This window comes from Ananas comosus, linkage group 15 (assembly GCF_001540865.1).
Source record: "Ananas comosus cultivar F153 linkage group 15, ASM154086v1, whole genome shotgun sequence".
Taxonomy (NCBI): domain Eukaryota; kingdom Viridiplantae; phylum Streptophyta; class Magnoliopsida; order Poales; family Bromeliaceae; genus Ananas; species Ananas comosus.
The window spans coordinates 5,280,458-5,352,546 of NC_033635.1; the positions used below are offsets into that span (position 1 = coordinate 5,280,458).

The window sequence follows — 72,089 nt, forward strand, 5'->3', positions numbered from 1 at the left end:
CGCATATGTCTTAAATCTGAAATATATTGCATCTTTAGGAACCGAAGCGTGTAATCTCCAAGGACATCCCTCAACTGTGCATTTTACTGTATAAGTTGTTTTGGTGGATTTCAAAACCTTCATCTGAACATTGTGAGTAATGTGCCATCGATCTAGAGCGTCCACTAAAGATGCCTTATCATAAAAGATTTGATGAAGCCAAGTCCCGTCAATACTAGGTAGATCGGTATTGATACGTCTAATATCGAACTCACTCGAATTCACAACATACTGTTGTATCCAATTGTTATCTGTAGGAAATTGCTCCGGATGGTCAATAAAATCAAGTTCCTCGTCAGGATTATCTACATATTCGTTGTTTACATGTGGGTCGTCATTCAAACTGTAAATGGCATTCGCAAGGCAATTTAATCCACCATTCGTGATCATCTTCAATGTCAGTAGCTAGATCATTTCAATCGTCATTCTCATGAATGGGTGCATCCTTCTGATTACTGTCATTATCATCTCCTTCACCAACAATATTATCAAGAACTTCATTCCAATTTGCATAGGGCGTAGATAGCCTGCAATAGGTTCCGAATCTTTACTATATTAGGTACATTTTCACTTACTATTAATTTAAAAAGAATCAAAATTTTCTTTACCCCTAATCATAATTTTCATTAGGTGCATGAAATATCGTGGGTTCGTCACGTGAGGCCGAGGGTTGCGCACGTGACGTGGAGGGTTGCGCACGTAAGGTGGAAGGTTGCGCATGTGAGGTCGAGAGTTGCGCATGTGGAGACTGAATCTGTCTGCAGTATTTATTATTAAAATTTATCATTAAAAGAAAATATTCACCACAATCTATAGATATTACTGACCTTGTCATCTGAGAAGTGCCTGGTTCATTACCAACTTCACGGTCACCAATTGGATTGTCCGGAAAACCCACATCGATTTCATTATGTAGCAGACTTGTGTAATATCCTTGCGATTGATATTGTGTCTCTGACGGATATAAATTTTTCTCGATGTATACCGACACACATCTATAATGTTCAAACAATCCAATTAATCCCTCCAATGATTCATCATTTACTATATCATGAGCAATATACTCATTCACTCCCGTAGGGCATCGAATAGTGAATTTAAGAAGAAATTCTTCTCTATTATAATTTACTAAAGATACATTCTCGTCTCAAAATGAGTATATGTTGTATCTGAACGAATCGCGATCAATTTCTTTCGACCGACGACATATCGGGGACCGTTTTCATCCGTAATTAACTGTCCATCCCAATGAACACTAAGAGACATCTGACGACTAGCCATTTTAACTACACAGAAAAAAACTTTCAAATCTCCTATCAAAATATCTAGTAAATGTAATACAAAAGTTTAAACCTAAACAAAGTTAATGGCTAGTTTAAAGTAGCTTTAAACCTAGGTTTAAACCTAGTTTAAAAAGTTTAAACTATAAGCCCGTCTCGTCAAAAAGTTTAAACGTAAAGTAGGCTAATGGCTAGTTTAAACCTTGTATTAAATTAGGTTTAAACCTAGTTTAAACTAGTTTAAACTACAAGATCGTCAAAAAGTTTAAATCTAAACTAGGCTGATGGCTAGTTTAAAGTAGGTTTAAACCTACTTTAAAACATAATGAACTACAATTTTGTAGTTCCTAATGTAACATAACGACGCAAGTTTTGTAATATAATAAACTACAAGCTTGTCAAAACAAGTTTAAACAAGTTTAAACAACATGTTTAAACCTAAATGGGCTAATGGTTAGTTTAAACCTAGTTTAAACTAGGTTTAAACCTAGTTTAAGACAAGTTTGAACTATAAGCTTGTCAAAACAATTTAAAACAAGTATAAACTACAAGTTTAAACCTAATGAGGCTAATGCCTAGTTTAAACCTAGTTTTAACTAAATTTAAACCTAGTTTAAACCTAGTCTAAACCTAGTCTAAACTAACAATACTAACAATGCTAAGAATACTACCAATGTGGGTTGCTACCTGCAATGTGGGTTGGTAAGGGAAGCTTGGCATGGGCGACGGTCGACGGCGTTGCCGGTGGGGGCGACGTCGGCAGGGGCGGCGGCGACGGGGTTGGGCTCCTGGAGAGGGATGGGCAGAGAGAGAGAGTGAGAGACAGCGAGATAGAGAGAGAAAAAGAGAGAGAGCGAAGAAGGAGGGAGAGGTGTCCGGGTCAGGGGGGAGTGCGGGTATACCTAATGAAGACGGTGAATCGTTCACCGTCTTCATTAGGCGGTGAACAATTCACCGTCTTACATTGGGAGCGCGGGGGTTGGGTTTACACTAAAGGCGGTGAACGATTCACCGTCTTTAGTGCAAACTGATAAGACAGTGAATGGTTCACCGTCTTATCAATATTTTAGCCCCGACTCCAGGACTTGGCTAAATTTTGCTGAGCCGGGATTTACACTGAAGACGGTGAATGGTTCACCGTCTTAGTAAGACGGTAATCAATTTCCGGTCTTATCAAGGGCACAGCACTGCGAACTTATAAGGGTACAGTTGGGAAAGCGGACTTGTGGGTTTTTGCACTAAAGGCGGTGAATAGTTCACCGCCTTCTAAAGGTGGTGAACCATTTATCGCCTTCACAAGACATATACAAAGACGGTGAATGATTCACCGTCTTTGTGAGAACTTGCTGATGTGGCGCCCACTTGGCGAAAGAGGGTTAGTTTTACAAATATTTTTTTGGCAGGGTTATTTTGCCAATTACAAAATTCTATAGGGTTATTTTATAAAAAAGCCCTGGGAATAACTTGTTCCCACTTTTAAAAAAATTTAAATTTAAAAATTTTAATTTTAGTTTTAAATTTTAAAAATTCATAATTTATACTTTCAAAATTAAAGTTTTAATTTTAAATTCTAAATTTTAATTTGATATTTGATATTTTTTTAATTTTAAAATTTTAAATTTAAATTTATTTTTAAATTTTAAATTTTAAAATTTAAAATTTAAAAATTGAATTTAAAATTTTTGAGTTTAATTTTAAATTTTAATTTCAAATTTTAAAATTAAAAAAATTTAAAATATTAAAATTAAAAATAAAATTTAAATTCAAATATAACGAGAGGGATAATATCATTTTTCTATTTATAACTACCCACTATTCATCTTATTCTATCTTATCTATTTACACGCTAATTTTTCTTATTACCGGAAACAATTAAATTTTCATCCAAACGCAAAATTGATTTAATTCTTACTTATATCTGAACTTATACCCATCCCTGAAATAAGCAGTTCTTACTTATATATTTGAATCAAATAAAGCCTACAATATTAGAGGAGAGTCCGGCCCCACTTTTTTCCGGAGAGCGCTTGAATTTTACTAGAATTTATAATATTTTATAGATTTTATATTATATATATCTATTATTTTTCAAAAACTTAATTTACTAGAAAATGATTTTTTTAATATTTATATTCGTCACTTTCTGTTATGTCTGCACTCAAAAATATTTAGTTGAATCCAAACGTATAATTGAATGAAATAAAAGAGAATTAAATAATACTAGAAGTCTGGCAGAACTCAAATTTATAATTTTTTATTTTACTACTATGTTAAATTATGAAAAACGGCTATTATTCTCTAAAGTTTAAGTTATTGCAAATACACAGTTGTCTCACTTAATTTAACACATAACTTCCGTAAGATGTGCTAAAAACATAAATTTTTATTGTCAAGCACTTTAGAACTCTTCCTATTCCAATTTTCATTTTTTTTTCTCTCTCCTCTATAAGTGATGATTTTGTGCATTAAAAAAAATTTCCTTTTTACAACACTTGGGAATTCCTAGTATTGCAAGATTTACATTTTAATCTAATTCCCAAATAAATTGCAAATATTTAACTAACAATCAATTTTACGGACAATAAACAAAATGTTCACTAACAAGATACAATAATGTCGCTAATATGAACAAAAAAGACAGTCAGCTGGTTAGGTCTTAAAATTCATATTTAACTAAAAGTTCGATTTTTTCATCAAATAATTCCAAAATAAAAATTGAAGGATTTCAAAAATAATTTGAAATATCAGACTAGGGTTACAGAATAAAGATTAGCCTCACCTACATCGGCGTTCTAAATCCATTCAATATAATATGAAAATCAATATACATGTGAAATTCAAAAATCAAATTCAGATATTAAATATTGAATCTTGACCGAATGATTTGATTAATCCACCAGAGTAAAATTCTCTTATACATGTAAGTTAGCAGAAAAATTAAAACTTTTTACAAAATATTTATACTGATTCAAAATATTAAATCTGAAAACCGCGAACCGCATATATTATTATTATTATTATTATTATTTTGAGAGATAGGTAGCACGCTACCCGTTTCGTTTATTTCATTTAGAAATAAACTTAGCTGGAAATGTGAATCAACTAGGATTCGAACTTAGATCTCGGGTACCAACCATCAAGCCCTTTGCCACTTGCTCTAGGGACGGTCGGTAACCGCATATATTATTAGAAGCAAGAAACAAAGAGAGAAATTATAAACGGACAAAAAGGACCTTATACAGAAACTAGTTAAGTGCACATGCAATGCACGTCGCACAAATACTAAAAAATAAAAATTTTATAAATAAATATTATGAATTGAATATATAGTATTTAATCATTACCAAAATAATTAGACAAAAATAACAAATAAATCATAGTATCATCAAAGAAAGAACACAATATCCATTACAATATCATCAAAAAAAAAAAATAAAATTCATAACTAAACTAACTGAAAATGTCACCATCAGTCTCCCTTCTGTACAAATTACATTACACTGAAAGTAAGAAAAATAATAAAGCAAATATTAGTAAATCATCAGAATAGATAAAATTAATAAAAAATATAAATTTAATAAGAATTCATATAAGTAAAAATTTTTAGCTTCATTTTATTTCTTGAGTTTTTGGAATAGGTGGATTAAGCACAATTTTACTAGCAAAACTTTGCTAAATAAATTGATTCTGATAAATAAATTTAAAATACTACAGAAAAAATAAAATATTAAAAAGTATATTTATCCTAATTATCGATATTAACGTGTAGTGCTTTAATACAACAACTGAATTGTTTGCAATAGCGTCTCTCCACATGCCAATGTATGTTAGCATTATTTTGTCCTAGATGATCAATCTAGTTCGATTCATACTTCAATCCATCCAAATAATTAGTTATTAATAATTTTTTCATGCCAATGTGTGTTAGCACTATCTTGTCCTAGCGGATCAGTCTAATCCAATTCATTCTTCAATCTATCCAAATAATTAGTTATTAATAATTTTTTTCATGTGAAATGATAAAAAGAGAAACACTTTACCTTCAAGTTTGGGACGATTAACATCAAACAAATAAAGAATAATTGATTTGGACAACCATTCCTACAACATCTAAGAAAACTGAAATAGTATAGAAGTTAGTAGTAGTATAGAAGGTGGCGAAGGCGACAATGTGTTGGCGTCGATGACGACAATAACGATGAGAAAGATGATGACGATGTTTTGGTACGGACAATAAGGACAAATGAGAAATAATATTACTAAAAAAAATTTGAGAATATTTGAGAAAAGTATAGGTAAAAATTAAAAAGAATATTACTAAAAATATTTATGTTTTATATTTGAAAAATATATAGATAAAAATGACAAAATACTAAAAAAAAATATGCTAAAACAGCATAGAGTCATATTACAAAAAAAAAATCAGATAAAATCAAAATACCTCTGCAAAGGCGATAATGTGCCGGCGCCAGTGATGTGATGATGTACTGGTGTTGACGACAGAGATAAATAAAAAAGGATATTATTAAAATAATATTTGAGAATATTTTTAAAAAATAATAGCAAAAATTAAAAAAAAATATTACTAAAAAAATATATGCTTTATATTTGAGAAATATATAAGTGAAAATGAGAAATACTATAAAAATACTAAAACAGTATAAAGGCATATTAAAAAAAAAAAATTTAGATTGGATGAAAATACCTCTTCAATTGTGCAAAGGTGGCGAAAGTGGCGAAGATGATAATGTGTCGGTACCGGTGATGATGATGACGATGATGACGACGATTTACCAGTGCCGACAAATGAGAAAGTATATTACAAAAAAAAATATTTAAAAATATTTTAAAAAAAATATAGATAAAAATAAAAAATATATTACTAAAAAATATATACTTTATATTTGAAAAACGTATATATAAAATATAACATATAAATTTATAAAATATAATTTTTATTATAAATTTTTAAATAAATATAATATATAAATTTATATTAATTTAAAATAAATTGAAATAATTATTATATATATTTGCACGTACATTCAACTAGTATCATATAAAATCGATGCACAAAACAGTTTATTCTCTACCATTCCATCTTATTATTATTTTATTAATTTATTTAAACTATATTAATGGCTTTCTACTCTAACTCTATCAAATAATAGAAGACGATTGTATATACACTCTTGAAACGTTTTCGACTTTCTGATTTATACCTCTTAAAAGGCTAATATTAAAAATACTTTTTTTTATGTTCAAAGTTATTTCAAATATACTCATATAGAGTTGAATTCTGTTAGTGAACTATTAACAATAGTCGTTATCGCTATAAAATTACTATTTTGTCCTTTTAAATATATCCTTCTACCGTTCTACGATCACCAACTTTTCTTATTTGCCCTTTAAGTTACGGATAAAAAAATATTTGTAATATTTTGATTCCGTCTGTTATTATAGGAATTCTTATACGTTTTTATAGATAGTATAGATATAGATAGATATATATTTTTGTTTTATTAGAATTTTAATAAATTGATCATAACATTACAACCATTCAAAGGATTGAATTTATAGATGAATAGTTCAAGTAGATGGATAGGAATACTATTTTTTAACAGATTGATCATAACTGTTCATTTTTAATTGACACAACCGTTCGTATGATTGGATTTATAGATGGATAAGAATACTTTTTTAAATAGATTGATCATAATCATTCGATTTTATTTGAAATTTTTTTTAATGAACTAATGATATCCGTTCGTAGGGAATATAGGAAATATTATTTTTTTCTACATTGTCGGAATTTCTATACGCAATATAGATAAATCGCATCTATCTGATTATGTTAGGTAAACTTCAAATATCATCCCTATGGTTTCGTACTTTTTCACTTTAGTATTTTGTGATTAAAGGATATCAATTTAGTACATGTGGTTTTATTTTTTTCTTTTCGTTAGCCCCTTCGTTAACTTTTCGTTAAATCATACACAAAAAACTTCTTATATCCCACCTATAATTTATCGAATATTGACTTTACTATCCTTTTGTTTTAACTTTATCACTGATTTAATGAAAAAAATTAGTGGAAGGGAATAATAAAAAGCGAAAAATAAAACCACAGGTACGAAAATGATTTAAACCACATGATATTAAAAAGAGAAAGTGTGAAAGTATAGAGATGATATTTGAAGTTTTTCTAAATTTATATAATATATATAAGCAGTGAAAAGTAGGTTCAGTTCATGCGACATACTTAATAGACCAGGTGTAGGCAATAATTTTTAATAGAGGAATAGAGCGAGCAATAGAAGAAATCAGGGCTTTTTTTGCAAATAGCCCCTGATAAATTTTATTTTTAAAATTGGCCCTGTCAAAATTTTATTTGCAAAAATGGCCCTGGTCCCGCCACGCAAGCGCCACGTCAGCGCCACGCGGGCGGGACTGGGCCATGTGTTTAAGTTGAACACGGTGAACCATTCACCGTGTTCAATACAAGGTTTTTGTATTGGACACGGTGAATGATTCACCGTATCCAATACAAATACCTCCAACTTAGCCAAAAATGACTAAGTTGTGGGTATTTGTATTGGACACGGTGAATCATTCACCGTGTTCAATTATTTGTATTGGACACGGTGAATCATTCACCGTGTCCAATACAAATACCTCGCAGTTAACCATTTTGTATTGGACACGGTGAACCATTCACCGTGTCTAATACAAAAACCTTGTATTGAACACGGTGAATGGTTTACCGTGTTCAACTTAAACACATGGCCCAGTCCCGCCCGCGTGGCGTTGACGTGGCGCTGACGTGGTGGGACCAGGGCCATTTTTGCAAATAAATTTTTGATAGGGCCAATTTTAAAAAAAAAATTAGTTAGGTGGCTATTTGCAAAAAAAGCCCAAGAAATCATTCCGTGTATATAAGTACATCTTCTAAGCCGTCTTTCTAAAATTTTATTATGAAAATTTAAATTATATGATTTTTTATATAAATATTTTATATAGTATAAGATTATATTTATTATATTAGATTATATTTTTTATAATATTAATTATTAAAAAAAGATTAAAAATAAATTTGATATATATTGGTATATTTAGACCGGATGTGTACGCAATAACCTGTCATAGTTGAAGAGGAGAGTTGGGGCGACACGTATTTTTGTGTTATATCTAACCGCATTTAAACTCAATATAAAAAAACATAAAATAAAATCTAAAAAGGCGAGGGAATATTGAGAAACGGTTATGCTGTACAACTCCCTTGCGAAGGAGGAGGGGGGAAGGAGACACCGGGGTGCTGCGGCTACCTCCGACGAAACCCTAACCCTAGTTCTCCTCCTACCGCTATATCCCGAACCCTAGCTCCCCCACGCTTCTGCGGCGGCGCCGCCTCGATCCTCCGGAGCCCTCGCCGCTCCCGCAGCGGAGGGAGAAGATGCGGGGCCTCTTCAGGTCGAAGCCGAGGCCCCCGGCCGACGTCGTTCGGCATACGAGGGACCTCCTCGCCTACGTCGATCGCAAGTGGGACTCTCGGGAGGCGAAGAGGGAGGAGAAGGTGCTCACCCCCTCGCCTGTTTCCTTGGTTTATGCCTGGTTCTGATTTGTTTTCGATGGATTGCGAGTTGTGTTCTCTGCACTGTGGAATGTGGTGCGCTGTTAGGGTATAATTGGGTTTGTTTCGCATTTTCCATTCGATAATGGTTTGTCATGTGAAATTAGAATAGTTCATGCTTTGTGTGGTAATTTGGAATTTTGTTGTGTAGCGTTCATTATTAAAGTAGGTATTTTTTAGGAAAAACATTATAATGGTTTCTGTGCCATCAATATATAAATAAATGCTTTTTGATGCTATTCACTAATTCAGATTAGGGTTGCTATATTAGATTTTTGTTTTGGGATTTTTATGACAACAGAAGGTAGGCTCAGGAATGATCTGTATGCTGAGCCTCTTATGCTTCAGTGGAATAATCGTGACTGCTAAAATACTTGCACAGATGCATTACAGCATTAATAAGCTAAAATGCTCGTTATGCAGAAAACTGTCCCCTGCAATTTTAACTTGGATGAAAAGGAAATGAATTCCATATTCACTTAGGACCTGTTTGGATGCAGGAATATCCTTTTCAGCGCATCCTTTGATTTACTAAGAAGCATGTAGTATTTTGTAGATGAGTAGTATGGTCGAATGTTGAGAAAAACATGCTATATCCTAGTTGTTTCCTTGGAATAAGATAAATCACCTTGTAGGTGGAAATTGGAAAGCACTATCCCAACAAATCATGGTTTGAAGACCTTGCAAGGAGGTAAAACAAAGATCCTATCTTGCAATCACAGAAGAAAATCCTACAGCGCACAAGTTATCACTAGATAACTTGTTCTGACATCAAAATAGGCCCTTAAACTTATCTTGATAGTTAAACAGTTTGCTATGCCTTTTCTTGTTGCATATCTCATGAAGCTTTCTGGTGGTAAATGAAGTTTGTGTAAGTTTATGAAAAAATTTCACATAATTCTTAATTATGCCTTGGAAAGAAATGTCTGACTTTTTGTTTACCTGATAAAAAACCGAATTGAGAGGTCTAGGTGCTTGGTCTTTTATCTTTTGATAAACTGTGCTGTTGCATGAAGGGTTAAAGAAGTCCTTGGCCAGCCAAAAGATGTTTTGCAATGTTAGATTGGTAGTTTTTCAATTGTATCGAACCTTATAGCTTTGATTACTGGTGGCAAGCTTCAAATGTTTGCGGTTGGCCTTGTGGTTTTTTTTTTTTTTTTTTTTCATTTGTTCATAGAAAAGGTTATTGCTTGTGTCATTATTGCAATTTTTGTTCTTCTGGAACAATCTTACAATCTTACTAATGTTGGCCTGGACAATTTATTGTAATTAGTTAAGTCTATAGCTTCAAAATTGACCTTGTCTACAATTTTTATAGTGGAGTCTGACAAATTCAGAAAATAATTGTACAACCTTAGTTAAACCAATTTATTTCAGCAGTCCTTAATAATAGAATCTACATGTAAGAGCTTATGGGTTGCTTATAGGTGTTTGAAATATTTCTTAGCTACATGATTAGGATTGGAATCTCAATGTACAGGACATTATAGATAATAACTTTTTCTTTGGTGTAATAAGTTACATAATTTTACTACATGTAATTTGGTTTTTTTAGACTAGACATACTGTTAAATTTTTATTGAGATAAAATATTGATCAACGAAAAGCAATAGTCCAATAAATACCTCTAGATGTTATTACTACCATGCCATATTTCATTGAGCATCTTATGATTCTAGTTAATGCCAAATACTAGATATAATGTCACTGTGCTATATTTTCTTATGGTCTCCCACATCAATCTCCCAGGATTGTTAATGACCGTGTGAAGCGTAGATTGACTACCATATCCATTCTTTGTAAGGATTAAAAAAAGGTAAAACTTTAGAATATGCAGGGTCAATTATAATCATATTAATATGCAGCCTTAGCAGTGCTGCCTCATTCTTTGGTGGAAACTTTTGGTTTGGTTAACTATGATCTTGTATAATTATTTTTTATCTACTATTTTTTATTCTTATCTTAAACCTTTTCAATGGAAACTCCTGGTTCGCCTATCTATGATATTGTATCTCTATTTTTTCGTCTATTTTTTTGTTCTTATCTGCAACCTCTTTGGTAGAAACTTTCAATTTCTAGCTATGATCTTGTGCAACTATTTTTCATCTACTGTTTAATTCTTATCTGAAAACTGTTTTATGACTGAGTAAATCGATCTCTTTATGACTTCCCCATTTCCAAATGGTATCTATTGTATATGTTATTTGATTTCTCTTGGATGCCCAGTAATTTTAATTTGTGAACTAACAGTACAGTTTGGTTTGGCTTTGTTTATGAGTATATGGTAAGTAATAAACTAACTAATGTGGATGAACATGTAAGTTTTTATTAGTTTGTCTGATTTTGTTTGATGTTACATTTTGTCTTGCAACTGCCTTTAGGTGGCCATATAAAAGAGCCCGTATAATATTTCTGTCTTAAAAGTTACTTCCATATTTTCTTTCTAGTGAATTTCATGTTGAATTGCCTACACAGATGGCTGAATTGAGCAAAAATATCCGGGAGTTGAAATTTATCCTCTATGGCAGCAGTGAAGCTGACCCAGTCCCTGAAGCATGTGCCCAGCTGACCCAAGAATTCTTTAGAGAGAACACTCTACGTCTACTAATTCTTTGCCTTCCAAAACTGAATTTAGAGGTAGGTAAAAATTTGTTGTTTAATTTCGTATTAACTACTGCATAAGACAACTTATAGGCAAATTGTATTTGACAAACTGTTATGTATATAGTAGATTGTATTATGTGAGGTAACACTCCCACTGCTGATATGTACTCTTTTTGTTAGTTCTTGTTTTTATACAGATATGCTACTTATCAATTTGCTTTCATCTTCTTGACTTATTGGATCAACGAGTGTTATGATCTTTTGCAGACTCGAAAAGATGCTACTCAAATTGTTGCAAATTTGCAACGACAACAAGTCCATTCCCGGCTGATTGCTTCTGACTACCTGGAAGCGAACAAAGATCTTTTGGATATTCTAGTTGCTGGGTGAGCTATAGCTTCTTATTGTTTCGTACATTCATTTATCTAGGTGTATATTCATTTTCCTCCAAAGGTTTTTTTAAACCATTTCTCTGCCATTGGGCATTTTTATTCTAATAAGCTTGACATTATGCTTGAGTTCTATCATTTGAGCCGTTTAAGATTTCCCTGCAGCTAATAAGATCTTTGTTCTTTGCAGCTATTTTTTTAACCTTTAGATTATTGTAGTGATTAATCATGTGAGATGTTTTAATTATCCTTTCAAAAGTTAAGGTTTATCTTTTACAATATGATTGATATAATCTTTGTCATGATTTTGACATAATGAATTGTGACAATAACAGCTTCAGCTATTGTGTTTAGTCATAAGGTTTTTCTATCAATTTTATGAAGATTATTGGTTCTTTTGACAGTCAGTTGCATATAATTACTTGTTACAATAAGAACAACTATGCATGTAGTATTGTTATGTTATCTGAACTTTGAATAGTGCAAATTATGTTGTGGAGACAAGTGGTGATGTAGAACACAAAGGGACAACATTTATATGTTATGAAAATATAGGAACGTCTATTTATTGTAATTGGAAAAACCTATATTTAGTATAAGGGGCAACCTACATATGTGAATCTGCATTTGTGGATCTTCACTTTCGTACAAGATCTTTATTTAAATATATTAATCTACTTCTTGTACTCTGTCAAGTAAAAGGTAATATTTGTTTATACAGGTATGACAACATAGATGTTGCTTTACACTATGGTGCTATGTTGAGGGAGTGCATTCGCCATCAATGTGTTGCAAGGTGCTGAATTATTTTTTCTAGTTCAGTCTTTACGATTTAATATCAAAAGCTCTATTTTTAATATCTTTATGTTGCACAATTATTATATCTATTTATGGTGGTAACTTAGTCATGGAAAGGGGCATTATGTAAATTGCGTATGATACATGGATTGAAGGGCGCAAATGTAGTGGGGTTTAGTCTCTAGAGAATGTATGGAGGAGGATAAAAAATAGGGTATAGTGAGAGAGATGGGGACATAGTTGACAAGGATGCAAGGGTAGATGATACCGCCAATGCTGCTCAACTTATGATACTAAGAAATACGGAAAGAGAGTGAAAGATGGGGAAGTGCATGCAAAGAAAAGTGGTGATAATAAAATGAATGACTTGTGACCTTGCTTTAGCCTAACAATAAAATTTTGGAAAATATTGTTAACAATGGCTATATCAAAGAGGGATGATAAATATGCTAGTCTAAGAAGCTAAATGATTTGAGATGCATTATAGAGGTACCTAGAAGCCTAATATAGAAAAAGGATCGACCAACTTTTATGACAATATATGTTTCTTTACTGTAGACATAATTTGATGGCAAAGAATCTAAGCTTGAAGATGGTGCAAGGAAGTACAGAAACATGTTAAGAAGGATAAATGAGGTTTGAGGATAATATAGTTGGAGTTGGTAGGGGTATTACCTCATATAGTCTTCTCAATCTTTACTTTCAGTTCCCTCTAATTTTCAGCAGACCAAACATTAGAGGAATCTGCATTTTAATGCTAAATTATCTATTTTTTGCCTATTTCTTGGTAACCAACAATATCCATGTCAAGTCCCTTTTTCTTTTCCTTTCTTTTTTATCATTCTCTAGAAATTTATATACCCATGTTAATGAGCTAGCTAGTTTGTCTCTTCTGGAAATTTCGTTGCACAAGTTTTTTAGTCGGATTAGTTATCTCGTCTCATACTCTCGTTTTAAGATTCGTATGATAATTGTAATCACAGAATGTGTGAATTTCTCGATGATTTGCAAAAGCATTTTTGAATAAATTTTGAATGCGAAATAGTTAAAATGTGAAGCTAGAGGGTTATCCAGATAATTACCTTTTGCTGCCTTTATACAGGCCCTTCTTCCTCTTTCATTCTTTCAGGGTTCATCTAACTGGATGCTCTTTTACTCTAGGTTAATTGTACAGAACTTACGGCCTATTTGTTTGGGAGAAAGTTGGAAAGGGGAAGTGATTTTGGGCTGTAAATGGACACTTTCGGTGTTTGGTTCACCTTAATGTAATTACGGCCGAAAGTTCAGTTTTCCAAAACATCATAACTTCACTTTTCCCTAGTGTGATATGAAGTCCATTACGGGAAGTAGATGTGAGGGAAAAAATAAAAAAAAAAAATAAGAGGGAAAATTTTTATTTATTATATTATAATTAATTATTTATATAATTATATTATTTTGATTTTTATTATATTATAATTTATTATTTTATAGTTATAAAAGAGGCAATAATATCATTTTATGCAATTCATTTCCTACCAAACAAACAACAAAATTAGGAAAACTTCACTTCCATGGCCATAAAACAACTAGCGGGAGAGAAGCCATTTTCACCTAAACTCTAGTTAAACCCAAAGTCCAGTTTCCGCGAAATAAACATGCCCTTATTTGAACTATAGAACCTTTTGATTCGACTATCCAACCTTTCAAAATTTTGATTTTAGTAACAAACGTTCCCATTTGTTTGATTTAATTCATTTGATGACTCTTCTGATACAAAATTTAAGCCAATTGCTTACATTAATGAATTTATAGTTACATGAATTACATAAAATATGCTAATTAAATTCATAAAGATAAACTGCATATTTAAATTTAAATAGAAGAGTTATTAATTGGATCAAATCAAATATTAAAAGGTTAGGTAGCATAATCAAATTTTTAAAGGTTAGGTAGTTAAATCAAAATGGGTGATAATTGAAGTAAGTTTTATACGTTTTTACGTTTACTATATTATATACAAGTGAATTACTTTTTCTAATTTCAAGCTATAAGTGACTTGCGTGACGGAGAAATTTTGATTTTTTTAACAGGCTTTTACGTTTTATTTGTTCTGTTTTCCACTTGCAGGTATATCTTAGAGTCTGAGCACATGAAAAAGTTTTTCGATTACATACAGAATCAGAACTTCGACATTGAATCAGAAGCCTTTGCAACTTTTAAAGTTAAGTTTGTTTATTCAACTATGTTTTCCTCTCTGCGACTTAAACTTTGGGTTTAGTTTATGTTTTCATGGCCATTACTTTAGAAAAGAAAAGTCTCTATTGGTTTCAATCAATTGTTTTTCTGTCATTAGCGCATGCATTATCAATATATTATGATATATCCATTTACTAATACTTTTTAATTTCGGGTAGAAAATAAAGAAAAATGTTTGCTGCATTCTCCTGTAAGAATGAGGTATGGTGCATATTTTTAGTGAGGGTGTTTGTCTCAGGAGAGTTACTGTCACGCCATGGGTGTCTAGAAAGAATAATAGTATGACATTGTTCAAAAGCCTTTAATTATGTGTGGTGCAAATTGATTTTTCCCCTGAAGTTCATCTCTTTGATGATTTGTAATTTGATATATACTATCTTGAGTTACATTAAGTGAGAAATTTTGGGTTCTTTTATTCTAGTTGAAGTTTTTGAAATTGGATTGTAATCGCAAAATATGCAAGAAGTCACGATGAAACTTCATAATGAAATGACTTCAAATTGAGATTTTATTTTTTTCCTTTTTTTTTGTACAACAACTATATTTGTATATTTTTCATCTTATCTTACACTACTGAACTTAATTTTATTATCGATCAGTTGTATAGAATCTATTTTGTTTTAGTAATTCAAGAACTTTCAAAGATCTTATAGTTATAGGATGGTTATAGTTTTCTCTGTTTAAGTATAGAATGAATTTCTTGCAATATTATCTTCTTTAGTTGACATGCAATCTTCTCCAGACTCCATACCTCATTACCTTGGCACCCCACTTCTCAGAAGGTTCACCAATCTTATAACTACTCTAGTCTCTAGCCCTAGCATGCTTAACCTTCTTAACCTTTTGGGCCTAGCAACCGTTCAAAATGCTATAGCTGGGTTAAGAGGTTTAGTCCTATTATACTTTATATATAGAATTATTCCAAATCCTAGGAGTGTCACATTCCTCATCTTTAAGTCCCGATGTTTTTGTTAGGCTCAAGCATACTCACAAGCATCAGGCGATGTGAGATTCGTCTCTCTAGTCTTGATCGACCTTATGAGGTGCCGCGTTTCACCCACAATGATTGTCAATTGGGGAGCCGCGCTCTGCCCGCTATGTGATCCTAGCTCAGCCGATTTCATACTTCCAGCTAGTAATTGGCTATGATACCAACTATAATGCCTCACTTTCTAGGGGGGTCGCCCATTCTAGAACTACTCTAATCTTAGCATGCTTAATCCTCCTAACGTCTTGAGCCTATCCACCACCCAAAATGCTATAGCCGGATTAAGAAGTTTAGTCCTATTATGCCTTATATATAGGACTATTTTAAATCCTAGGAGTGTTACAATGCCACCCTACATAGCACTAGCAATGTACCCGTGCTTTGCAGCGGGTGCAATTTTTAAGTTCACAATTATTATATTATATTATATGTTATTTAAAGTCACTTAATAGAGACAAATAAAAATGCTAATATATATATATATATATATATATATATATATATATATATATCTCTTATTTGGAGAGAGAAGAGAACATTAAGTAAAAGTTAAAGTCAGAGAGAGGGAGAGCGCACTTTCAAGCTTTCAAATGTAGTATATTTTACTCATAATTTAGAAAAATAAAAATTAAAGATTTTTAAAGTTTAAAATTATTTTAAATATTCATATCTTTTATTTGGAGAAAGAAAAGAGAGCATTAAATTAAAAATTAAATTGAGGGAGAGAGGAAAGCGGCATGCACATTTCTCGGTGAGAGAGGAAAAGAGAAGAGTAAAGGTATAAACATTAAATTAAATCAAAATTAAGTAAGATAGAGAGTACACACTGTAAAAAAGAGAAAGATATGAGGAAGATACTGTGTCATATTAAGAGATTATCCCCTTAGTAGACCCAATTAAAATAGAACGGATTCATGATCTACACTGTACAAAGTGCACCTAATATCTCTATTGCCAATTCATGGTATATTGGATCTGGTTTACAGTATTATGCATGATACTCCTAAAAGTCAATTATAAACAATTCAAAAATTAAGATTTAATTTATTGATTATATTTTATAACATGCTACCTATCTCTCAAAAAAAATAAAAATAAAAAAAATATTTATGTATTAAAAATTATAAACTTTAAATACATCTATTGAAGTAAAATTATATTTTTTTGACTTGGTCCACGGTACACCAAGTGCATAGAATATACCACATGGACATGTGTCCACAAACAAAAACCCCCCACGGACTTTAGTATATAGCAATAGATTACTTTGTATTTTGTGGATCTCATACATTGCTCTAGTTTAAACCATGTGGACTTAGGTAAAGTGTCTTCTTGGACGTTTGGCTTCATTTTTGGCAAAGGTCTCTCTTTCCTTCTATTTGATTTCACTGAGAATTTACTACTCCATTTGTTGAATGAGTTAATTCAATTGATGGTTGGCTCTTAAAAATGACTAAAATAGTCTGTAGGAGTCAACACAGTTCACGATGCCGTACATATTTATTCTGATATATTCAGACATACATATAAATGCTACTGTGTGATAAATTAATTGGTTGGTAGATACTGTAGTGCTAATTTGTGCTTGTTCCCGTAAGGTGTTTGCTCTATTTTCAGTTTTTTTTTCAATATATTCTTTCTCCTGACTTTGTTAACCACTTTGCCTCTGCTGCTTGTAATTAAGAACTCTGTCTTTTTGTTTTTTTAAGGCTGTGTATATGTTTTCTACAATTTGCTTTTTGTTCACATATCTTCCCTTATTCAAAAAATTCGCAAATGGTTCATAGATTTTCAATCGTGAATTTTTTGTTTTTTCAATTATTGAAATAGCCTTTTTCTTTTAGGTTTTTATTTTCCAAAGATTAGTTCATTATTTCGAAATTTTGTTTTAAACTGTCATTATGCAATTTGTTCTATTGAAAAGAAGTTGTAACAATAGCGCCCGACTATAAACAGGAGCTTCTGACAAGGCATAAATCAACCGTAGCTGAATTTCTTGCAAAAAATTTCGACTGGGTAAGTTTTTGCTCTTGCTTGAATTTTTTATTCGTTTGTTGTTCTCTCTCTCTCTTTCTCTCTTACTCATGTGGGAAATTAGATGTAGACAATCATAGATGGCACAAATACAAGAATTAAGTTGTTATTTATTGATAATTTTTGTATTTATTATTTTGAGAATTTTTGAAGTTTAAAGCCAGTTGATCTTCTAAGGTTTAATTTGCCTCATTTACTTATTCTATTAACTTTTGCAACATTTATGATCTCTTAAGTATATGAAACAAAAAGCTGTTCAAAAACTTTGAAGATGTGCTCTTTCTTGTTGTTAACATAATTAATTCAGCAAGTCAATTCATCTTCATAAAGTGTCAAATTCACTTTTTTAGTAACTGTTCTCTATAGTATTGTTTATGGTGATCTAATGAAATTTTTTTACCGTCTTTCCTAACTTCAATTGCAAGTAAGTTCAGTGAGTTTTGTTGATTAAAACTAAATTTATATTTTGAATTTTTCACTGTGGACTTTCACATTTTATATTTTACTATCTGTATAGCGCTATGCATACGCATGTGTCAGCCTGTATATTTGTGTTTGGAAAGAAGCTGGAGATTTTTAATTGATCTGTGAAAACTTCAACAAGTTAAGCCTTTTGCCAAATTACATCTATTTGGTGCTGTGTGGTTGGCTATATGTCAAAATTCTCTGTTGATTTCTGCCTAGTGATATTGTTACCTCCTTGTATTTTTCGTGGGAGGCTTAACATATTAGGGTTACTTACATTTGATCTATCATCGAGAAAGAAATAAGCTTCTAGGCTTGCATTTACTCTCTCTCATTTTTTTTTTCCCTTAACTTTCTTTGGAGTTCTTTAGAACTATGAAATCTTTGATTCGTTATTTTAGTCTATCCTTTTAATTATCAAACTTGATAGGTATTATACAAATTTTACTATTTCTTGTGTTAACAGTTTTTTGCAGAATATAACTCTAGGCTGCTAGAATCCACGATTTACATTACAAAAAGGCAAGCCGCCAAGGTGTGGTCCTTCTATCATATCTCAGATTTAATTTTGCCATTTATCGGTATCTTATTATGGATAAATAGGATTTTATTAAGTTGATATTGCACCTTTTAGAGCTTGTTATATATCTTAATCCTGAAAATACTACTCTACTAATTTTGCTCATCTATTGCAGTAATTATGATTTTTATATTAATTTTTATTTTTTAATGGGGAGAACTAAGTTATGTTTAGCTAATTTCATTCATATTGATGTAGCATCTAAAAAGACCTGTAAGCAAGCTCTATAACATATGTATTATGCGTTCAGCTTTTGGGAGACATGCTACTTGACAGATCAAATTCTGCAGTTATGGTGCGATATGTTAGTTCAATGGACTATCTTAGAGTTCTAATGGGGCTTCTCACGGTATGGTCTATATTCTAGCTTATTTGGTTTGTCCAGTATGAGTTTTTGAATTTTGGAATTATTTTTGAGCTCAAGTGCTTTCTTTACGTAAGATATCTTTTTACCTCTCTGTGATGGATACTATAGAGAATATCTATATCTTTTTATTTTATTTTTTTGAGAATCGGAAGCTTGGCCCTAACCCATATTAAGAGTCCCCCCACTGTGACTAGAAGCCGTAGTCGCAACCTATTAAATTATATGAAATAGCCGTTGTTCACCAGTCTTACGCTATCAGAAAATAATGTTTTTATATTTTCCCTTCAACACTCCTTATGTCTGAGTTTGAGACGTTTTGATAGACTCAAGAGGTTGACTTGAATTAAATGGGAGGAAATTAAATGAGACGAGACCTGACAGGATTTGAACTCAAGACCTCAATACCAGGCTATATATGAAACAACCATTGTTCACCAACAGCTTAAAGCTGCTAGAGAACGGTGTTTCCAATTTGTCTTCAACATAAATAGACCCCTTTTATGCGTTATCTCTAGGAATCTAAGTTTTGGTAACCATAGGCATACAGGTTTAGAAAATTCTGAAAATGACTTGAACTGATTGTACAATTGGTGTAACAAGTTTGGGCATACAAGGAGAATGAACTTTCTTTTGCATTCGGTTTGGATTACTATGCGGAAGTGAAACAATGTTTTCATTATTTTCTCACTCTATTCTCATAAGTCTAGCGATCAATGCTTAGGTGTTTGCAAACTTTCACATAATATATTCTAAATTTACCAGTTTAGCTTTTTTCACACTCTTAACTTTCATTTTTATGCGTTTTCTACTGTTTTCTTTTGTTTTGCTCTTTCTAATGCTTCGTAGTTTTGCTTCCTTGCTTTCTTACATTATATCCTCCTTTCAAGGCGAGATTTTATGTCATATTAATTATTGAGTAAAAACGTTGATGTCTGTGAGTTTCTTTGTTGTAGAATACACAAGAATCGTTTGGCTATAAGCCTGTAATAGCAAAAAAGTTGGGGCAATAATGTTTATTGATAATTAAGAAAATGATAAGACTTTGATTTGCTTGCTAGTGGTAGATATCTCACAATTTCTCAACAAACATTTAATTTTTCAGTCCTGCAAAAGAGGATTCCCATTCATCTATGGACCATAATTTTATGGCCTGAAAATTGGAGAACGTGCCAATATGAGGGCAAAGGATATGCTGTGAAGGTTGTTGGATTATCAATGAAGATTTAGCTATATTTATTTGAGATTCCAAATTTTATGAGATGAATGTAGCATTATTACCTTTGTAATCATCATTCTCGGAAACAACCCACTGCCTCTCAAAGCTCGCATCTAATGATTTTTAGAACAACTGGAACAACAAAACCCTATCATTCTCACTCTGAGATCTCTTAATTCAAATCAACTAAAAAAAGGATTGGAGGTTTTCTGTGTCTGTGTCTGTGTGTGTGTTTGGGGGGGGTGGGGGGTAGACAGCAGGGCGACACTAGAGAGAGAGAGAGAGAGAGAGAGAGAGAGAGAGAGATGTGGGAAGAGATGGGGTTTTGTGGCGGCATTAAATTGCCAGATCTACAGCGGATCGGTCTGTATAGTGCAAACGCCAGAGAGAGTAGGGCCACTAAGGAAGCAAGTATGCCCTCAGCTACGCGTAGGAGGCCGCGGTAGAGATGTACGACAAGTACACCCTCAGCGGCGCGTAGAAGATGGAGGCATATGAAAAATTGAGAGATCACAGAGGATGGGAGGTGAGAGAGAGAGGGGAGGAGAAAAGGTAAGAGAGAGAGAGGAAGGAAGGGGATGACGGGCCCACACAAAAGAAGAGAAAACTAGTACCTTGAAGGACCCACAGGTCCAAAATCACGGAGAAAAGGTTGAAGTTTGGAGGGGCTCACAAAAAAAAGTCTAGGAATAGGAATCTATGCATTGTGAGACCCATAGTTTCGAAATCACGGAGAGGCCTGTCCAAAGTTCGCCCTTTAATGAGATTTTATAGATGTTGTTCTAAGAAATTGCATATTTAAAACAGCTTAGAAAAATACGGTGTGTGCATATTATAAAATTGGCGACAATAAATTTGAAAAGAAAATAACTGGCCCTAGTATGTGTAGCTAATAATTTGGAACTCTGACCATTGCTTGACATAGCTATAACATAGTCTGCTGTAATATGGTCAAATTTTTATTACTACTTTAAGCCACTGTATTATTTAGTAAGTTGCTTTCTTCGGTAGTTTCATTTGCATAGTCCTGCTCAGTTAGATTACTGATAATATTCATCTTACGTACGGAGCTTCTAATTCTTTTACGACAGGATGAAAGTATGACAATTAGGATAGAAGCATTCCACGTAATAAAGGTACAATTAATGTGGTGGGGCTTTTACTTTTTCCGACTTCTTATTTGGTTTTATATACTAGTTAACTTTCATGACGAATTTCAGTTGTTTATTGCTAATCAAAACAAACCACGAGAAATTGTATTTATACTGGCAAAGAACAAAGAGAAGCTTCTCCGGCATATCGAGGAAATCAAGATGGAAAAAGGTAAATTTTCGTTAGTTCCAACAATGTTGAGCCCTGATAGTTTCATGAAAAATTCTCTGACCAATCTTTTATCACGTTTAACTTATTTTGCAATTGGATAATGAACGTGACGTTCGCGTTTTGTGCAATTCAATGTCGTAGCAAATTCAGCATAAAAAATTTGTTCAATTGTAACGATCTAATATTTCTGAGTAGTTGTAATTATATCACTTTTTCTCCTTTTTTTTTTCCAGGGAATGATCAGTTTGAAGCGGACAAAAGTCAAGTTATCCAAGAAATTGCGGGGCTGTGAAACTGGAAAATCGTTCCCGAGTTTGATAAATTTGTCTTTGTCATTTTATCTTTTCTATTATGTACATAACTTTCATCATGTTGTTCCGTGGAAGGTGAAAAAGTAACAAAATATAATTAAATGCATTGTGGGATTATTATCATGTTCTTCATTTTTGTTTTTCGTGTAGGCTATTTTAAATTTAAAGATAATTAGAAATGATCTATATTGTAATATTATTTTTATTAAATTGCTTGGAAATTCTACATTCATGGTTTTCATTTAATAACAGAAAACAAAACTGCCCTACATGTGTCTTATCTTTGAGGCAAATATCAAATGTGCCCTCAAAAGTTATAAAATATTATAAATATAGTTTCCTTCAAAATTATTAATATTATTTTTTTCTGTTATTATTAAATTAATTAAATAAAAAAAAGGGTTATATGAAAAAAAAAAAGGTTATAAATCTGACAGTAAGGGAAAAAAAAGGTAGAAATTTTTTTTCAGAACAACCGATAATTGATTGAGGGGCAATTGCTTATATACCTCTGAAAAGTTTCCGACTTTCTGATTTACCCATTTTTGAAGGCTAATATTAAAAATATCTTTTTTACGTTCCAACTTATTTCAAATATACCCATAGAGTAAAAATCTGTTAATGAACTTTGTTATCTTTATAAAATTACTATTTTGCCCCTTTCAAATATACTCTTCTATGACTTTTCTGATTTGCCCTTAAGTTAGGGGGTACAAAAAGTATTTTGCTTTTTAGCCTTTTCAAATATACTCTTCTACTGTCACAAACATTACTTATTTGCCCTTAAGTTAAGGGCAAAATTGGCATTTTAAATTTTTTTAACTGCGGTAGATATTTAACTCATGTTTAACTCAAGTTAACTTAACGGGTGGTAACTGCAGGGGTATTTTAGAATAACGGATGAATATATGAGAGGTATATTAGAAAAAGAAAAAAAAAAGAATAAATAAAATATTTTTAAAATTTTAAAAGGTATACAAACAATTATCCCATTGATAGAATATTTTCTCCCTTGTGTTTTGGAACTCTCCTTTTTCTTGGATTGGTCATTAATTTTTTTTATCTCGAATAGATCGGTCTACTCTTCGACTTCATCCATCCTGAATCTCTTGGGTGTTGTCCTTCCCATCTTGAAGTCTGTCACCTCTTCGACTTCATCCCTCCTGAACCTCCTGGGTGTTGTCCTTCTCATCTTGAAGTCTGTCATCGTGGATACCCTTTATATATCTCGTAAATCTGTTGCAACTTTTAATCACTTGAACCTTCTCCTCCTCATCCAAGATAACTGGTTCACGCATAGCCTCACCCAACCATCCACCTCATTAGTCTACCATTCAAACCTATCCATCCAAATCCACTGTTAAGCATTGACGGAATCTACACCTTGATATTTTATTTTGGGACTATTTGTCATGCCCCAAGCCCCGGCGGAACCCACCGGGCGCGTGAACAGATGCGCCATGTGTACGAGCACGCACCCCGCACATACGAAGCGTTCCAAAAACAATCCGTTCAAACAACAAGTCCTAGAAGTCTACAACTAAATAAGTTCCAGGAGTTCACAGCGAGGCAATATCAGAGTCTATCTATATAAATCTATGAAAGGGCAACCGGTACGCCGCTCTCTCCGCATTCGGCGGGTCCCCGTTGACGGCGCGTGAGGGGAGCTGGCGGGGCTCACCGTGGTTCCTGCACGCGGTCCACGACTCATGGTGGACCGGGTGAGGGAGGTGGGTTGTGGACCCCGGATGTGGGAGAGGGGGTGGTGGACCCCGGAATTTTAGCTTTTTATTTTTTTAGATTTACTTTTGGACGTTAGATTTAACTTTTTTAATTTAAAACAATGCCGCTTAGGATTAATAATCTTATTATCTTATCAACTATTTAGTTTTCTTTTCAAATTTTCATATCTCTTGATGTCATCGCAATAAATTACTTAAAATTAATCCATCTTAGTTTACAAAATTTCATAATTGAAAAAAATTAAATTAAAAACTATAATAAATTAATGTTTCTTTTGCGCACCACCTTTTAAACCATAAATGCAAACCCACCGTTTGTTTACGCTTTTACCATTTCAGCTCGAACTATTAACATCATTTTTTTCCCATACCTAATTAATGACCTAATATGTAAGTATATATATAGTATTAATTTGTTATAAAATAATTAATATAGTTATATTTGTTGCGTTATTTTTCTAATATCTTAATGGTCCTTTTTCCTGAGAATATAGGCCAAATTTGGCGACTATAGTAGCATACATGATATCGTTTATGCTAGGAGTGTGCTTGCTCCTTCGCTTAATGGACTGCCTCTGTCACAAATACCATTACTGCTCTAGCTACAGCGAAAAAGCTTTCTCTTTCTGTTCTACCTTCTTTCTCTAAATATGCTCACTACGAAAATACATATTATTCCAAAATATTAATGGATAATATTAAAAATAATATTAATAGTTTTAATAATTGACTATTATATCAACTTTCCGTCACAACACGCAGGATTCCGTTTACCTTTTTTTCCTAAATACACTCGCTACAAAAATAAATATTATTCAAAAATATTAATGAATAATATTAAAAATTATATTAATTGTTCTAATAATTAACTATTGTATGGACTTCCCGCCGCAACGCGCGGGGTTCCGTAACTAGTAAACATTACAACTAAACAAGTATAACAATCACTGTATATGTATATAACCACAACCATACATCCATACATCTCCCAAAAGTACAATATAGTACAAATGCTTGGACTCGCCGATCCAAATGTACAGTCTCCTATGCTCCAAATACTAGCTAGCAGGGGGGTCCTCCTCTATGCCACACAACTTGGGTAGGAGATGTTATCTACCTTGCGATCCCTTTATTTCGGTCAGAAGTAGGTGTTGAGGGCTCTAAAATAGAAAATCATAAAATGAAGGGAGTGAGAACTACTAAACATTCAGGGACAGAGCCATTGTGAGGCTCACAATGGCCATAGCTGCCCTCACCTTTCAAAAATCACATATAAGTCCTCCATAGTAAATAATTAAAAAATTACAAATTTTAGTTTTAGGGGGGACCAAATTGATTTTTTTTTTTTTGATAAAACTTGTGTCTCGATTTTTATTTGGAACTCCTTGGCTCTTTCCCTTCAGCTTTTATAGTCTTGCTCCTCTTTGAGCATATTGTCGCTACTGTCGCTAACAATAGGTGACTAGTGAACCCAACAAACTCTTTTTCTTACTATCCGAGGTCGAACTTTTTCCTGTCAAATGTAAATCTTGCCGCCCCGCCACCTCCCCCCCACCCCACCCACCCTACCCGAGCTTAATTCCTAGGTTCGTCCTTGTGAATAGTAGTCCAACCACCCCCCCTCCCCTCCCCCCCGCCCGAACCTTAATTCCTAGGTTCGATCCTTGTGAATAGTAGTCCCTGGTGGGAAAGTCGACAACAGCAACGACCTACACCACCTGGGTCTACTAAAGATAATATAAAAAATAAACTGAACAATAGTATGCATACAGAGCCTGAATAATAACTGAGTTTATCATGATCTCTAAAATAGATAAGGAAAGGCGATAAATAGCTAATACAAATATATGCATCGACTAAAGTAAACCAACTAATGTGCAATACAGCCAATCATATACTGATCGCGCTCCAAAGTTCCGTCTTAGGCCTATGCCGCCCTCATGTCTAGTGCCCACCTATAGTTATCGCCATCACATAGGCTCTCTCTCTCTCTCAAATCTCAGGTAAAATCCAAAATTCAGGCACCACGAACCAACTTTCGAAAATTTTTAAAATAATATATTTGTTCTTTGATTTTAGTGAATGGATGCAATCCTTAGTGAGTAAATGCAAACCGCTAATCAAAGAATGTGACTCTTAGAGCTGTGTTTGGTTCAATGGTGGAATTGGAATGGATAAATGGAATGGAAATGAATTGAATGGTAAATTGGAATGACCCCATCCTTAAGACAGTTTGGTTTACATATTGATTGGATTGGAATTGGAATTGAGTTATCATATTCATTGTTTGGTTCGTATAAACTAAAAAAATTATAGGATACTATAATACTAATTTTACTCTCAAATATAAATTTATATTATTTAAAATTTATGAAAAATATAATACTATTCTCTAATAAGTTTTCTAAAAAAAATATCAAATTTATTTTTAAAAACTTTTATTGATGTGGATTAGGGATAGGGTTTTGAGAGATGATAGATTATTTTTTTTTTTTGACAAGAAAGGGGTGAAGAAAAGGAGAGTGAGATGGTCGCATGGGCATCCGGAATGAAATCTCAATCCGAGCTTGAAGACCGGAATCAAGTTGAAAGTTAATGGGTCATTCCCATTCCAGTCCGGAATAGGAATCCCAAACCGATTCATGCGAACCAAACAAAATTAACCGGATTTGATCAAACCGATTTCCATTCCATACCCAAAATGGATGAACCAAACAAGCCCATAGAGTGAATGTGAAAGGATGTGACTTTTAGTGAAAGAATATGAAATGAAAAGACACATCTTTATATTGTGTCTCTTCGAGCATATGCCCGTTGAAATTAATTTTTACATTTATTCTTGGCTCATATAACTAATTGATAGTTATGATCAAATTAAAACTCACAATTGAAAGGTCACTTCATGAAAATACCCGTTCATGAATAGTCACTTCATGAAGCACCCGTTCGTGGTTTATATAAGTCCACAGCGTTGGTTGCAGAATGAAGAAACAGTTAAAGAGTTTAAGCCTTCATTCACAATAATTTCATTCTTGTTTTCTTATTCTGTTTGACAACTTAATCGGGTGAGTGCTCAAAGGCTCGACTTCGTGTGTGCAAACGCAGTTGAGGTTTACGCTTCATTGTATCTTGGGAGACTGTTCGTTGACCCGGTGCACACCAAATTGATTGAACGGTGGGGACGGATTAAGCCTTAAGAAAAGTGACATTGCTACACACCTTGAAGCCCTTTTTATCTTCCTATTTTATACCTTTTTCACTATCTGCTCTAACACTTTCGGACATCTAAATCTTCGCATCCGCTAACGTTCAAGCGTCCCCATATTGCAATGGTCCATCCAAACCTATGGACTAACACCCACTCCAACAGTCAGGCGCCTGGACAGAAGCTCGAATCCATGGTAGCAGTGCGTGATCCACATTCCAGCATCCGGATCGTGTGCCCAAATTCCTGCTGAGTTACTTAGTGTATCATGTGCATCCTGCCATGAGTCAAATCAACCTCACCTACTCTCCGGACTGCTATAGTAACAAACTGGCACCCGAAACTCAGCTATAGTGCATCTGTATCCACCTACGGCACGTCCGGGCATCCATAAGTAGGGTTCAAAATTAACTCCAACTCCTCAGTTCGCAACTTCCGAGCGCCCTAAACAACATTTGTACGTCCAAAAAGGCACCAAAAATATGGGTTGAGCTGATTTCGATTCTCAAGTTTGTTTTCACATCCATTTTGCCTAAAACGGCTCCAATTTAGTTCAACACTCCGCAGATATGCCGCCCAACAACTCACGTTACAACCTACTTATTTGCCAAAGTCTAATATACTATATACTATTATATGTATCTGGTGTTGGTATGTGTGGCTTGGTTGTTAGTCTTTTATTACTTGCCATATGATTTTACTAATTAAACTTTAACCAGGTATTGCTGAATTTTACTTTATTTCCTGTTGGTTTACAGTATTTAACTAATAACTCATTTTAAATCTTTTGAACCTTGGGACTTCATTTAGTTTATTCACTAGTGTTTGTTGCATTATCTCTTTGCACTACTAAGAATATTTGGACTAATACGCCCTTAGTTATTCTTAATTATAAATAATTGTGTAGTATTATGTCAAGCTAATAGATTTATGTCACATTTGAAAATGACTCGGTATTTGTTTACAATTTATGAATGTTTTTTTGTCTACTTATTTTTTTTTACAAAAAATTCAATGTCATATGGGTCTCTTGTTGATCTTAAATAACAAAATTAATTAAAACCAAAGATATATTATAGTTTATTGTGAATCTATTATCTACTTTGTCTAAATTAGCATGATTTTTTTTGTTTACTATTTTGTAGTGTGATTTGTTCCAATTAATTAGTTTCAATTTAGTACACATTCAACTATATTTATAAATGTTTTCAAATAAAAGATCTTTAAGTTAAATAAAAAGGTATAGATAGTAGACTATAGGCAAATTACCGGATTTGGATTAGAGTTTTACTATTCGAATTCAGTTTCAATTTCGGATTTGGATATCAAGTTAGAATATTCTGATTCGAGACCATTATTCTTCTTCCATTTGGAATTGGATTCGGATTATCTGAATCCGAAATTGATTTTGGTATGTTTCTAATATGTAGCATATCAATTGAGTTCATATTCAATATTAATTTTTTTCAAAATTCTCAGTTGTTTTAGATTTTTATTTTTTATAAATTTTAGAAATCTTAAATTATATAGGCAAATCTTCTTTTAAGTTAGTTTTTGTATTTACTGAATATCTATTTTGTATTCGTATTCGTTTAATATTTTATTCACATTTGAATCTGTGTTTTTTTATCAAATCCGAATTTAAATTTAGTATCCGGCTGATATCTAAATGCATGGATCCGATATAAAAAATATGGATGTGAATATGGATTGAGCACCATAGGAAACTGAGATGTAATATAAATCTATGAAATAAGAGAAGAGGTAAAGGGGATGCAAAAGTGATAAAACAAATCACTCTCCTTTGCTTGATAATATACCATAGATAGACCTACCAAACGGTGGGGTTAGGTCACCCTAACCTATGGGCAGATCATTATACCTACAAGTCATACAAGAATCAGTAAAATTTATCTATAAATTTTTGAATAGGCGACGTCGTTATTTATACCTGCTCACGAGTCACGGGCTCATTGGCGGGTATGCTTGTTACTTACAAGATTTTTTATTTTTTTTTTTACTCCTATACTTTTCGAATGCAAAGCACATATATATAATTTTTAAAAACATAATATAACTTGTTGTTTGAAATATCATAATATATAATAATAAACGATATAAAAATCCTAAAGCGCATAAATTACATAATATAAAAGTATTTTATCCTCCTAGATTTTCATAATACAAAATTAATAAAGTTTTCATGGTTATAAAGTCAACATCGTAGAAATTATATATTTTTTAATTTCAAAAATATATGCTGGCATCCTAGATATCACGGGTTATCCAAAATACCCACAACTTAATCAGTACCCACTTATTTTATCAATAATTTTTTTGATAAGAAAAATTAGTATCCATATCTGTAAATTTACGAATAATCCGCAGGTACCGACGGGTAGAGTTAGAGATTGCAGATCTAATAGTAAATTGGACAAAATCTGCGACCTTTCGGATCAAGTCCCGGAGGGCTTGTTAGGATGTATCTTTTAGCAATACGGCTACTGTAAACCTTTCAATATTTTCTGGCACATCAAATTGAAATCGACGGGAAGTTGCAGACCCTCTCTAACTCTTAACTCTCATAGCTCATTTTGATATCGGCCATTCAACTATATACTTTTATTAACACCGCAACTTTTAGTTGCTTCGATTCGATTTATTTGCATATATTAGGCTGTAGATTCATTAAAAAAAATTAATGGCTGCGCACGCATCAACCATCAACAATCAACAAAATCACGGCTCTATTTCAAAATGACTCATGTTGATGGATTCCTGGTACATTTTTACCTTTCTATTATCCTTGTTTACCCCAGAAAAATCAGATAGCTGCTTTTTCATTCTATTTGCAAATAAAATGCTGTAATGATCAGTTCTGCACCGCTGTATAAGTTGGTTACACTTCTATATAAATTTCACGACACTTTCACATGCATCCACCAGCCATATTACTAACTACAAAGCACAAGATTCACTCAAACCATTTATCACAAAATTCTACGACAGAATCACGAAGCCATCGGTGCTGTAACACTTAAATACCAACACTAACAACAGATAAATATTGGAAAGATTCATGGGAGAGCAACAATTTAACAAAAGAAAGCATTCAAAATCTCATATTTCAACTTCTATCAACCAAAATAATAATAAGAAGAAGAACAGATACAAGGAAATATAGTAATGCATAGTTTGATTCTTCATGCTTCTACTCAGACAACTTGAGAAGTTAAAAAGAAAAAAAAAAATGTTTAAGTGCATTTCTTTTTTTCTCTTTATCAACCCAGCTTTGCCCAATTAGCAGGAAGGCTATTGTAATTTCATCTTTTCAATTTCAAACGGAAGTAATAATTGTTAACAAACATGTTAATAAACAACAAAAGACAACATGGCAACATTGAAAATGAAAAAGAAAAAGAAATAGAAGAAGAGTGGGAGCCTCGCTTGCACTCTTCATCAATCTATTGGATAGAAGAATTTTCTGGAATTACATTAGCCCGATAACAAACAGCTTTAAACTGCAGTTTCCATACATCATTCATACAAATTTAATGTCTCCTCCATAAGTCAGAGAAGCACCATCCGTTCTCGCCTGCAGAAATGCTTCTTCAGCGACCTTGCAAATTGTCAGCTCTCTTTTTAAGAAGATTTTTTTTAATCGTGTTTATTTATTCAATAATGGATGCATCAACATGTTGCAAGCAAATCAATAAGATTGAAGTTATGCAGGCCCAGCATTGAACAGACAGATGTGACCCAAGCAGCCCCTACCTGCAGCATAACATACAATCAACTTTACTTTTCTTCTTTCAGATGGATGCAACCATCAATCCATCATCAATCATGATGTAAGTTGCTGTGACACACATCTTAAAGCCACAGTAAACAAAAAACACATCAAAGTGACACTTTCCATAGCATTGCAAGAGAATAATCAGGAGTTAAAACAGAATCACTAGTAACTAACTAAACTTTGTAAGCCAAACGAGTAGAAATAGATACTGCAAACTTACCCTGTAAATGTTTTGCACCATGGATTGTTGAAGCGAAATAGATTATTTCCCCCATTAATTCAGAGATCACAAATACTTAGATAACCAGGGAAGCTCTGAGCAATCCTTCAAAGCAAAAGCAACATCATCACTGCCATTCATCAATATCAAGGAGATCAGCAAATTATTAGGAGTTCAATAACAGCAGGCTTAGGCCTAGTTTGCACTGCAGAGAAACACTTCTTTCATACTCTCAATGGCCCGACAAACCTTAAGCCACCGTTTGGTTGGGGGTTAAGGGGTGGAATAACCCCTTAACCCCCAATTTATACCCAAACACTACTCTTTTGGGGTGGGGTTAGTAAACCCCACCCCAAACCGGGTTAGTGGGGTTTACTAACCCCACTCCCCCTCCCAACTTTAACCCCGCACGCATCCCGAGCCCTCACCTTTTTCTTCTTTATCAATCATTAACCCCACTCCCCCTCCCAACTTTAACCCCGCACGCATCCCGAACTCTCACATTTTTCTTCTTTATCAATCATTATCTTCTTATCCCACCTACTCCAACCAAACACTTTTTTTCACTATCCTAGACTAACTCCAACCTCCAACCAAACACAAAAAAATTTTAACACCATTTTAACCCTGAACTTAACCCTATCCCTGGAATAGCTACTTTTTCTTAACCCCGAACCAAACGGGGGCTAAAGCCCTTTCACACTTGCTTCTCCGCTGCTTTAAATGGTGGTGGGAACTGCCACATTTTATAGCATTGGATGAAGGGAGCTCCAAAGTGCTTTCACATTATTTTTTGGACCATCCAGAACATGAAGATGCGTGCATTTGGCAAGACAATCCCAAAGTAGGCCTTAGCCTTCTTGGATATTCCGGTTTGGGATCTGGAAAAGAAATACTTAATAGCTTAAATAGTAAACCTTGGGAAGTTAAGCTGCAATTTCTGTAGCCTATGTTTTGTTCCTTCCTCACAGAGTATTACTCTGCTCTCGCCAAGCTTGCAGCTGCATCAAGATCCAGGAAGTTCTTCAGTTGCAAAAAAAAAAAAAAAAAAACAGTAGAAACTATAAACTTGACAAAATGCAACATAACTGTAGAGCAGCTAGCAAAATTCAGGTGATGATGAAAGGCATGAGTGGAAAACTACAAACAACCAGAAACAGTTCTCTCAAACTTATACTCCTACTGTATCCATAAAAGAAGCATTATGTATAAGACCCATGACCGGCATGAGCAATGAACTACAATTTGAGGAAAATTTGTTTCCCATTGTTTTTCTGCAGTCGAGTTCACATTAGAACAAAAGCCCTGAATGATATTGCTAGATGACAAAAAGTTAAATGTTTCAAGAAAAGTTCGCCGGAGTAAAAAGACACATTCTTTTACTAATCAGCAAAAGATTTTCTTAATTTTGTGTTTTTCATTATGTGGATTTAATGGCCAGAAAACAATTTCTGGGTAAAAAGGTATTTCTTTAGAAACTTCTGAAAAAAAAAGAGCAGCAATAAGAGAAGACTAATCACGGAACATATGAGACATATTGTTATTGGTTCTCCAAAGTATTTAGGCGGAACCAAGATTTCTAGCTATATATATCTGCAATTATATATAGCAAACTATGCTTAGATTAAATCAGGAAGAAGTAAAACTTGGAAAAAAGACTAAGCTGGCAGAAATTTTCTTTCCACGGAAAGGAAAGTTGATTATCCGAAGGAACTTAATTTCCCTAGTACTTTGGTTTTTTATTGCGATGGTAGTTTCATGCTGTTCTTTGATCTGTTTGTCGCTTGCACAATAAATATCTTCATAATATTTCCCATACTAGTAATGAAAGAATGAGATGCCTATAAAGTATAAATGTACGTACGAAAGTTAAATGCTCACCCAACTTTCATGAGGGTATCATATCCAGGAAGAGCCTCCCTATTGCTATAGCACAAAGAGAGAACCACTGTTGCCAACTTCAACATACGAAATCAAAACAGAAACAATAAGTTAGATATAAGACCTGGGCTTTGTATGAAGCCGTGTGAGAGGTACCAACTTTCAAAGATCTAAATGGACGGCAATTTTTTTTCATCTAAGTTGTTACTACAAGAACAAGTGCAATACTTTGAAAGTTTTGTTAGTGGTAGATACTAGCCATTCCAATCGAGCAACACAACGAATTACTAAGGAAAGCCACTAAGTTTCATTTGTCATTCCAGTAAAAGGGACTTTACGTTTCATTTATAGTACAAACAAGTCACAAGGTGGTTAGGACTCTATAAGGACAAATAATTACTGCATCTTGAAGAAAAGTAGGCATTTTTAAGGCTCAGTCGGTTACACTAGAAAGTTGCATTACCATACTGATAAGAAAAACGACAAAACACTTAAGAGTCCAATATAGACTAGAGAGCAAAAGAATAAGAATCCATGAAATAACTGGCCAATCTTTCTTCTTTTTTCTTTCTGCATGTACCTGCAGAACATTAAGGCTCCATTTGGCTCTGGTGATCCGATTGGATAGGATATGATAAGAGAGCAAAGTAGAGCAGATTGAGAGTTTAGCAACTTGGAGCGTCAAGGTTCATGAAGTATAGGGGATCAAGCTGGTGTAATGAAAAGGGATTTTTTTTTTTTTACCAATCCTTTCCAAGACCAACGTCATAAGAGGAATTTGATAATCCTGTACGGATGGGACTATTTGAGCAGACGGGATTACACTCACGATCCCTAAAGCCTCTGAGTCGCTAGAACAACCTCCTGCCCCAACATCACTCTTTTGTCTTACCTTGCCCAATCTAACCTTGGGTGCTAAATAGGCCTTAATAGTCTAAAACACAATTACGTACTCCTGCCAAGGCACATCTAGACAAGACAAAGGCATGTCGCAAGACCTAAAACTAAAAGCTTGGCAGCTTCAGAAGGTAATATAATTAGGAAATACACTTCAGACTTAGAGAATCTATTGATCAACCCTATAAAGGATTCTAGAAAATCTTGATGAGGAGAAGGATTATCACAAAAGAACTCAGTCATGTAAAGTGCCATTCCACCAGCAGGCAACCTCAATACAAACAAGGCCTCAGTCATGTACAGTATTCCAGTGTGCATATTCAAGGCGATGGTTCTCTTGACAACAGATTAATAAGGAAAAAAAGGCTAACCTTTTCGAATGTTATTTCAGTCAATCCGCTTTTGTAAAGTTCATGCACCATAGCAACCAACATGATTTTGCCCAATCTTGAAGAATTCTTCATTATCTGTAAAAGGTAATAAACAAATATTTTTGTTAATATAAGGAGTAACAAATACTTTTTGTATATTCTTATACAAAAATTACACTGATAATATAAAATATGTAAGGCCAAGTTTTCAGTTGAGATTTCAAATCATTTTGGTTATAGCTTCAACTAGCCCTCTGAGAAATTTCAAGAGAGAAAAAAAAAAGAATTTCAGTCTTTTCCTCACTTGAATATGTGGTGCCTGAAACACTTCCTGTATAGCAGCTTCTACATCGGTCATGCCAACAATGTCTTTTCCTAAAAAAAATTAATTCAAAACATGCAAGAAATCAGATAAACTAATTGAAACATAAAAGTGATTTAGGACAGCAAAGTTAAAATCCAAAGTTTAAATTAAACAAACAGTTGGTTAAGTACAGAAGTCAGATTAAGTAATTTATATACATCTAAAACCCTTTTTCTTAAGGAGGACTCCCAGGTTCCACAGGTCCAAATACCTTTAGCAGAATTGCTGACCGAACAGGAATGCCGCGTGGACTGAAGACACTGCTTGAGTCGATAATCTGTCAACTCTGCTGCACGTTTGCATATTTCCAGGACACGTCTAGCATCACCTGACATAGCAGCTACCTGATTGCACATACAATCTGTTAGGAAATGGGACGATGATCAAAGTGAAAAAAGAAATGAAAGTGCGAAATTCTACCTAAAATTCATGAAAACAAATCAAATGAATAACATATAATACTGAAAATATATTTACCAACCAAAAAATTATCAACAGTACAAGGTACAACTTGTACCATTTTAATTCCAGCAGGGCATCCGAGTGGTATGACAAAGTAACTTGCAGGCATTTCACAAGAATAATATTAGTGCCGCTTTAGGGAAACACAAGCTGGCTCACTCCACTAGAACTGTAGTTTTCCTACCTAGTCCTTAAGGCAAGCTTAAAAAGCAAAAAAAAAAAAGCAATATGTGAAATGCCCAACTATAAGATCATAGATAATCTAGCATTAAACCACTCAAGTATCGAATATCGTCTAGTTTTACGTACATGCCTCAGAGAGCTGATAAATCTCCATATCAGATTTTAGATACTTTCTAACAATATAAAGATACTAAGATGTACTTCATAATAATGCATGTGACTAACAGAAACCCTGTAAAGAAGGAACCAACAAAATGATCAACAAAAAAAACACCTCACAGTGGTCAAGAAAGCTCAAAAGAAATGAAGGACTAATCAGAAAATTGAACTTCCAATATGATCTAACCAGTGATTGCCAAAATATACAATCAATACTGGTCTTCTTCTTTTTTTTCCAATATGATCTAACCAATTGATGAATGATGAATTAGGTTAAGCTAACAATGAAGCCAAAGTATCAATATTAAAACACAAATGGCAGCACTTCCTAACCTCAGCACTTCTTAACTTTCAAAATTTCAACTTCAGATCAAATCTTCTCTTGCAATAAACTTATAATTAGTCCTGAGTGTACACTAAAAACCAAGATGACGGAGAAATATCATTCATGGCAAAAGACAGCAAGGCAACAAAGATGGAGTGATAGAAACCCAAAAAATTTATCATTAGACCTAAACTGAAAAATCGTTCAAAAATTAACCTAAACAAAAAAAATTGGATTACATGTTGAACATTGAATCTTTTGCAAAAGATTTAATGGTCAGACTAATAACATAATAAAAGAGCCATTATGTAAAATCATTGAAGATCAACTAAATCAATTAGGATCTAAACCAACTATGCTACCTGTCAACAGAAAACCAATAGATACGGAAATACTCAGACGATAAAATAAAAATTAAGATTAATGCAATTATTAGGATCTGACATTTATAACATTCATTAGGATATATACTGAAAGTAGTCCAAACTTCAATTAAGGAAACAAACAAATTGGATTAGACATTTTATGTTGAATCTTTTTGTAAAAGGATTGACAGTATTGCAATTAATTGAAGTGCAACTACACAATGGAAATTGAAGATCAACACCATTCTTTTAGGATCTAGAACATGCACATTTCCAGCGAATAAGATACCATTTCAAATTGAGGTCCCTTGCTTAAGCACCAAGTATTTCAAAAATGGTCTAACGTAACGATCCAATGAAGATTTTGCAAAGAGTTATTCTCGCTAATTATCGGAGTTTTACTAATTTTTCCTATAAAATTTCTGAATAATAAATATCATGATGATATATGTTGATGTTTAAATTGGAAGCAATGTCCATGTTGTATACCAACTTGACGCATATATGACTTCAATAAATATGTTTTGAGATACTATTAGTAATGCAGATGAAACTCAACAAAGTACATCGTCAAATTAAAGAACAGTGATACTGGACCATTAAATCTTTCGCAAAGATTTAGGTTTACCATATAGTCAAAACAAAACACAAAAAGATGTAGTGGTAGAGATTCTAATTGAAGTAACTCCACTTGCAAACCAGTATTATCCAAGTTGTCTTCCCACGTTATATAACGCTCCAGGTTTTACTTTCATTATAATCTTTCTAGCAGACTAGAAATAGAGATGACAAAAAGGAAAGTTGATCTTTCAGGTGTAGGTGTAATTCTAAACCTTAAACCCTAAATTAAGATTAAATTAGTAGAGTACTCAATAGATTCCTATATAGCTGTAAGCATTTCGTGCAAATTAGCATCCACATATCAGCATATTCAGAAACTACTAAATCAGAAACACAGGCTTTGAATTACCATCCGCATATCAGCATTTTAACAATAGAATTAGTTTACTTTCTAGATTCATGATCCAAAATCAAACTCCATCCAGTTAAGTTGATCTTTCAGGTGTAGGCGTAATTCTATAGCAAGTTATCAATAAGTGCACAACAAATTCCAAGCATGGTCAAGAATATCAAATGGTGAAGCATTTCACAATCTCCAGCTATCAAATGGATAAATAAGTAACAATAGAATATGAACCTTTCGAGAAGCAAACTCAATAGCTTGCTCTTCGAATGCATCAATGCCTTTCAGACGACTTGAGACGATTTCTTGCAATTGTTTATAATTATAAGGGCCAAAACATAGCCTCTGAATTCCCATTCGGCTTGATATGCGAGGAAGTAATTTTTCTGGAAGATCCATGGTGTTAGCTATTCCTGCATGCAATGCAAAGAAAATTAAGAAAAATCGTCATAAAAGGACCAATTACAGATACATCAAACACATACTACCTATCACAGTTAGTTTTGAATGTGGTTTAGTGGGCCAATCAAGAATGTTATACAGCACCTGAAGAAACAAGTTCATGGATTAATAAGCATACTCTAACAAGAACACGACAAAGTAAAATATGCCACAGAAAAGTACTGAAAAGCACTATTAGAAGGGTGTATTTCTTAATAATAAACTTCCACTGAAACATGAATATTACCGACTGGTTTCTGGTCAAAAGAAGATCAAGCTCATCTATCAGAAGAACAATTGGCTGATTGTCTTCCTTGCCTACTCTAACACCATCTGAAAAGCGTTCATTCAAATGATGAAGAGCCTTCTTCCAACCAACTCTGTGCCCGCTCAATGCTTCGTAAATAGACTGGAGGCATTTAAATGCTTAACTGTCACCCAGCGTAAAGCTTTCAGTACAAGGAGAAAATACCAAATAGAAGGATACTTACCCTGTAAATGTTCTCTGGAGAGGCCAACTTCAGACCATTAATCTCTATAAAGCAATAGGGCCGCATAGTTCCATTGTCAACTTCAGCCTTTAGATTCCTCATCACTGTAAGTACACACATTGTCTGCAGCATGATGAAGTTGCCAAAAAAAGATTAAAGTATGTAGGAAACAAGAGATCATATACACAGCAGAAGACTTTTCTACTTTAAAATCTACAAATAAAACCAATAAGAAGTACTTATGAAGGACGTTCAAATTACCTTGCCAGTTCCAGGCACACCATGGATATAAAGGCAGCGTCCCAAACAGTGGTCATCACAAATGGCACCTTTGATAAATGCAGTTATCTCCTCCATTTCTCTGGCACAAAAGCTTATGACCATGTAAATTCCCATAAGTTAGGACAAGAGGTCTAAACAACAGAAACAAGCAACACATACTTGCTTCTGCAAGGCAATGACTTTGGCAATGTTGCTAGCAACAATGTTGCTTTTGCCTTTTCCAGATCGGTCTGCTTATGACATCTGACATATTCCGGGATTTTCTTTATTCCAATCCTTTGAAGACCAAAAATCCTTCCTTTACGTGAATTCTATAAAATTACAAATAGTTGAGACAAGTATTTAGTAACTAAGGATATATGCCGACCAACTACGTGAAACAAAATGCAGCATACCGCAGCCATATCATGGGATTTATACTTCTGAGCTGAAAAGGTCATGTTTCGCTCTTCCTCAAACTCTGAATCATCATCTGTGTCACAGCCTGAGTCATTGCTAATATTCCAATCCTCATCCTTTCCAGCAGCAACAATCTAAAATCAGTAACCCACAAAGAAAAAAAAAAACTCTAATCAATCATATGTAGAATATAACCTCTTTCCTGAAACATAATTTGAGTTTGTTAGGTGTCAGGTCTTACCTCACAATCGTCATCAACATCAGTTATTCGCTTGAAATTGTGCCAATGAATATCATACTCATATTCACAATAAAACACATCATCTCCTGCATTGCTAGCTTCTTTGAAGTCTTTAGGGCTCATAACAAAACAATGCCTTAAGACAGATTCCATCTGAACAACATTTAGATTTTGACAATTATAAAAATTAATCGATATCTCAACAATTGAACATAAGTTTGAATAGAAGCCAGGGAAGTACTCATAAAACAGCTTTAAAGTAATCAGAACTCATAACAAAGCCAACAACAGTAAAATAGTAGAATTAACACATGAATCTAAAGCTAGTACTACTAAAAACAATGTACTATTTCTTCTTGTACTAGAACAGGCCTCATAAAAGAAGTCACACTGGAATTTGTTGAATGGAATTGTATAATCAACAGAACAGTCTGAGCATACCAAGTGGAAATGGCTAGGAGATCCTGTTTTATCTTTAATATGATTTCCACAACTTGATAACAAGAAATTAAGTATGCATGCATAAGCAGACTAAACCAAGCATAATTTGTTGTTGGAATAACTGTGTTGTGCCAAAAAGAGTTCACAGAATTGGCTATTGCTCCCACTCAAACAACAATAATAGCTCCTCACGTGGATGACTATTAGACTAGTCTGTCTTTAAGGAAGACCAAGTACACAAATAGATTACCTCATTTTACGAGGAAATGATATGCAGAACAATCACAATTATTAGACCCAAAATCATCTTCACATTGTTGACTCAAAACTAAAATGTTGTATTAAGAGATATCTACAACTAAAACAAGTACTCTTTTGATGAAGGTACAGTGCTGCAAAAATGTATTCACACAACTGTGATTTAATCCAAGACTGTTACGCCCTTGAAATCAGGAGGTAGATAGGTTCTGGACTCCTAAAATAACCTATTCAGCAGCTTCAGGTTAGAAGTAATGGAAGAGGAATTTGGAAAAGAATTAGATAAACAACATAAGCAACTTCCGACCAGTTTTACGGCCATTTAATTGTTTCTCCTACCAAGCCCCAGGTAAATATTAAATAAGCAAGAATAAATTAAATACCTCCAAACTCACGAGGAATGGACATTTTTAGATCCCATCAGAGAGAACATAAAAGAGAAAAGGGTTATCTGCATATATATCCCTAAAGATATTATAAGTACACTTGTAATATTGGTGTTAAACTCTGTGCCGCTGAAAGCCACTTTATTTGCATTTGTGCCCTTACCACAGGTACATACGCAAAAAACACTTGACACAGACACCTGTGGGACAGGCACAACCCACAAATAAGCAAGGTTTTCAATGGTGTTTGCACAAATACCAAATTTACAGGGGCTACTTTTTGCAATTTGTCATATTTGCAGGGGTATATTGGCCAAATACCCAAGAAAAAGATTATAATGTATTAATAAGGAGACAAAATCAGCCACTAACACCATCAGATGCTTGCTAGAGTGAACATATCATTCCCATTAGGTACAAAGCACTAGGTGCCCAAGATGGAAGTTATAGGAGGCTGCAGGGTAAGGTGCAACACACAGCGCAGACCTAATCCAAGCATACAACTTGCAACATAACTAAAAACTCATATGATATTAGCTCAATGTCACGGACTTACGCTAAATCGCTTGTCTAGCCCATGCGGCGCTCGCCTTCCTTCGCAAAGTGAGCAAGCCTACCTCTCTACTTGCTAAGTTAGGACCTACTAGACTAAGAACAAAAGAGAGAGGGATGAAGAAAGCTCTTCTATTACTTTGAAGTAGAGATTACAAATAATGATTCTGAATTGAGGGGTGGAGGCCACATCTATTTAAAGGCCACTCGCCGCCCATAAAGCAAACAGAAAGATGCCGAGTGGCATGAAACTACAAGCCACAAGGGGAGGCTACGAGCTCCCAAGAGTCCTAATAAATACACCTTCTAGAAACATAGAAACTCTAAGAGACTCCTCAGTTCCCGCACCATCAGTTCAGAGATCCGCAGAAATGCTTCTAGAAGATCAAGGTAAAACCTCCGACAGATATCCGCTTTGGAGTTTGAGTGATTGCAAAGGAAAATCTTGGAGAAAATTTCTAAGTCCTGACATCAAGCCAACCGTGATAAAGGACCGTTACAGGCGTTCTATACAACAATTTTTCACTTAAAAGACATTCTAATTTTTCTTCTTTTTGTAAACTCATACTTTTTAACCTAATTAAGTTGCATGAGTGGTGAACTTTTAATATGCTATGAAATAGAGGTTAGAGAAGACTACAAGAGGCAAAGTTCAAGCGTATGGGAAGAAGAAATGGAAAAACAACAAGAAGGAAGAGAACAACAAAGGAAAAGAAATAAGTAAATAAGGGAAAGTGGTCAGGAGAAACTAAAAGATGAGCAACAAACACAAGGAGGACGAGAAGATTTTTTTTAAAAAAAAAAGATACATGGACTTATTCCTTGAGTAGATGTACCTGAAAAGAATATAAGAGAAACAGCAAAGCAGAAAAACCCTACTAAATTTCTTAAATCATAGCCCTTCAATTATTTGTAATTATATCCTTGGAGCCAGTTTGGCCCAATGGTGCGGTGCTAGCGACTGCACTGCAGTGGTGGCTAAAAGCACCAATTCTAGTGCTGTATAGCGCAACATAGTTAAACTAATATATGGGCTGCCACCGTGCTTCAAGCAATCAGGGCAAACAGCCTATTTATACATGAAGTGCATGTCAAATATGCAAAAAACCCAACCAAATGGAGCCTTAGCATTTGATACTCACTAAGGCTAAGTTTAAAAGCAACTAAAAATAGCAAGGGCTGCAGTACATGTTATCCATTCTCTACCTTCCAAAGAGCATGTGTTAGTCGTCTGTTACATGCCAAAAGTTTTGTAATTCTAACACTAGTAATCAATCCATGACAGGGCACTGGAACATTATACGGTGTACAGTACTAACGTTCCATATTAACCTGTCTCCGATATCATGCATAATGATCCATATTAAACTATCTTGAGGAGCATTGATGAGTATATATGCATTTGCCAAGGTTGGATTGCTACAAATGTGCAAAAATGTTCCCCTTTATAAAAACTTGAGGAACCCACCTCATTAGGCCTCTTAAATTATCTTATTCAGACTACATATTAGAAAGAATGAAAAACTTAATACATTGAGACTTTTAAATTGGTCGTAACTCGTAAATAATGCTATAGTTGATTCTACAATTTTCCTTCTATGCTAAATTGCCTTCCAAAAATCAACAATTAAAATGTAAAAAATTATGCCGAACAATACCCTTAATACGAATCAATTTTCTATACATAAATGTGAAAGAGTGGACAAGTTCACATCAGTTGGACACAACTTCAGGCCCATTATCATAAATAGGTGGACCTGCAATTCATTTTAAGTATTTAAACTTTTTTCCAGAAAATAATTTAATATTAAAGGAATTCAGCATAAGTACCATAAGTAGCAAGATTAAACCATAGCATAAGTACCATAAGTAGCAAGATTAAACCATATTATGATTACTGAATTGTACAACTGAGATGAAGTTAGGCAACTTTCAAAAACCAAAAAAAAAAAAAAATTGAAGTATTACATGTAAATTTCCTTGTGCAACCCAAAGCCAAAAAGTCAGCTCATGTAACCATTTATCTGGTTTGCATGGGCATACTATCCCATAAAATAACACATGAAAGTGTTGCTTCTCCAATGCAACCATCCTATTAGGCTAATCATCATAAATCGGACAGTTTCCAATAACGTAGTCTTGTTAGATTGAACTATCATATAACATCTGCAAGAGAGTTTCAACAACGGATTTGAAGTTTTTACTTTTTTCCTTTTGTTAACCTTCGGTGGAACTTGGAAATGTAACATATAACATTCTACAGCTATCTTGGCAACAATCTTCTCATACTAAAATACTTGAATAATGGCACATCAATCCCTGAAAACAAAATTAAGGACTTGAGAAATGGCTAGTCACCTCTATGTCACTAATTTCGTTTGTGCGGTATAGCTCCCTCCGCAAATTATGTGGCTGCCTCCCAGCAGCAGTCTCTTCAGGAATTATATACCACCTACACTTTGCCCGATAGATGCAGTCCGGCTCTTTCCATATACTGCCCAAATTCCAACAAGCACAACACATTAATCTCAAAATTTCCATTTTGAACTCCATTTGCAAACATGATGATCCAAATTACCTTTCGATCCGAGCAGCCCACAGGTCGCTGGAAAGCAGCTTCTCCTTTGCAGTTCTGCTCAGGCTCTTCCCCTCCGGAGGCTTTGGGCGCTCCACCTCCTTCCCCGTCTTCTCAGCAGCGCAGAAGCCGCAAATCCAATCCTCTTCGGGGACTTTCCTGAGCCGCGGCTTCAGGCATTTGAGGTGGAAACCCCCCAAGCAATCGTCACACTCTATCAACACCCCTTCGCCGACCCGGAAGCAGATCCGGCACTCCTCCACCTCCGGGTCCTCGGCGTCCGACTCCGCCCCCTCCCTCCGCTTTACGTACACGTCGTCCCCAACCGCGAACTCTCCGCCATCATACACGACCTTCCGGTAGTACACTCTCCGCCTCTCCGCGCCACCAGAAGCCCTCGTCTTCTTCGGCTCCTCAGGCGCCGAGCGCCGCCGCCTCTTGGATTCCGGCGGGTTGGGGGTTACCGGAGAGAATCTCTCGGGGATCGGGAGGAGGGGTCGCTTCGATCTGGGGGTTTTGGGTCGATCGGCGGGGCATGAGTCGGGGATTGGGGTTTTGGGGGAGGAGAGGAGGCGGATGGAGCGGCGGAGAGAGGAGGTGCCCGGCGTGGGAGGGAGCGCCGGGGAGGGATTCGGCGTCTTCGGGGAGGGTTTAGGGTTGGATCTTTGCGGGGTCGCCGCCATTTTCTTCCGCCCCCTCTGTTCGAGGGTGAGCGAGTCAGCGAGATAGAGCGAAGAGGGAGAGCGGGAAAAGGGCACAAACGGGCACAAACGGGCAATTATTCGGTGCACCTGGTGCACTATTATTTTTTTTAAATATATATATATATATATATATATAGAGTTGGACTGTGTTACTATTAGTAGCAAAATCCTATTGTTGCTACCAGTTTTTTATCTTTTGGATTAAATCTTTTCATTATTTCTAACCATTGGATTAAATATTATAACCAAGTGGGGACCACTCAACCCTACGGGGACCACTCAATTCTAACATACTAATATCATCCTGACCCTACAATTTTTTATCCAAAGGTTAAAAACTTGTCAAATTGCATTCAAAGGATTGAAAACAGAGTATAGCAAAAAGAGCGTTTTACTATTAATAGTATTCCAGCCTAATTCTATATATATATATATATATATATATATATATATATAGCAAAATCCCATTGTTGCTACCAGTTTTTTAGCCTTTGGATCAACTCTTTTCATTATTTCTAACCATTGGATTAAATACTATAACCCAGTGGGGACCACTCAACCCTAGGGGGACCACTAAACTCTAACCGACTAATATCATTCTGACCCTACAATTTTTCATCTAAGGGTTAAAAACTTGATAGCAAAAAGAGGGTTTTACTATTAAGGGCCCGTTTGGTTCGAGTTATGTAATATTACAAAGTATCTCGACATATCCAGGTATCTTGGATTTCGGCGTGAGATTACTGCTGATGCTGCATTAGCGCGTTTGGTTTAATGCAGTAATGTAATACTAGATTACAGTATTTATACCATTAATACGTTTGGTTCAGTTTATAAAATTTAGCAATCCTAATATAAAAGTATAGTTTTTTTCCAAAATTGCCCTTTGTTGTGGTCATTTGAATATTATTTTTTGCGAAAATAACGAATGGAGGGAAGGAGATCGTGATGATTACCTGGGAGGACGACGCAATAGAAGATGATAGGTGTTCGTGCGAGAGAGAGAGAGAGAGAAAGAGATAGAGATAGAGAGAGAGAGAAAGAGAGAGAGAGAGAGAGCGAGAGAAAGCGGCGTGCGAGAGAGAGGGAGGAAGGCGAGAGAGATGAAAATAATGCTGTTAATTAGATTTGGGGTTGTTGGAGGGTAAAATTGTCATTTTACATAATATGTAGTATTAACGGGTTTCAGTAATGCAAGATACATGACCCCCCTCCCGTTAATATTTTCGATGTAATCCTGCTCGATTTGTAATGCTACATTAACGATTAGATTACATAACAGATTAACCAAACACAGTTATCCTGGCAGGATTGCCTGTAATCCTGCCAGGATAACTCGAACCAAACGCACCCTAATAGTATTCCGGCCTAATTATATATATATATCTTACAATTTTTTCAAATATAATTTATTAAAAATTATAAATCCCATCCCTAAAATCCTAAACCCCCCACTTATCCCCCAAACACTTTTTGAAAAATTTTAAAAATTTATAATTTGTAATCTTAAAATTAATATTTATAATTTTACATTCTAAATTTTAAATTTTAAATTTTAAATTATTACTTTTAATTATTTAAATTTTAAATTTGCTATTTTATATTTGTAAATTAAGATTTGATTTAAAATTTAAAATTTATAACTTTAAATTTTTAAATTTGAGATTTAAAAATTTATATTTTAATTTTTAATTTTTAATTTTAAAAGTTTTGAATTTAAATTTTAAAATTTAAAATATATTATTTAAAAATTTTAATTCATATATAATAATTAGGGCAATATCATTATTTTCTATTTATACCTACCCACTATTCTTCTTATTCCATCTTATCTATTCAAACGCTATTTTTTTATTCTCAATAACAACTCAATTTTCATTCAAATACAAAATTAGTTTATTACAGGCTTCTACCTAAATTTATACCTATCCCCGTAATATGTAGTTCTTACTTATACCCGAACCAATAATAAACCCTAAATTCTAAATCCTCAACACTTAAATTTAAATCCTAAACCCTAATGCCTAAATCTTTTTGCATAATATTTTTAAATATAATAAAATATAGCGACAATTGCTTATTCCTGAAAAGTTTTCGACTTTCTGATTTATCCCTCTTAGAAGTCTAATATTAAAAATGTCCTTTTTACGTTTCAAATTATTTCAAATATACTTTAGAGTTAAATTCTGTTAATAAACTATTAGCAGTAGCCGTTATCTTTATAAAATTATTATTTTACCCTTTCAAATATTCCTTTCTACCATCACTAATTTTTTTTTATTTGTCCTTAATTTAGGGACAAAAAAAGTATTTTGATTTTTATTTTTTTCAAATATACTTCTCTACCGTCACCAACTTCTCTTATTTACTCTTAAGTTAAGGGCAAAAGAGATATTTTGATTTTTTTAACTCTGGTAGACATTTAACTCATTTTTAATCCGAGATAACTTAATTGGTACTAATTGCGGGGATATTTTTGAATAACAGAGGAATATATGAGGAGTATATTAGAAACACAGAAAAAAGTAGGGGTAAGTTAGATATTTTCGAAGTTTCGAGGGATATATAAGTAATTACCCATAAAATATATATCTATTATAATAAATTATAATTAAAAACTAAAAAAATAAAATAAATAACAGCGCACCAGGTGCAGGAAATAATTTTCTACTGAGCAGCGGATTTTTGTCTGAAAAGCTGGTTAAAATGCTTGGAGACAACCTCAACTATTCGCCATTTTGAAACTCTTATATTGTTTTTTTAAGAACTTTTAGCTTTTAATTCTTTTATTAAAATTTCTATATTTAGTTTAATTAAAAATTTTATCAAATTTCATAATTATATAGAATATTTTTTATTTCTAAAGTTTTTTTTTACGTATATTAACATCAATCATTGATCGAATTACATTACAAGTTAACCAATTATAATAATAAGAAAAAAAATCTTTTCTTTGGTATATTAGATTATATAAATTTGTATTTAAAAGAACAAAAAGGGTCGACAATGTCAAATAAGATATAAATATATATAATATTTTAAACTACAACGTAACAAAATAAAGTTCCTATCGTCAAACACATTTGAGCGACAAACCCAAAGGCAGATAAAGGATGGCGAAAGATCTGAAGTGCAGAAATAAGCACCAAAATCTTGTTTTATAATTGACATCTCCAATCACCACGCAGTTGTTGTAGACAATAGGCAAATCAGAGATGATACAAGTAAAACTTAAAACTGTTACACTTCAGATATATCAAATCGCTTGTTATTAATCAAAACTATAAGTTGGGAACTACAAAAGCTCCTCATCGTTATTTAAATATGAGAGCATCGCGACCGGGTCCGACGCCAATGTAATGAATTGGAACACCGACGAGCTCTTCTATCCTCTCAACATAATGGCGAGCAGCTTCAGGAAGGTCGTCGTAGTTCCGTATGGACGAAATGTCGCTTTCCCACCCAGGCAACACCTCATAGTTGACCTGAACCACAAGAGAAGTGAAATGGTTAAAAGTAGTTAGAGCTCAAGCAGATCTTGATCTTTCTATTGCTGCACGCAGATAACTTGTTCTTTGTAATAAAGTACGGCAGAAACAAGAACAGTAAAGGGTCAAAATCTTATTCTGGTTGATACATTCGCAAGAATGCTTGCATAAATTTTACTCTATTTTTGAACCAGCCGAAGTAGAATAATTGCTATTCCCCTATACGTATTACAAGAAAGCCATTCATGTGTTCAAAATGATTAAATACATAGAACATAATCTTTTTTTTAGAGAAAAGTAGAATGCTGCCCACTTCATTCATTTTTTCTAGAAATGAACTCAACTGAAAATGCGAAGCAATTAGACTTCGGATTTGGGACCTCAGGTACCAACCGTAAAACTTTTTGCCACTTGCGCTAGGGACAATCAGTAAAGAAAAAAAAGGAACATAATCTAAGTAGTATAAAACTAACATGAAGCTCTTTGAACTATTGATAAAGGGTAAAAGGAGGAAAAAAGGGCAAAAAGAATAAAAATGAACACACTAGGCAAGAAACTTTGCACTGAAAGCTTGATAAACATATAAAAATTGAAAAGTTGATTGCATAAGTAGTTCTAGTTTTAGTTAAGAAGCCACACTTACAATTATAGAAGGGACAAAAAAATTGTCCGAAGGGATAAAAACAGGCCAACCAATGTCAACAAATAAACAACATTTTTTAATTAAAAATTGGATTGGAATCACTAGTATCAACTAGAAAAAATATGAAAAAGATGACTCATTTGTTCAAATTGAATAAATACAGCCAATAGTTAGAATATATAAAAAAAATATGAAAAAGGCGACTCATTTGTTCAAATTGAATAAATACAGCCAATAGTTAGAATATTTTATATATATTTTAGGAAACTTGCCTGTATTTCATTCAGAACATGAAGATCTGCAGGAAAAGATTCAACTTTTTTACCACCATCAAGGCTGTAGGAAACACCCAGCTTGAGTTCTGGAAGTCCGGACAGGACATCGAGCTTGGTTAGATTCAAAGACGAAAAGCCATTGATCTGGCAACAATATTTGAGTGCAACTATATCAAGCCACCCACAGCGCCTAGGACGACCAGTGGTAGTTCCGAATTCCATTCCAGCTGTCCTAAGGAGGTCCCCACCTTTACCCAAGATTTCAGTTGGGAAAGGACCAGAACCAACGCGAGTTGTGTAAGCTTTTACCTGCAGAGAAGGATACGTTCAGATAAATAATTAAGGGGTGTTACAAGTGTATCAATGAAAAAAATCATTTATTTACATATATCTGAGTTTACACAAATTCCTTGAAACTGCAGTTCCCAAGTCAATATTTTTTTGGTTGGTGAAGTTTTTTCAAGAAGGAAGACGTTATTAAGCACAATGACATATAGTATAAATTTACGAAATTAAAGTTTCAAAGCGCATGTATAAATTATATTATATGTAAGTAGACGATTTTCAGCATATCTATACAAATTATCTCAATAAAGTTTTCTTTCAAAAATAAAAACCTCAATAACAAATCTCCGGGAAACTGCTAAAATATTTGCAAAATAAGGTGATTTATAATTTTAAACAAATAAACTAACCACTCCAATAAGGTCACCCAACAATCTTGGGGCTATCCCAAGCCCAATGCATATTCCACCAGCAGAAGGATTTGAGGAAGTCACAAATGGGTAAGTTCCAAAATCAATATCCAACATTGTAGCTTGACCACCTTCGACTAATATCTTCCTCTTTTGTGCGATTGATTCATGGATGACATGAACAGTATCAGCAATGAAAGGTTCAAGTCTCTCTGCAAATTTCTCATATCTTTCAATTTCCTCTTTGAGCATTTTAGCACTATATTCGAATCCCTGAAATCTTGAAGCCGCATCTCTTAATAGAATATCGAGCTTCTCACCAAAAGTATCCATGTGCCTTAAATCGCAAACTCTCAGCCCATTTCGAATAACCTTGCTTGAATAGCAAGGGCCAATTCCTCTCTTGGTTGTGCCAATAAGGGAGTTTGCAAGTTCAGATTCTCTCAGTCCATCCACAGCTTGATGGACATCGAATAACAAATGAGCACGATCTGATACCAACAATCTTCCCTTGCACGAGACACCGTTGGATTCCAGACCATCGATCTCATCAAAGAGTCCAGGAAGGTGAACAACAGCTCCATTGCCAATTACACAAAGTGTTTCCTCATTGAGGATGCCTGATGGAACCAGATGAAGAGCAAACTTTTTGCCCTCAGAATTATAAATGGTATGCCCAGCATTTGCTCCCCCCTGATGCCAATAAGACAATATTTCAGATAAAAATAAAAGAAGAGACCACACACTGCCGTAGCTAAAGTATTAGTAAAGAATATACCAAGGAACAGAATCAACGATCAACAGACCTAAATATTTAATAAGATTATATATATGAGGGGTACAACCCAATTCTCGTAGATTAAAATATCTCACATTAAGAAAACATGAAGTGATTTCATGATTACTAGTTCATCTATATGGAAAGCAGCAAAAATACCATAGCGGTAATTGCTACTTGATTACACTAACAATGCACCAACAATCAACCAATTGAAGATACAATTTTTTTTGAAAAGGCAAATACATGATCCGCCATTGGACCATGAAGCATTCATTTAATACAAAAACTAAAATTAAACAGGATAGCGTTCTTTAATAAAAGGAAAACTTCAAATACCCCCTGGTGGTTTAGCACTTTGTCACTTTAGTATCCTACAGTTTAAAGCGTATCACTTTAGTACATTGTGGTTTCGTTTTTCTCTTTCCATCAGCCCCTCTAATGAGAAGTTAACAGAGGAGCGGATGCAAAGAGAAAAATGAAAGCAATAAAGTACTAAATTGATACACTTTAAATCGCAAGATATCAAAGTGAGAAAACACCAAACCACCAGGGGATATTTGAAGTTTTCCCTTTTATCAAACTAAACTAGGACAAGAGATAAACTAGAACAAGAGATGCAAATGAAACTCAAAGATTCCAATACTAAGTACTAATTAAGAGCCTTTAATGTGTTTGTAAAGGACAAAACATAAATTGTGTGCGCAAAATCATTGTGGCTAGGGGCTCCGTTTGGTATTCAAGATGCCTTGGGTTGAAAACTCGGGGAGATGTCTTTAAGATGCGGTGGGGAGGAGGGGTTATTGGGATCAAGGTGTGTCTACAGGCCTTCACAAAACCTCAAAAGAAAAAAAGTGAAAAAAAAAAGGGAAAGAAAAGAAAAGCGTGTGCAAATATGTGTGTGCGTGCGCGCGGGCGCGCGTGCGTGTGTGTGTGAGAGAGAGAGAGAGAGAGAGATATCCTCCACTTCATGCCCAAAGGACAAAAAGATCAAGAGGCAAAAGAAAAGGGGAAAAAAAAAGAAAAAAAAGGGCACTTATGTAGTAAAGAACAAAACCTTCTCCTACTACTGCTTGTGTATAGAATTAGAAATAATATAAAAGGTTGATATTTAGAAATAATATAATAGGTTGATATAGTGAAAAAGGATATATACTCCAGTTCTATTAACTGAAAATGAAATACTTTGGGGTTTTTTTTTCCCGCCAAAACCCTTAGATCTCTGAATTGAGAGCTATTTGTAGATTAGAGGATTTATCGAAGATCTAAAATGCAGAAGGGACTTGTTCAGAAACATTTCACCAAGTTAATTCATATATCATAAGGAGGGCAAATTCCTAAATTTTCACAACTTATTCGAAACTAACTCAAACTGAACATATTGAAAAACCAAAATCAAGAGAAGGGGAGAAACACAAACACGGGTACGAAGATACACACACACACACACACACACACAGATACCCATTTGATAAAAGCAAGAATATCATTTTTATTTAAATTATTTTTATCTGAACCGTGTACTTAATGCTCCAATACATAAACTTTATGATGCTTATTGTCAAATGCTAACCAGCTTTGAGTGGCAATATAGTCAATTCTATCCAAGAAAAAAGCGATGTAACGCCTTGGCTTTCATGAATATTAAAATGAACAAATCAACCCCATAAACCTTGAATCAATTTGAATCAAATATGAGAATAGCTTAGGTCCAGTGGTGTATCTGTTGATAAAATTACAGTCTGATATCTCTCCTAGTTAATGAATGGGTACACCCTTACCCAGATTGGGAGTGAACGAGTGTATGCTAAATTCAGTAAAAACTGAACACAAAACAGTAGATAGCAACCATTTTAGCAAAAAATTGTGAAGTAGGCAGCCATTTTAGCTACAAAATTTCGTTGAAGTGAGCTATCAACTATGCAAATATTTTACCCAAGATTGTGCAAGATACTGAACAATATGCACCGCAGATACCAGAAGGTATATATTTACATTTCAGAAGAAGTTAACAGAGTATGACAAGACATAAAACTAAACAAATTGAACCAATCTTTGCAACAAAATCAATCACAATAGCCAAAACTATTCAAAAAGTTGGAAACAACACAAATTACTTAAAGTAAAACTGAAGAAGAAAACCTCCCCTAAATTATGATTGCTAGGCTAAATGTGGAAAACATCAACAACATGAAACAAGCATATTCATAACTCATATAAAGGATAATGCATCTTCTATTTTGATTACCAAACAGCAATTCACCTGCACGAATAATTAGCACACGAATCAACATAACAAAGAGATTAAGCATACAAAAACCACCTGAAAACACTAATGCCCAACCAACTTCAAGCTGGAGATCAATGTAAGTATCTTTCTCCACAAACCACACAAAGGGAGATGAGGAAAAAGAGAAAGGAAGAGAAACTAGGGCAAAAGAGGAGGGTCACCTGGCACCGAGCGACGATGTCGAAGCGCTCGGCGAGGATATCGACGAGCTTCCCCTTCCCTTCGTCCCCCCACTGGGAGCCGAGCACGGCGGCGACCTGGCTCAGCGACCCCACGCGGTCGTGGACGTCGCCGCCGCGCGCCACCTCCGCCGCCGCCGCCGCCGCAACGAGGGGCCGCCGCGGATCCTTAGCGAAGCCGACGCCACCCGGCCTCGGCCATGCGAGGAGGAACCTCGGAGCCCCCTCGCGGGCGCCATGGGGGCACCTCTTAGGGCCTTGGGAGAGGAAGGGGGAGGAAGAGGAGGAATCGAGGCGTATAGAGGAGGAGAGGCTCATGGCGTCGGGATTTTAGGGGGGCCTCACGGTAGCGTCGTAAGCTGTAAACAGCGAGCGAGTGGATTCTTTTATAGGGTTTCCTCCCTTTCCCATTCTTTAAACCAATTTTAAATTGACTTCAAGGTCTACAGTAAGATGTCAACTAATCGAATTCGGAAGGGATTTCCAAAAATCCAAACCCAAATTATGACTGTCAAAACCAACCGTCCTAGAGCAAGTGGTAAAGGGTTTGGAGGTTGGTACCCGAGACCCAAGTTCGAATCCTAATTGATTCACATTTCTAGCTAAGTTTATTTCTAAATAAAATAAACGAAGCGGGTAGCGTGCTATTTATCTCTCAAAAAAAAAAAAAAATTTTGACTGTCAAACTCAAAATTCGCAAATCTGAATCCGACAAAATTTAAAAATTTATATCCAAATTCAAATCCGACTAAAAATTTAAATTTGATTGGCGAACACCGATCCCCAACCCGAAAATCGACCGGAACAATTATTTCTCTTTATAATATTTCAAAATAGTTACGCTCTAAATCTAAATTTTTAAAATACAAATTACAAATTATAACACCAAACATATATATATATATAATATATATATATATATAATATATATATATATATATATATATATAAGAGAGTGAGGCTACTATGCTATCGGAAGCACGGAGCCTTCCGTGCTTTCCAGCTCGTTTTCGATGTGCGACTTTCGAATCGTCGATCGGCTCGTTAAACTTGATCTAGAATATTTGAAGTACCTAGAAAATAAATTTCATGATTTTACGATACATTTGCCTACTGAACGAAGGGGCTCAAAATCAACGGGTGAAAATAAAAATCTTACAGAATGTAATAATATGACATTAAAATTTTAAATCAAAGATATTGATCTTGTTTTATATAGTATAAAGAATTTTCTACAAATTTCACGTGATTTTGGATATTTCTACACCGTTAAACTTACAAAGGCTCACTACGGCTATTAAAATTATTGATTTTGAGTACCTTCGATCACCAAGCAAATGATATCGAAAATATAAAAATTTATTTTCAGCCGTTGATTTTGAGCCCCTTCGTTCAGTAGGCAATATGATATGCGTAAATCATGAAATTTATTTTCTAGGTACTTCAAATATTCTAGATCAAGTTTAAACGGAGCCGATCGACGATTCGAAAGTCGCAACATCGAAAACGGGCTGGAAGCACGGAAGGCTCCGTGCTTCGATAGCACATAGTAGCCTCACTCTATATATATATATATATATATAAGTAGGGCTGCTGTGCTCTCAGGAGCACGGAGGCCTCCGTGCTCCTGGACGCTTTCGTATGATGGAATTTTCGAATGACGATCGCTCCGTTAGACTTGAAAAAATTTTGACTGTCAAACTCAAATTCGCAAATCGCTGAATCCGACAAATTTAAAAATTTATATCCAAATTCAATCCGCCTAAAAATTTAAAATTTGATTGCGAACCCCGATCCCCAACCCGAAAACTCGACCGCAACAATTATTTCCTTTTATAATATTTCAAAATATGTTACGCTAATCTAAATTTTTAAATACAAATTCAAATTATAATAACACCAAACATATATATATATATATAATATATATATATATATATAATAATATATATATATATATATTATAGAGAGTAGGAGGCTACTATGCTATCGGAGCACCGGAGCCTTCCGTGCTTCCAGCTCGTTTTCGATGTGCGACTTTCGAATCGCTCGATCGCTCCGTTAAACTTGACCTAGAATATTTGAAGTACCTAGAAAATAAATTTCATGATTTTACGATATCATTTGCCTACTGAACGAAGGGGCTCAAAATCAACGGGCTGAAATAAAAAATCTTTACAGAATGTAATAATATGACATTAAAATTTTAAATCAAAGATATTGATCTTGTTTTATATAGTATAAAGAATTTTCTATCAAAATTTCACGTGATTTGGATATTTCTACACCGTTAAACTTACAAACGGGCTCACTACGCGGCTAATTAAAATTATTGATTTTGAGTACCTTCGATCACCAACAAATGATATCGAAAAATTAAAAAATTTATTTTCAGCCGTTGATTTTTGAGCCGCCTTCGTTCAGTAGGCAAATGATATCGTAAAATCATGAAATTTATTTCTAGGTACTTCAAATATCTAGATCAAGTTTACACGGAGACCGATCGAGATTCGAAAGTCGCAACATCGAAACGAGCTGGAAGCACGGAAGGCTCCGTGTTCCGATAGCATAGTAGCCTCACTCTATATATATATATATATATAAGTAGGGCTGCTGTGCTGCTGCAGGAGCACGGAGGCCTCCGTGCTCCTGCACGCTTTATCGATGATGAATTTTCGAATTGACGATCGGCTCCGTTAGACTTGATCTAACGTATTTGAAGTTTCTAGAAAATAATTTTTACGATTTTTTGATATCATTTACCTAGTAATCGAAATGATTCAAATCAATAATTTTAACGCTGAAAATAAAAATTCTATAAAAGTGGTAATATAGCCCTAAAATTCGTGATGAGAAATATTGATCTTGTGGTAGATAGTATAAAAGAATTTTGTATCAAAATTTTCATCTGATTTGAATATTTCTACACCGTTAAACTTGAAACGAGCAGATATCAACCATTAAAAATTATTGATTTTGAATCATTTTCGATTGCTATTAAATGTACGAAAAAATCGCAAATATTATTTTTCTAGAACTTCAATTACGCTAGATCAAGTGGCCTCCGTGCTCCTGAGTCCGTTTTCGGTGATGGAATTTCCGAATCGACGATCGCTCCGTTAGACTTGATCTAGCGTAATTGAAGTTTCTAGAAAATAATTTTGCGATTTTTCGATATCATTTACTTAGCAATCAAGAAATGATCAAAATCAATAATTTTTAACGGCTAAAAAATACACCTATAAAAATGGTGATATAGCACTAAATTTCGATCAGAAATACTGATCTTTTGTAGATAGTATAAAGAATTTGTATCAAAATTTCATCCTGATTTGAATACTTCTGCACCGTTAACTTGAAAATGGCAGATATCAACCATTAAAAATATTGATTTTGAATCCTTTCGTATTTTCTAGAATCTTCCAAATACGCTAGATCAGCTATACGGAACTGATCGTCGATTCGAAATTCACTTCATCGAAAACCGCTCAGGAGCATGCTGCTCATCGCTCTCTTCTCTCTCTCTTCTCCTCATCCTCTCGTCTCTCTCTCTCTCTTATCTCTCTATGTATATATATATATAATATATGTTGAGCTAGAATACTCCTAAAGCACTATGGGAGTGTGCTTTGAGTTTTTAGCCTTTGATGGAGAGATGTAGGTGTTGAGATGTGGTGGTGAGGTGGTGTAGTGAATAGTGTTGATCCAAGCATTATTAATAAATCAATAGTAGATCCACAGCTAAAAAGTTTAGAAGCATAAGGTGTTGGTGGCTTCTAAAAAGTAATTCTAGCTCAATTATATATATATATAATATATATATATATAGAGAGAGAGAGAGAGAGGGAGAGAGAAGAGAGGGAGAGAAGGAAGAGAGATGAGAGAGACAGAGAGAGTTGGCTAGAATACTATTGATAGTAAAACGTCCTTTTTGCTATCAAGTTTTTAGCCTTTGAATCAACTCTTTTTATTATCTAATCATTGAATTAAATACTATAATCCAATGGGGACTACTCAACTCCTAGGGGGACCACTCAACTCTAACTGACTAATATCATCCTAACCTACAATTTTCTCATCCAAGGATAAAAACTGGATAGCAAAAAAAGTGTTTTGCTATTAATAGTATTCCAGCTTAATTCTATATATATATATATATATATATATATATATATATATAATTATAATATATATATATATATATATATATATATATATATATATATTACTCTATATGAATTTTCAATAATTTTGCCACGTGGCAAGTTTTTCTCCACCCTCACTAATCTTCTTTTTGAATTGATTTTTACTCTTGGCTTTTCCACTCCCCTCCTCTCTATTCAATAACATGTAATCAATGTGCTTTTTAATTTATACGTTTCCTCTTCAAAATTACTTGTTTTGAATTGATTTTTATTCTTGGCTTTTCTCCTCCCATCCTCTCTATTCAATGACATGTAATCAATGTGCTTTTTAATTTATACGTTTTCTCTTCAAAATTAGTCCTTTCTTCTCCCACAAACAATTTCTAACGTGCAAAATTAAAAAATGAGAAAATGAATTGTAACATATCGAAACCTCGGTAAGCTATTTCGGACTTTAGTCAAATTGACTAAAGCGTGTAAAAGAAATGGTTAGACAAGTTCTATTTAACATTCCAACAAGGTTGGATGGGTTAAAAATAAGTTTAAAAGGGGTTAGAAAGGTTTTAGCATCGATCGGCGCGAAGTAGAGTCGAAAAGGAGCTAAAACAGCAATCTGGGTAAAGTGAACCGATACAACATTGATGCTGTACCGGTACAGCCATTGCAGACCGAGAGTAGATTGCTCTCGGGTTTGCCTCTGCGCCAGTGTGTTACCGGTAACACCTCTAGTGTGTACCGGTACACTTTGGCAGATCCCAAGTAGTTGCTCTCGGGTTTGGTTCTACGAGATCGTGTTATCGGTTACACGAGAAAATGTACCGGTACACTTTGGTCTGGCAGGACAGATTTAGTCTGCTGCAAATAATATTGTTTAGGGGGCCTAGTTGTAATTGTAGCACACTATAAAGAGGCCAACACTTCTCCCCTTTCACAGCAGTCCTTCTCTTTCTCATTTCTCTCATTTTCTCTCCCTCTCTCTCTAGAAACTCTCCACCAAGGTGGAGAAGGGGTGGATTTGGAGGAGATCAAGTGAAGATTGGAGCTTTTAAAGGGCTTGGAGGCTCTCCTACAAGGTGGACTTGGGATTGCTTTGGGCTAAGGTGAGTTGTTTTGCAAGAATACTTCTAGGGTTTGGATTTATACGCTAAGATTTAGTGTTTTGGACTTCTTGCAAGATTAGAAACTCTCTAGAGGCTTGAACTCCATGAAATCCATGGTTGCTTCAAGAGCTCTCATGGTGAAATTCTAGGGTTTGTGTTAGATGCCCTAGTAATGGTTTGAATGACCTAGAAATAGTTCTAAAAGAGTTTCTAGATGATTCTAAGCTTGTTTTAGCTTAGCAAAGAGATCAATCTAGCATACGATACTAAATGGCATTGTTAGGGCACCCAAATTTGGGCTGTTGTCGTTGATGGGTTTAAATGTAAATTGACCCTTTGTAAACCTAATGAAGTTATTTTCGACGTGTTGGCAAAGTCGGTTCGGCGATTCATCGAGCTTACGTAAAGATATTAAAGAAACGAACGTTTTGGCTTCGTTTCCGCTTAGAGGGCCGAGGCGACGTCCAAAAATCACTAGAATGGATCCGGAGCATCTTAGCATCAAGTTGTAGACCTTCCATTTCCGGATCGTGGATTGGTGGCCGTTTGGGTGGTCGCGCACAAGTTCGGGCTGAGCCGGGTCACGGGTGCCGCAGGAGACCGATTACAAGTGACTAGAAGCAATCGAAAAGCGATTTGAAGTGGATTGTGCTCACTGAAGCGACTAGGTCGCCTTCTGTAACACCCCAATCCTCGCCAATTTGGTCGGGTTCAGGTCACGTCAACAGACGCTGAACAGACATAGCCTCCAATGTCCGCCCAATGCTCTAAAACATGTATAATAAAGCAATCAAACAATGAGATTAGCATTTATATAAGGCTTACACGAGGGTAAGCAACAACGGAAGTGAAAGCTCTAATCTATTATACGCAAGATACATAATACCTGATTGCTTTTGTACCAAATAAAAGTAAATTGAACTATTACATTTCTTTGCTTTCATTCATAATTCTTTACATTTAGCCATTCACCAAATTATATATTTGTTTGCAACTTTACAGCTTTCTAAATCAACAAAAGAAGTTGATACATGTAAACCAAAAGGGAAATGACTACAAAATGTGAAAAAGTCCCGATGGCCGCTATCTACGGCGCTAAACCCTTGCCTTGGTCCTCCGCCGCCCCGCTTGTGCGAGGACTTGTATAGTTAGTGGTCATGAGAACTAGAACGAAGTTCCCAGTGGGTTCGGCAACCGACCTCGCCGACTTACCCACTAGGTCTATCCAGGCATAAGTATAACAAAGGAAGAAGAGTAACTAGTACTAATGCATCTAATACTATGCCTACAAAAGAATGTCAGTGGATATATGTAATCAACAATATTTGGTATGCATGCATGCATGTTCTTTATCAGTACTTTGTCTTTCTGTACCCAATCTTACCGGTTAACTTTGTTAACCCCAATAGCTCACAATTTCATATCCCGTCTATCGGGGGACGCATTTAGCACTTCCACCTGAGGGATCGTCGACGGGGTTCTTCCCAGTGGTGTCTACACTCCGGAGTACACCGCTTGAGGAGGAGCGACCTCCCTCAAGTCTAAGTCCACGTGAGCCTCGATCCAATCCTAAAGTTGAGGATACATAGCCACTAGTCATAATGCCAATGTCTTGATAGGTTCTTACCTATTGTTCATGTCATGTACTAAGTCATTCTTGCCAAGATGTCATTATTGTCAAACCTTGTGTAACAATATCATTTCAAGGCCAATCATGTCTCTATTGTCAATGCCACCTTTGTTCACTATAGTCAAGTCCAAGTCCCACATTCACACAAGTTTAGGGTCTCAACATACTTGTCCGCTATGGCTTAAATCATTTTTCATGTTCAACTACATTAGAAGCATATAAATAAAATTAAACCATCATTCACATGTGAACTACCCTAATATGCATGAATGTCTCTATATACATGTATGCTCAACAAAGGTGAAAATAGACATAAAGGGAAATCCGATGATTCCGGCGTGCACCCCCCACCTCTAATGGTCCTGTAGGTATAGAATATGACGACTCCCGAACTTTACGAAAGCCGATTCCGCGTCTTATAACCAAAATAGTGCCATATAAGGCCTTTTGTACATGAACTATACTTAAACATTTTCGTAACGTCGAACGGAGTTGTCTAACGCGTCGAGGACACCCCAATTAGGTTTCTACGAGGTCAATTCGCCCTCGAAAAATCCTAAACAAAAGCCCCAAATTTGAGCCCTAACAATGCCCTATAGCAATAGCTCCTAGATTGATCCCATCCCTAAGCAAAAGATAGCTTAGAGTCATCTAAGAAGCATTCTAATAAAATTTCTAAGCCTCTTGAACCAACCCTAGGGCCTCTACTTTGAGCCCTAGTGATCCACCATGAGAGCTCTACAAGAAAACCATGGATTTCGTGGCTTCTAGCTCAACAAGGTTTCTAAAGCTCACAAGGAGCCCAAAACTCCAAGACTTAATGATCAAAACCAAACCCTAGACTCAAAAGGTAAGTAAACTCACCTTTGCCCAGTCCTAGCAAGCTCCTTCTTGTTGGAGAGCTCCTTGGACCACCAAAATCCACCAAGGATCCTCCTCCAAGCCTCTCCTTCTTCTTCTCCAAGTTCTAGGGTTAGCTCTCTAGAGAGAGAAAAGACAGAAAATGAGAGAGAGATGTATGAATGGCTGTAAAGGGAGAGGAGGTTGGGTGTATAATGTGTTGTAACAATTACAATAAGGCCCCTCCACTTTATTTCCAGTGCACTGCCCAGACTGGGCATTTTTCGCAGTTAGGGACCGGTCTCCCCGACCTGGGACCGGTCCCCGAGAGCTTCTCTCGCGGACTGCGCAGGCTGCGCGCGATGCAACCGGTCTCCCCCTGATGGAACCGGTCTCTGGGGACCGGTTTCTCCTCGCAATGACTGGTTCCCGAGAGCTGGTTTTTCAGGACTTAGCCGATTTTTCGGCCATTTCGCCGCCTACGCGTTCGGGGACCGGTCTTCCCGATCCGGGACCGGTCCCTGAGAGCACAAAACCTGCAGTTTTGCAGATTTTGGTTTCTAAAGCTCTCGAAGATCCCCAGTAATGCACTTTTGCATTATTTGACGCCTTCGGCCTTTCCGAAGCGTACCAACCTCACACTTTGGTCAATTTGACCAAGATTCGAATTTAATTGCCGAGGTTTCGGTATGTTACATTCTCCACCCCTTAAATTTAGGATTCATCTGCAAAACTAATTATCTAGAAATTGAGGTTCATACCTCAATCCAGTTCTTTGAATAGATGGGGATAACGCTCCTTCATCGCGTCCTCAAGCTTCCACGTTTCTTCCCGATCGCCGTGTTCACTCCAATGAATCTTAACATACGGAATTCCAAGATTCCGTAGTTTTTGCACTTTTCGATCGACGATATACACCGGGAACTCCTCGTAAGTCATATCCTCTTGAAGCTCTATCGGTATATACGAGAGAATATGCTCTGGATCATGGACATACTTGCGGAGATTGGATATATGAAACACGTCGTGCACTCCCGCAAGCATCGGTGGTAATGCTAACTTGTATGCCACCGCGCCAACTCGTTCCAAAATCTCGAAGGGTCCGATATAGCGGGGACTCACCTTCCCGCGAATACCGAACCACTTTACTCCCCGCATCGGCGACACTTTTAAGAATACATGGTTGCCAACCGTGAGCTCAATATCCTTTCGTCGCTTGTCGGCATAACTCTTGTGCCTCGATTGTGCTGTCGCTAATCTTTGTCGGGCAAGGCGAACTTTCTCCTCCGCCTCCCGCACAACATCCGGGCCAAGAACCATTTTCTCGTCCACCTCGCTCCAATGTATAGGCGAGCGACACTTCCTTCCATAAAGGGCCTCGAATGGCGCCATCGTAATACTTTCTTGATAGCTATTGTTGTATGCGAATTCCGCCATCGGCAAAGGATCATGCCATCCGCCCTTATAATCGAGTACACACGCTCGAAGCATATCCTCAAGGATTTGAATCATCCTTTCCGATTGACCGTCACTTTGAGGATGAAATACCGTACTGAAGTCGAGCCGTGTGTCCAATGCATCTTGCAAGCTCTTTCAAAAATGAGATGTGAATCTAGGGTCCCGATCTGATATAATAGATACCGGAACTTCGTGAAGTCTCACAATCTCGTCGAGATAGACTTGAGCTAACTTGTCTCCCGACCAAGTAGTGTGGATCGGCAAAAAGTGTGCCGATTTTATCAACCGGTCCACAACTACCCAAATCGCGTCATGTCCACCTTGTGATCTAGGCAAATCCGTCACGAAATCCATTGCGATGTTTTTCCATTTCCACACGGGTATAGGTAGACTTTGCAATTTTTCCGCCGAAAATCGACGTTCCGCCTTTATTTGCTGGCACGTAAGACATTGTGCCACGAACTCTCCTATATCCATTTTCATGCCTGGCCATCAAAAATGCAACTTTAGGTCTTGATACATTTTAGTGCTGCCCGGGTGAATGCTATAGGGAGATTGATGCGCTTCTTGCATAATCACCCTCCGAACATCGTCGTCCTTGGGCACGCACCAACGATCCCGATATCGAAGTGCACCGTCGGCCCCAATGCCAAAATCGTCGGTACTACTGCTCTCAACTTTGCCCCGCACCTTTTGGAGAAACTCATCAGATGTTTGCAATTCTTTAATCTTCTCCAACAAGGTTGGTTGCATAACCTATGTGGCAAGTGTTGCCGGCACTCCCGGCGCTACAACTTCTAGACCAAACTGTTGCATCTCTCTTTGCAAAACCGGTTGAGGTGTAACAGTCGTTGCCAAATTTTTCGCTGACTTTCTACTTAAAGCATCGGCCACGACGTTTGCTTTCCCGGGTTGGTAGAGAATCGTGACATCATAATCTTTCAGTAACTCTAACCACCACCGCTGTCGCAAACTTAACTCCTTCTGGGTAAACAAGTATTTGAGACTCTTATGATCAGTGTAGATCTCACAATGTTCACCATGCAAGTAATGCCTCCATAGTTTTAGCGCGAAGATAACCGCCGCTAATTAGAGATCATGTGTCGGGTAGTTCTTCTCATAGCTCTTCCATTGGCGCGAAGCATAAGCTATGACGCGGCCACTCTGCATTAAGACACACCCGAGACCAATGTATGAAGCATCACTGTAGACGACATAACTCTCTCCCGGTGTCGGCAAAGCAAGCACCAGAGTAGATGTCAGTCTATTCTTTAGTTTCTCAAAGCTCCGCTCACACTCGGGGCTCTAAACATACTTCACCCCTTTGTGCGTAAGGCGCGTTAGTAGAGTTGTTATCCTGGCAAACCCCTCCACGAACTGCCGGTAGTAGCTCGCAAGTTCAAGGAAGCTACGAATTTCCGCCACACTTGTCGGGCGAGGCCAATCTTTAATCGCCTCAACTTTCTTTGGGTCCACCGAGATGCCATCTCCGGATATAACGTGACCCGAGAAAGTAACCTCCGAAAGCCAAAACTCACATTTCTTCAGTTTTGCATAAAGCTTTTCCTTCCGGAGTATCTCCAACACGAGCCTTAAATGCTCTTCGTGTTCTTCTTCGGTCCGAGAATATACCAATACGTCGTCAATGAATACCACGACGCACCGGTCCAATAACGGATGGAAGACTCTATTCATTAGGTCCATAAATGTCGCTGGAGCATTAGTAAGCCCAAATGGCATGACCGTAAACTCATAATGGCCATACCGCGTACGGTACGCCGTCTTGTGCACGTCTTTGGGCCGTATCTTCAACTGATGATACCCCGACTACAGATCAATCTTAGAATATACCCTTGACCCTTGCAACTGGTCGAATAAATCGTCAATTCTCGGCAACGGGTATTTATTCTTGATCGTTACTTTATTCAACTCACGATAATCAACGCAAAGTCGAAGTGTGCCATCCTTTTTCTTCACAAATAGGACCGGAGCTCCCCACGGAGACACGCTCGGCCTCACGAAGCCTTTATCGAGCAAGTCTTGCAACTGGGCTTTCAACTCCTTTAGCTCTACCGGTGCCATTCTATACGGAGCCTTCGAAATTGGCGCCACCCCGGGAATCAAGTCAATGACAAACTCGACTTCCCGGTCCGGTGGCAATCCCAGTAATTCCGCCGAAAATACATCCGGATACTCGCATACTACCCGAATATTTTTCAACTCCGGGTGCTCCTTTTGAGGGTCTACGATGGTCGCCAAATAGGCCTTTTCCTTGCCCTCACTGACGATATAGTCACCGCGAAGCGTGCTCCATTGCATGCTTTATAAACCATCTCCTCTTGGTTAGGCTCACGAAAAGTGATCACTTTCCTTTCGCAATCGATAACTTTGTAATACTTGGAGAGCCAGTTGGTGCCCAAGATTACATCAAATCCCCACAGTTGTTTCAACACTAATAGGTCGATCGGCATGATCCAATCGCCTATCTGTACTGGACAGTCCAAACACTCGTCATGCACATGAAACGCAAGTCCAGGTGCTGTCACCGTCCAGTAATCCTCATAATGCGTGACCTCTATGTCATGAGCTAGTGCAAATGATGCTGTTATGAATGATTGCGATGCAGCAGTATCGAATATGGCTCTAGCTCTAGTGCCTCTGATAAGAATAATACCTGCCACGACGTCGTCGGGAACGGTAATCGGCGGCTTCTCCACCTAAGTGGCGAATACCCGCCCACTAGGTGCTCGAGAGGCCTCCGGCTGACGAGGCGCCAATGATCGTCCAGTAGATACGACGGGTGGCAGTCCCGCCTGCTGCCGTGGGGTGTACTGAACTGAGGCCGCTGAGGAGGCTGGGGATGTACCACCCGGACAGTCCCAACTCATATGTCCAGCAGAGCCGCATCAGTAACATCTCCCATCGCGCTGGGAACAGTCCCTGGGCCTATGATTCCCGCCACAAATAACACACGGGAAGGAAGTCGTCTGGCTCCTGCCTCCCCGCCGGTACGATCGTTGTGGTCGCGGGGGTCGCTTAGAGCTCGATTGACCCGCCGACCCACCAGCCGGTCGCTTCTTGGTCTTGTCCCTTTCTTTATCCTTCTCGTACGCCTCGCGCTCATCTCGGGCAATTGCATTGCCGCCCTCGACCCAGAGTGCCCGATCGAGAACCTCCTCGTAGGTCTTTAGCCGGAGCACATGTACGATCTTGAAGATCTCCGGCGGCAACCCACGCTCGAACGTCTCCGCCCGGTCCATATCGCCATGGACCAAGCTTGGCACGCAGTTTGTAAGGTGCGTGAACTGCCGCTCATACTCCCGCACCATTCGACCTCCTTGTCTCAATTTGCGGAAGTCCTCCTTGATCTTCCGCCAGTCACTATCGGGAAAGTACTCCAACAGTAGCATCTCCCGAAACGTCTCCCAGGTGACGGAAGCGGAGTCCAAAGAGTGGTTCTTGTTGGCTTGAGTCCACCATAACCGCGCCTTCCCATCAAAACAATGGGCCGCTAGGTGAATCTTGTCCTTGTCGAGGGTGTAGATATCCTCGAATAACGCCTCCATCGCGGCTAGCCATGACTCCACCAGCCACGGATCCTTGACATCGCCGTCGAAGGTCGAAGGGTTAAACCTCTTGAAGGCCGTCAAAGCCGCCAACGATCGCTCATTCTCGGCCTCAAGTACATCGGAAGTAGGAGCCGATGAACCCGATGCCGTCGGAGAAACAATCGTCATCGGTGCCGCCACTACCGCCGGCGTAGGCGCCACAGGAGAAGCGGGCGTGGGCGGATCCCTAGGTACAGCCGCCGCCGCCGCCGCCTATTGGGCCATCATCGCGTGAAGCTGTCCAATCTGCTCCCTTTGCTGTCGCATAGCCCCGGCCAAAGCCGCTACCTGGGCTCGCAACTCGCGTACTTCGTCCGACCCGGACTACCCGGGCTCCTCCCGAGGCTCCGGCGGTGTGGACCTCGTAACTCCTCTTGGTGGTGCCATCACGTCCTGAAACGTAATGCACATACACATTAGTACTCGAGACACGTGACTCTTACACGTTCCAAATAACTTTCCAATTAGGCGAAAGCAACAAGCATAATCATTTCCACTCTCGGTGTCATGTGGTCGGCCGTCCCACAAAGTCCCTTAAGTAGACAACAATCAAGCCTTCTATCCATCTCTACTTCCTTCTAGAGAAGTGTTATCGTTAACCCAATCATTCGCTTTCGCATAAGCCAAATCCACGTTAAACGTTTCCTAAGCTCCTAAGGTCTCCAATTCCTAGGGTTCTTAGGTCATTCCTAGACTTTTGCTTTCAACTTCGCTCTGATACCATTATATCTGTCACGCCCCAATCCCCGCCAATTTGGCCGGGTTCGGGTCACGTCAACAGACGCTGAACGGACAGAGCCTTCCTTGTCCGCCCAAGGCTCTAAAACATATATAATAAAGCAATCAAACAATGAGATTAGCATTTATACAAGGCTTGTACGAGGGCAAGCAACAACGGAAGCGAAAGCTCTAATCTATCATACGCAAGATACATAATACTGATTGCTTTTGCACCAAATAAAAGTAAATTGAACTATTACATTTCTTTGCTTTCATTCATAATTCTTTACATTTAGCCATTCACCAAATTACATATTTGTTTGCAACTTTACAGCTTTCTAAATCAACAAAGAAGTTGATACATGTTAACCAAAAGGGAAATGACTACAAAATGTGAAAAAGTCCCGGTGGCCGCTATCTACGGCACTAAACCCTTGCCTCGGTCCTCCGCCGCCCCGCTTGTGCGAGGACTTGTATAGTTAGTGGTCATGAGAACTAGAACGAAGTTCCCAGTGGGTTCGACAACCGACCTCGCCGACTTACCCACTAGGTCTATCCAGGCATAAGTATTTCAAAGGAAGAAGAGTAACCAGTACTAATGCATCTAATACTATGCCTACAAAAGAATGTCAGTGGATATATGTAATCAACAATATTTGGTATGCATGCATGCATGTTCTTTATCATTACTTTGTCTTTCTATACCCAATCTTACTGGTTAACTTTGTTAACCCCAATAGCTCACAGTTGGAGAGCTCCTTGGACCACCAAAATCCACCAAGGATCCTCCTCCAAGCCTCTCATTCTTCTTCTCCAAGCTCTAGGGTTAGCTCTCTAGAGAGAGAAAAGAGAGAAAGTGAGAAAGAGATGTGTGAATGGAAGGGAGAGGAGGTTGGGTGTATAATGTGTTGGAATAATTACAACAAGGCCCCTTCACTTTATTTCCAGTGCACTGCCCAGACTGGGCATTTTTCGCAGTCAGGGACCGGTCTCCCCGACCTGGGACCGGTCCCCGAGAGCTTCTCTCGCGGACTGCGCAGGCTGCGCGCGATGCAACCGGTCTCCCCCTGATGGAACCGGTCTCTGGGGACCGGTTTTTCCTCGCAAGGACTCGTTCCCGAGAGCTGGTTTTTAGGACTTAGCCGATTTTTCGGCCATCTCGCCGCCTACGCGTTCGGGGACCGGTCTTCCCGACCCGAGACCTGTCCCTGAGATCACAAAACCTGCAGTTTTGCAGATTTTGATTTCTAAAGCTCTCGAAGATCCCCAGTAATGCACTTTTGCATTATTTGACGCCTTCGGCCTTTCCGAAGCGTACCAACCTAGCACTTTGGTCAATTTGACCAAGGTTCGAATTTAATTGCCGAGGTTTCGGTATGTTACACCTTCATATCGAAGAAAATATGGTTTCATATTGATGCATATAATGGTAGCTAGTGGTAAAATATATGAATGCATGAGTTGAATGCTATGTTAGGCTACCAAGGATTGCATGATGACATAATGCGAACGATGCTAGTTGAGAGCATAAGAGAAATGACCTATGCATGTAAACATTAAAGAACGTGCTAGTTGGAATGCATAATGACATGTGTAGAGAATGCTAATTGAGAGGTGCATGTTGTAATAAATGCTAGATGAAATGCTTAATGATATAAGATGAGAATGCTAAATAAAATGCATGTTGGCAAATTATGGAATATGCTTGATTCAAATGAATAGAACTTTGGTCGATAACTCTAGGTGCATTAGAGAACTCGACATTGGAAAATAAGAATATGTAAACATGGAATACTCGATTTGGACAAATAGGAGGTCAAATAGATCGAGTGGCATTGAACCTAGTGTTGTGAACCTAGGATGGACATGTGTGGCATTTAACCTAGTGTTAATAAACATAGGTTGGTCAAGAGTGGCATTGAACCTAGTGTTAAAGAACATAGGTTGAGAATTGAACCTAGAGTCAATTGGACATAGGATGGAAAGGACATTAGACCTAGATAGGTCGATACTATAGGGTTAAAACCAACCTTTGAGTTATGTGAAATGGATTCCGGAATCCCAGAACTTATGGATCACACCGAGAGGGGTGTGGGGCGTGTGCGATGATTTCGCCGCCCGGGGCTAAACCATTGACGTGGCGTGTGCGACGATTTCGCCGCAGGATGGTTATGCCGATTTGTGGATTATACCGCTGGGTGACTTGAGTCATTGTCATGGCGTGTGCGACGATTTCGCCGCCGGGTGGCTAAGTTATGGAGCGCAGTAGGCTGTGGTTGGCTGAGGTGCATGCGAGAGTTTCTTCACCTCGAGCCGGATAGAGCGCGGATTATCCGCAGTTGATTGACTCAAGAGCGAGTCGGGTGGCATAGTGTGACTAAGGTAAGAGTAACCTTAGGAAAGAATGGCAAATGAGCATAATATGGCTAAGGTGTGAGTACCCTTAGTAAAGAATAAAGATTGGCTAAGAATAAACAGTAGCTAATAAGAAAGAGTTGCAAGTAGTAAAGAATGGCTAACAATAAAGAATGGCAAATGATAGAGAGTTAAATCATTTAATCTACTTGCATAGTTGCATGAATTTCATATTGCATATTGTGAGGCACATTCATGTATTTTAATATTGCATAAAATACTTGTGGATATCTGTTGTACTAACATGATTGCAGTGCCTCCTTGGACCTGGTGGGTCGAGCTTTTCCCTTGTGTGGCCGTACCCACTGGGAACTATGGACAATAGTTCTCACCCCAGTGTTGTTTTTGGGGTACAGATTCACACGTGAGCGGCGGGGTGGCGCGAGGCAATGGCGTAGCTCCGTAGATAGCGCCCTACCTCAGAGACCAGATATAGTAGTACCCCGAGGTGGTCTAGCTTAGGGGTTTAAAAGACAATGAATCAAGTTGTAATAAATTGTAATATCTAGATTGTAATTTGGAAGTTGAATGTAAAAGAAAATTGTGATGTAAGAATGTATTTAGTGTGAATGCTTGTAATAGCAAGTAGTTTTATATTTTTGATACTTCCTTATGCAATCTTTGATTGAAATGTGTTCCTGGTTGGAAATTCGTACATTGTATTGATTGCGACGCCTAAGATGTACAGAAAAAACTCTATCCGTTCGGCAGTCTGTCGGCGTGCCCGAACCCCACCAAATAGGCGGGGCGCGGGGCGTGACATGAATAGTTACTACTTTCAGATCTAGAGATGGGGGAAGAGCAAGGGAGTCCTCCAAGTCCTAATCCGTGCCAATCCGACTCGACCCGAACCCCCTCTCCGGATCAAAATAGTGTTTATAGGGTTTTTATCAATGTCTATCTCTTCGGATTTATGAAAAAAGAAGGTAATCGAACGATTTTTTCAATAGAGGAAGCTAATTGGAGAGCAATAATGGACGGTTCGAGGGGTAGGTTTGGAAAATGAAAATCCTAAACTTAATTTTTCTTTTCTTTATTTTAATCTCGAATTCTTACTACGTATTCATTTAGAATTTAATTTATTTGCATTATTTTTGATATGGTGATTGTATCAATCAAGGATTTGATTTATATGCATTATTTTGATTAATTTGGAGGTTATTTTTTTATTTCATAATTGATGTGGCAGTTTTGGCCCGCAACTTTTGATCATTTCATGCCAAAAAAGGTGCAAAATCCTGTAAATTTTCATCAGATTTTCATTGCCATCGTCGTCATCATCGCAACATTATTATCTCCATCTTTATACGACCTTTGTAGGTTTTTTGTTTTGAATATTGATTCTGGGCAGTTATCGATTTTCAATGGTCATATTGGTTAGTTCAATTCATACGTTTCTCTACCCAAAAAATAAAACACACTTGAATTTTTATTTTCCAAACTTCTTTCTTCTTACTCTTTAATATTTTTTAATTTTTCTTCTATTATTTATCCGCGGCATCGCGCGGGTTACTACACTAGTATATATAGAGTCCGGCTACTATCCTATTAATAGGATTGAGACCGTTGTCCTATCAAATCGTTTTGAATAGCCGACACTCCAAATTGATAATCGGCACCGTTGAAATTGATCTACACTATAAAAAATATTTAAATCGTTTTGAATAATCGACACTCCAAATTGATAATCGGCACCGTTGAAATTGATCCACACTATAAAAAATATTTAAAAAACAAATTTTATAATTTTTAAAAATCATTATCAAGTCTATCGAAGAGTCGAAAAATGAACGGTCAAAAACAAATGACCTTCTGAAAACAGATGTTAGGCTTTCTAAATTTACGATCGGAGTTATTAAATATTATCTAAATAGTATAAAAAATTTTCTATCAAAAATTCAACCGATTTAGATTACTCTACACCGTTAAACATGCAAACGGCTCATATAGGCCGTCAAAAAATTGTTAATTTTGCTATCCTTTGATCACTTTGTAAATAAATTTTAAAATTTATAAAATTTAGTTCCTAGATATTTCAAATACTCTAGATCAACTTCAACGGTTCCAATCATCGATTCGAGATCTCTATCATCAAAAACTATTTGAGAGGACAAAGGTTCCTATCCTATTAATAGGATAGCAGCTGGATTTTATATATATATATATATAGAGAGAGAGAGAGAGAGAGAGAGAGAGAGAGAGAGAGAGTTGAGCTAGGATACTTTTAGAAGCACCACCCACTTGGTGCTTCTAAGTTTCTAACTCTTGGATCCATTCCATAATTACTAATATCCCTGGAATCAAACATTATTCCACATACCACCACCTACCACCGCCTACCACCATCATCTCAACCTCACATCTCACCATCCAAGGGCTAAAAACTCTAAAGCACCACCCACTTGGTACTTCTAAAAGTATTCTAGCTTCACTATATATATATATATATATATAATCAATTCGGATTTGGGTTTGATACAGTCAAAATTCATACCCGAATCTAAATCTGTCGAATTTTCATTTTTGATATCTATAAAACAATATATGTTTAGCATCGAATAAATTTGCTCCTTTCAGATTCGAATTTGAATTTTAGATAACATTTCGGCTATCCGTACCTGGCTAGTCTGTAGCTTATTGTGGGTTGTAGTTACTAATGAGTGGTGAGACCAAGGAGAAGATGTGAGACTAGACTAGAGTGGATTTTCGAAGCTCCATATTGGACGGAGCTTCGCTCCCGAATCGGGCAAACCAAAAGACAGGGCAACGGATATCGGATAAAGATAGATACATATGAACCAAATCGGAACTTAAATAAAGTAAATATGTCTGATTCAATTAACCGGTTTTGAAAACTTGAGAATAAAAAACGAACCGAAAAATCTGATCTTCAGAGAACTGTAAACCGAAACCAAACCGGTTCGCAAAAAAATAAAATTTTTGGTTCGATTTGATTCGGTTCGCTTCCATTCGGTTCAGCGATTTTCTGTTAGGACAAAGGCTCCTCCATAAACCATATTTGACTATAAGTATGAAGCATGACTCCATAAACCATATTTGACTAAGTTTCTAATCATCCATTTGATGGATAATTAGGGTGAGAAAAAATAAAAAAATTGAAAAGAAATTCAAAAAGAAGAGAAACTCCATTTCGATCTTCCTAATTTTTCTTCTCTCTTTTATCCTAACCACTTATTAAAATTGATGATGGTTAGAAACTTGGGAGCACAAAAACTACTGTATTTTTAATAGCACATTAGTCCTACTAATAAGTATGATATAATTATGTATTAAATTTAGTGTGTCTCAGTTATCTTATAGGTTAAGAGATTTAAGGACGATAATATAATGTTACATAACCCTCGTCTCTATTATAGGGCAACAGTGCTCCCACTGGTGCCCTATTATGGATCTTGATAATATTTTTTTTGAGAAAAATGTAGCACGCTATTTGTTTCATTCATTAGAGAGATGAACTAGGCTATAGGGGTGAGGCAATAGAGGCCTCGACAAAGGTGGAAAGAAAAAAAAAATAAAAAAAATAAAAATTAAAATTGAAAAAAATAAAAAATAAAAATAAAAACTATCAATTGCATAAAGGTCTATTAGCTGTTAGAGACTGCTCCCAAAGATTCGTTAGCTGTTTGATCTTGTAAATCGCTAGGATAGGGTCCAACATGGTCTTCCGAAAGATTACCCCGTTCCTGCCCTCCCACGTGACCCACCAGCATGCTACTATTTTGGTTATCCAATTATTCGTTGCTAGTGTTCCATACCTAGCCAGCTTGTCCCAGACCGAATTCACATTATCCCCAAAATCTCTAGTCTGTACACTCTCCAAGGTCATCACTAATAGGAA

At 36.2% G+C, this 72,089-nt stretch overlaps 3 protein-coding genes across 8 annotated transcripts; 1 reads left to right on the forward strand and 2 right to left on the reverse strand.

Annotated features, from left to right (window-relative positions):
* On the forward strand, window positions 8,557-22,394 carry LOC109721005 (putative MO25-like protein At5g47540). 2 transcript variants are annotated; one of them, XM_020248393.1, is made up of 11 exons: window positions 8,557-8,892; window positions 11,425-11,586; window positions 11,821-11,939; window positions 12,664-12,738; window positions 14,850-14,943; window positions 17,923-17,982; window positions 18,932-19,000; window positions 19,296-19,394; window positions 21,720-21,764; window positions 21,849-21,951; window positions 22,185-22,394. In XM_020248393.1, exons 1-11 carry the CDS (start codon window positions 8,773-8,775, stop codon window positions 22,241-22,243), a joined length of 1,005 nt encoding a protein of 334 aa, XP_020103982.1. In that variant the 5' UTR covers window positions 8,557-8,772; the 3' UTR covers window positions 22,244-22,394. The 2 variants fall into 2 exon arrangements, with proteins under 2 accessions (XP_020103982.1, XP_020103983.1); XM_020248394.1 differs by lacking the exons at window positions 17,923-17,982; window positions 18,932-19,000.
* Window positions 30,510-44,001, reverse strand: LOC109720884 (origin of replication complex subunit 1-like). Of its 5 annotated transcripts, none has more exons than XM_020248226.1 (17): window positions 43,266-44,001; window positions 43,046-43,181; window positions 39,051-39,203; window positions 38,806-38,943; window positions 38,570-38,721; window positions 38,390-38,489; window positions 38,129-38,251; window positions 37,885-38,046; window positions 37,685-37,742; window positions 37,431-37,609; window positions 34,950-35,082; window positions 34,679-34,749; window positions 34,375-34,470; window positions 33,107-33,183; window positions 32,143-32,226; window positions 31,226-31,330; window positions 30,510-30,983 (listed from the first exon to the last, which is right to left on the reverse strand). In XM_020248226.1, the coding sequence occupies exons 1-16, from the start codon at window positions 43,943-43,945 to the stop codon at window positions 31,285-31,287; spliced, it is 2,388 nt and encodes a 795-aa protein (XP_020103815.1). In that variant the 5' UTR covers window positions 43,946-44,001; the 3' UTR covers window positions 30,510-30,983; window positions 31,226-31,284. The 5 variants fall into 5 exon arrangements, with proteins under 5 accessions (XP_020103815.1, XP_020103814.1, XP_020103817.1 ...); XM_020248225.1 differs by having other exon boundaries at window positions 31,226-31,355; XM_020248228.1 differs by lacking the exon at window positions 30,510-30,983 and having other exon boundaries at window positions 31,298-31,330; window positions 33,107-33,173.
* On the reverse strand, window positions 47,081-52,695 carry LOC109721594 (adenylosuccinate synthetase, chloroplastic). The gene is made up of 4 exons (XM_020249287.1): window positions 52,297-52,695; window positions 49,068-49,760; window positions 48,370-48,681; window positions 47,081-47,451 (listed from the first exon to the last, which is right to left on the reverse strand). The coding sequence occupies exons 1-4, from the start codon at window positions 52,630-52,632 to the stop codon at window positions 47,281-47,283; spliced, it is 1,512 nt and encodes a 503-aa protein (XP_020104876.1). The 5' UTR covers window positions 52,633-52,695; the 3' UTR covers window positions 47,081-47,280.

Bases quoted from the DNA above. Each gene is read 5' to 3' on its own strand.
- LOC109721005 (XM_020248393.1), top strand. From the start codon at position 8,773: ATGCGGGGCCTCTTCAGGTCGAAGCCGAGGCCCCCGGCCGACGTCGTT. The intron at 17,983-18,931 runs GTAAGTTTTTGC...TTGTGTTAACAG, and splicing joins TTGCAAAAAATTTCGACTGG to TTTTTTGCAGAATATAACTC. The intron at 19,395-21,719 runs GTATGGTCTATA...CTTTTACGACAG, and splicing joins TTCTAATGGGGCTTCTCACG to GATGAAAGTATGACAATTAG.
- LOC109720884 (XM_020248225.1), bottom strand. From the start codon at position 43,945: ATGGCGGCGACCCCGCAAAGATCCAACCCTAAACCCTCCCCGAAGACG. The intron at 39,204-43,045 runs GTGACTAGCCAT...AATGTTGTTCAG, and splicing joins ACGAAATTAGTGACATAGAG to ATGGAATCTGTCTTAAGGCA. The intron at 38,047-38,128 runs GTAAGTATCCTT...AAATGCCTCCAG, and splicing joins CTCCAGAGAACATTTACAGG to TCTATTTACGAAGCATTGAG.
- LOC109721594 (XM_020249287.1), bottom strand. From the start codon at position 52,632: ATGAGCCTCTCCTCCTCTATACGCCTCGATTCCTCCTCTTCCTCCCCC. The intron at 49,761-52,296 runs GTGACCCTCCTC...TATTGGCATCAG, and splicing joins ACATCGTCGCTCGGTGCCAG to GGGGGAGCAAATGCTGGGCA. The intron at 47,452-48,369 runs GCAAGTTTCCTA...CTTGTGGTTCAG, and splicing joins ATGTTCTGAATGAAATACAG to GTCAACTATGAGGTGTTGCC.